This window comes from Betta splendens, chromosome 16 (assembly GCF_900634795.4).
Source record: "Betta splendens chromosome 16, fBetSpl5.4, whole genome shotgun sequence".
NCBI classification, from domain to species: domain Eukaryota; kingdom Metazoa; phylum Chordata; class Actinopteri; order Anabantiformes; family Osphronemidae; genus Betta; species Betta splendens.
Genome location: NC_040896.2, coordinates 6,719,411 through 6,791,499, shown reverse-complemented (window position 1 = coordinate 6,791,499; position 72,089 = coordinate 6,719,411). Strand labels below are relative to the sequence as shown.

The following is a 72,089-nucleotide window of genomic DNA, read 5'->3' as shown; positions in this document are numbered from 1 at the left end:
CCTCTTTGCCTCACGGCGATGACTTTTTCCCAGCCTTCTTTGAGGAATCCGCCGCCGAAACTGCCTTGAGCTCAACTGCAGCATATTTTCATTAGTGTGGAGGCTGCCGCGGTGTCGGCGAGCTGCTCGGGGACGGGGACAGTGTCCTCACACAGGAGTCACTGGAATTAACAGGCTGCGACAGGGACACGCTCCCGTTCCACCATCAGTCAATATCTGTTGCTCAGAAAGGGGCCAAATTCAGCCAGACCAGCAATGCGCCATTCAGCGTTACCCTGTAAAATCTCAATTAAAACTCAAAAGGCTCGGTTTCCCCAAATTAGCCATTTTTCCAGAAACGATTGAGGCAAATTCACTTTACTCCTCTGTGTTTTCCATTTCCTTGTTTCCGTCTCAGTAATTTGCTTCTCTATGGCTTCTCACGTGCTTAAGCCCTCAGCTATGTGGCTGGTGCTGCCCCCGCCCGTTCACCCTGACAAACTGGTCTTAATCAGGCTTCTCACAATGATGTGAGCACATTCTGTCATTAAAAATCACAACCTTGAGTCTTGCTGAGCCTCTCTGCACTCCAATCTTTGGCTTCAGCCAGGCCTGAGCTCTCCATCTATGGCTGCCTTGCACTCACCTACTGAGTTGGGTCCATACCTGGATGGCTTTTTAATCCATCTTCGCTGCCGGCTCCCACCCACTGCCACATCTTTCACTGTGGATAGAGCCCCTGTCTAAAGGAACCAAACCCAGAAGTGGATCACTCCACTGGAGGTCCTGCTTTCTGTTTAGTTTTGCATACGACTCAAAGAGGAAAATGTTCTGTATCTAACCAGCGAAGATTGGGCAGATTCAATGTTTCAGGATGATTTCCGGAATGACCTTAAGCTTAGTTAACGAGGAGGAATGGTGCGGGTTCACAAAACAGATGAAAGCGAAAATTTATTCACTACTGCACTGGAGAGGGTGTCCAGTGAGACGTCGTCGAATGGAGAGTGGTCAAACTGAACCGAAAGGCTGAAAAACACATCTTTTCCATCTCAAGCAGCTGATTTAGTGCAGTGGATCCATTTTTAATGGTGCACGGGAATCATCTGAAGGGTGAACCACAGGACTTAAAGGCGAACGTTGTATAGAGCTTTGTAATATTTGAATTCATTTTAGTTCAGTCTTCAACACCAAAAGCATTCCGCGCCGTCGAACAGCTGCATGAACGAAGCCATACTCAGACCTGCAGCTGTGACCTTTACGTGTTTAAAAACACACCATATTAAACGGTTGCTCCTTGAATAGTAATTATAAACTGCTGCTTCATAGGACTCCCGACTTTCACCCTCGACGCTGAGTGAACCCCACTCATTAGGTGAATTAGCTGAATGCTCCGGAGCAACGACCAGCGAGGAGCGCCGTAAAACGGCGAGCGCTCGCATCTCACTCCCGACGCCACGTTGAAGCCGAATGCTTCCGCCACGATCTCCGGCGCCGGAGGCTGCACTCAAACTCCGCTGCAGATTTGTTTTAGCACTTCATATCTGCCTCTCTAAAATACAGCAATATGACAGTTGGTTTATGATGAAGTATGTCTGCACAATGTTTGTGCTGACAGTGAAAGAGGCTTGTTATCCAAACAGGAGGCCGTTCTTTTTTCCCTCAGCGCCGTCCTGTGGCGTTCTCAAACCAACTCCGGCTTCCAATCCTTCCCAGCGTCTCAGTCTCCCGCCCGAGTGACGACGCTCGGATCGTCCTCTTCCTGTCCTCTAAGTGGACGGGTTCACACCCTCGGACTGAGACGTTGCGTCAGCCGAGTCGCCGCTCGCCGGGTAATTAGCTCCCGGGAAAATTTAAAAGTCAGCAAAAAGTTTCTTTGAAGTCAAAATATTAGTCGTGAGAACCCCGTTTCGAGGAAAAAGTCGATGCGGTTCCTGCGGAGTTCTAAAGCTCAATCAATCAAACGCCGGAATACCATCGCCAGAGCTATCAAATAACGACATGCATTCCTCTTTGCTTGAGAGGAGAAGCCACAATTGGCATCAGCTGTCTGAGAATCGGCACTCCTTTGTTTTCACTCATTTTCAATCACTCCCCCTTCATGTTCCCTCTGGTGTACAGAGATGCTGGAAGCGGCTCCCGCTCAGATGACGGCTCAGAACGCACAGCAGCATCACGTCTGCTGCGGATCGATATCCTCCGCTTTAAGGAGGCCGGCAGGAGCTCAGAATGTTTAAGTCAACCGTGGGAAAGTTATCCTGTGGCTGGTGCAGGTGAGCGGAGGCTAAAGCCACAATTACCCATCTCCCCCAGCCAGACCAGAGCCTGAGCCATTCAAACGCCTTCATTGTAGATTCATTGGTTTTTCCACCGCCACCCAGCGCCGACGTGCTGTGGATCGCAGATGAAATTGATGCAGATAATTCCACAAAACACATTAATAAATGTGTCCTCACATAAACATGATACGTTGGGACATTAAAACACCTTCATGTCTACCTGTTGGCAACGGCAGCTTTACGGGTCAGTGCGAAGCGAAGGCGAAGGCGACGCAATCTGCACCGCAGTTATTTCTTCCCAAAACAATAGAGGGATTTTCACACAAGTCAAAAGCGTCGCTCAATACAAGGTTAAAGCACAAACTGAGGCCCACACAGAAATAGTCTGACAACATGCTGTTACCCAACGGCCGACCTTATGAAAGATTATAGATAACTAAAGCATTTCAGCGATTTCTCAATCCAGATGCTTCCTGCAGCGTCAACAGTGCGTCTGCTTCTCTACTTCATGCTCGTGTTTTTTTTTTTTTAATGGATGCATGTTGTTCCCACCCACCTACTGGGAACGCCCGCCTGTGCACAGTCCCCAGGCCTGTCCACAAACTCACCTAACCAGTCATGTTGCAAATGGAGCGGCACCCTGGGGATTTAAGTCACGCTGCACCCGAAAACCAGACCTTGTGGGGTAACATTGTAAGACAGCACCACTGTAAATAGATGCTGCGCTCCTGCAATACTAGCCTGAGCTTTAGACTAGTCCCCCACCCGCCCGCCATCATCTGGGCTCTGGGTGTCTGTCAGAACCCTCAGCTCCCCCGCCTGTATTGGAGCCGAGCATATCTCCTGTGGACACAGCCAACGCCTCTGCTGCACACATCATTGCTACTAAATGGGGAGGGAAAGCTGGTGCATGGTGGCGGTGTGTGTCTGTGGGGGGGGGTTTGATTACACAAGCGGGAGCGTGTGCGACGCTGAGGGGCAAACGCAAAAACCAACGAGCAGCCCTCCTCCGTCCCCATCTGCCGTCCTCTGTGCCAATTTGGTCACGGCACATCCAAGTTGGTGGCGGCCCTGTTTACACCGAACAAGAGCACAGCTCCAGGAAAAACGGAAGAGCAGGAGGAAATGAGGGCTCTTGACAAAGGCGCGGTACTGAGGGGAGCAGCGAGGGGGTCACATGGAGTCCGTCCACAGGGATGTGTGCTGGTGACTTCACCTGGCTCGGTCAGGCCTGACCGTCACCTGTAGTGCGTTTCCCCTCACAGGAGCAATTCATTGAAAACGGAGAAGAGGATTAAAAAAAGTTATAGATGACTAGTCCCCTGAGAGGAAATTTGAACTCCTTTATCTTCACGTTGGCTCTGAATCCTCTTCAAATGATTTGGTTTAGTTCACAAACAAGCTCCTTGTTCGTTTGTGAGGAGCATTGTGGGCTTTGAACAAATGTTCATACTCCCAACTATGGCATCAAACTACATGCTTTCATCACTTAGTGGGAAGGATCCAGTGCTTACACCTTGTTCTCCGTGCCTTTCCTCCTCTCGCTCACTAACTCTTTTCACCATCCATTCTTCTCTTCACCTCAAGTTTTTCTCTCTCACTTTTCATCCCGCCTTTTCCACCCGCTCTGACTGATGTTCTGTCTCCATTTTAGCCCCCTTTGCTACGTCTTTGTGTCCATCATCAACGACAGGCATAAAAAACGTGTCGGCATCAGGACCCCGCGCAGCAGCGCCACTCCAGCGCCCCTGTGAAACCAGCTCCTCAGCGGAGCCTGCCGTGGGGGGGCCTGCCATGGCGGGGCCTGCTGTGGGCGGGTGCCCTGCTGCCGTTGAACGTGCCTGCCGCCATCAAATCCTTCCATGGGCGTAGCCTGCATCGGTGAAACACAGATCCTCAGTGGTCCTGCTATGGACTGGCCCCAGCCGTGGAAGAAACCTGCCGTGGGCGAGCCTGGCCTCGCCAGCAACCTCCGTGGGCGGAGCCTGCTGCCGCCAGCAAACCTGCCCTTGGCGGAGCTTGCCTCTGCCAGTGAAGCGCTCACCTGGCTCCGGGTGTCATCAGGCGTGCGTCCAGCCAACGCAGGGATACAGCAACAATGAAGGGGCCCAGTGGGAGCATTCCAACCGCCAAACCGCTGCAAATAAGAGCCATTGCAAACAAAGCTCCAGCTCCTCGGCAAAAAACAAAGTGATTTTACATGTTTAGTGTAAAGCATGGCGTGTGATGCGCAGAGAATGGAATGAAGCTCTCAAGAGTCTTTTTGCCGTTTGGAAAAACAATTGAAAAGCACACGCTAACCTGCGTCGGCTAGACAATTAGGTAAACGGCGAGTGTTGGTGAAAGCATTAAACTAGCCTGGCGCCGCTCCCCCCATTACTGCGGCCAACCAGCCTCACGGGGAGCGCACTCCAACGGCACAAAGCAAACGCACAATCATATCCCTACATTTGTGGTATTAAGCCAGTTTGTGCAGAACGAGTGTGGGGTGTCCAACGTTTTAAACCAAGTTAAAAAACCCAAAGCAAACCGTAAATGATTTCAAGCTATAAGAGAGCAGCTCTTCTGTAACCGTGGGAGGAGCAGCATCTACCGACGACCCTGACCTCTGGGGTGCGGACTTTCTACTTTCTACTTTTAATCCCCTGCTTTGATGAAACATTTGGCTAACCCCTTTGGAACGCAGAAGCACGAACGTCATCCATACGACAGGTCTGTTCTTGATAATTCACTTCCCACATTTAAAATAAACCCCACCCACTGGAGTGCTAAATAGAACCTGAGTGTGTCACTGTATGGTACATTAGAACCGGCAGCGCGTGGTTGGTTCCGTGCGCCTACGCTTAATGCTAACTGGAGCTGCCCAAACTTTTTTTCAATAACAACACGGGAGGGGAAGCATTTTCTGCCGAGCAGTGCGGGAACCGAACCCAGGATCGCTGCAAACCTGCGGCGGCTCCGGACTTTAACGGGACTTTCCAAACGATCCATCATTGCTGCTGGAAGACCTCTCTGGACCGGCCTGAAGTTTGTCCTCCCTCTCGTGAAGCAACAGTGGGGATTTAAGAGCGGCAGCGCTCCGTCTTCAGTGTACCTCATCACCACCCTCACCGCGCTACACACTCAATACTCCTGTAACTCAATGACAGATGGGAAATTCCTGAAATCCATTTTTTGCAAGTTCAGCACCCCAGACCACCACCGACTTTGTCCTTTAGGAGGTGGTGGTGACTAAGGGCAACTGGTCGATGGGGTTCGTGCAACTGAAACACATTGCGCACCGCACGCCCACCGAAAACCGCTTCCCATTCTTAGCCTCATCTCAGCGCCCTTCACACACTCACTCCACCATCAGACTCCTTTGTGGGAATCAGCCGTGAGCTCAACACGCTTTCGAGTCCCACGTTCCTTCATGAAGCCACCGGAGGGCCTGTAAACCCTCAACAACCGAGCAGTAGAGCACGGGCGGCCAGGACCATGGTTACTTAACCTGCGTGGCGTCCACTCCATCTAAATGGATGACTGGTTTAGTGGAACAGCTTTGGCTGCTTCCCCAAATGACACCAGTCTTAGTCATAGGAAGTGTGGAGTAAGGGTGATGTTTACACCTCAAAGACTGATTAAAGTTTTTGGGCATTACAAACACAACTTCCGTCCGCATTGGAACCATAGACGCTCTGGGCATTAAGCAAACACATTTGATTCACTTGTTCGGACTGATGCACAATCTCTTCATTTTCTCCTCATTCCATATCTCACTCAAGATTTCCTTTAAACTGTCAAACATGTAAATGTCGAAGCTGCGTGAACCATTTACATGGTGCATTTATCTACAGAACATTTTGCTTTCTTTGTTCGCTCGAGAAACCACAGGTTACTTCTCGTACAGAGTAAATTGCCCCAGATCAGCCAGATGGACATAACTTACGTCGAGTTTGCTTGCAAAATGTCAAGGAATAATTAAGTACGGGTTTGGGCTCTGTTTAACTGGCCGATCGGTTTCAAGGTTTAAACAACGCTAAGTGAATGAAAGGTGGGACTATAAATAAACATCAACGGCCGCGGCCAACAAGTTCACATTACAGATTTTTGTGTTTGGGTACAGTTGCCGTGTGTCTGACTGTCTGGATGTAAGGTTCAGCAACAGCTGCCCATGAGCAAAAGCATTTGGCTGCTTTTGTTCCTCTCTTTTTCTTTCCTCCAGGTCTCCACCATTGGTTTTGGAGCTGGCTGGTGGGATGGTTATCAGCTCCTGGCGTTATCAGACTGAGAGCTTATATAATTCAATAGCAGATGAATGATAAGATGGCTCTCAATGTTGCCGTTCTGGCAACTATTGTGCGCCGGCCTCGGTGGCGTCCTATAATTCTAATCTCATTTTCTAAGGAATAGTCCCAAGAAGACCCTGATTTTGCCATAATAGTTGGAGGTGAGCCCCATTAACCAATGAAGCTTTTTCTTTCGAGTACAACATTCCCTTAACGCTCATCTCACTGGAGGCGCTTCACGAAGCCGCTCTGCAAATCTGCAACTGCACCACCCAGCTGATTATTTTAAGAAGTTGTTTGCATGTATTCAGTGTCCCCAAGAAGTTCTCTTGTGCTAAAATTGATCCAAATCCCGAATGCATTCAGCCCAGCCCACAGTCAGTGTGGGGGATATTCCCTGCAGGCCTTGAGTGCTCACTGGGGTCGTGGTAGTGACATGGCCCCTGCCGCTCTGTCAGGGAGGTCCTGGGTGCAGGAATGGAGGTTTAATACTGCAAGGTCCAGACCTTCAATCCCCATTAGCACAGAAGGAGGCAGCCGCACAAACCGTTGATTGATTGCTATAAGATTATGTGCCATCTATATAGAAAAAGAGGAGGACGATATGTAGTAGAGCAGAAGCCTGACAACTGTGAAGGTGGGGAGCTGAAAATAACCCTCCGGCAGTTTTGAAGGGGAAATTTAGGAATGTGTGTTGAAGCAGAGACTTTGGCCCGGCCTTTGTACTGAAACCCAACTTCAATCAGATGCGGCTGAGTGGGGGACCCCCCCCTTTCCTCCTCTAAAAATGGCTAAGAATTGCTGTGTTCTCTTCAGGCCTCTCCACGGTTGCACCTGCTCTAGCTAACGCAAACAGCTCAATCGCCACCGACCGCGGCGGTCACAGCACATTTCACAACCGAAACCACTTCCCTCGTTCCAGTCTCGTTAGCGACGCCTTTCTGTAGCAACATTGAACACGGTCGGCGAAGGGAGGAAGTTGGCCAGGGAGGGGAGGTTATGAAAAACAGCCACAGCGGAGGAGAGGCAAAACGGATTAGGTTGAATGGAACGAATAGTGCGGTAGAGGGGAGGGACAGTGAAGATGGCGAAGACGAACGCGAGGTAACAAAACGGGAAGGAAAACGGAAATCAGATCGAAAGGAGGGGGGGATTGGGTGTGAGTTGGGGGATAAGTGGGGGTAGGGAGCGTGAAAAAGATGGGTTTAAGAAAGAGTGGTTGTGGGGAGGAGAGTGGTGTTATTAGGGCACAGTAAGGGGTAAGGTGAGGAGAGAAGAGAATGGTAGGAGAAAAGAAAGAAGGAACTAGACGAAAAGATGCTGGTAAAAACTTCGAAAAGAGGATTAGACAAATCCGAACAGAAGGGTGTAGGAGGAACGTGGGACTGGGGAAGGTGGGTAAGAAAAAGCGGGGAGCGAGCCTCAGGTATAGAGACAGAGAGGAGGGGGGGATTAGTGTACCCACTGCCCTCCCAGTTTTCATGTAAAACGTGTGGCATGCAGTGATGCTGAATAGTCCAATTCCACTTAATCTCCACTAAACGGATAAATGCTCATCAACGCTGGGTGGCACGTTTGAGGCTGACCTTTACAAAAGCAAAGCTGAAAACATAAACCTCCAAACTCGCCATGGTGCTGGTGCATAAGTGTGAACTGTTCCTTGTGTAACCGTAACAGATTAATGTGATGAATTTTAACTTCCTGCGGGATTGATCATTGTTTTTGGTTGGATGTTTGGGTTTATACTTACAATTTTTGTTGTATTATTTCCTTCTAATTAACACCTGTGTCCCACACAACCTTTGGAGTATTCCATCTTAACCGAATTACTGGAAAACAAATAGAAATACGCCCACTGACAGAAGCCGTTAATCTTAATAAACCGCGCCGTCCCTGGAGCCCTGCATCAACATGAACACTGTCCGCAATTATTCTGTCCAACACATAACTCATCTCCGCAAGGTGGCGAGGCCGCCATGCGCGACTTCCCCGAGTATGAAACTAATTGGCACATCGCTAGGCCCACTCATTACAACAACCCCCTCAACACCAAATAGCCTCACCTGTGAGGGGATGATGCCTGCGCTTATTTGGTCTCAGCCTTCCTCCCTTGCTCTGCTCCACCGGCCGAGTCGGATCCTGCTGGTCCCAGCAATGCACCGGGGCGTTTGAGCCGCAATCGACCTCCGCCCGGCGCGGAGCATACATAACGGCGTCACGCTACAGCTGCGGCTGGGTCACTGAACGACGCGTCTCATGACATGGAAGACAAGCACGTTGGTCCTCTTAAGCCCTGTTAGGCCGTGAAAGGAGTCGCCTTGTCACAAATGGAGTTCCTTAGAGCCGGTCGAGACAAAGACGCCTTATTATATTCTGCGCGCCAACCCTGCTGGGAAGGCGGCTCGCAGTCCTGACAAGGTGAATCTACAGTGCTCCGTTCAGACACGGGCGGAGCGTCGCTGGAATTATCTTCTGAGGGAGCCAATTCAGGCAAATTCGACAAGCTGCTGACCTTGAAGACCTCTGATCCAGAGGAGACTCCTCTGAAACCTGGTACCCGCTGCAAACACCAGCTTCAGCCTCCTCACGGAGCAAGTTTGCACCAAACATCAAGCCGAATGCAGCTGAACTGCAGGAGCGGGACCCTACCCCGCCTCAGATCTGGAACCTGCTCACTCTCTCCTCCCTGAGCTCTGGCTCCTGTGGGCTCTGAGCGAGCGCGTGACATGCTGTGGCTAATTGAAAGCGACCTGACCTCGTCCTTTTTCCAGAGCGCTCGGCGGACGCCCCGTGGTTTCCCCCTGCCGGCGGTTGACAACTGGCCTTTCGGCTGAAGCTCACTGCGCGTGACCTTGACCCCAACCTCCCGCGGCGCCGCCTCCTTCCTGTAAACACAAGGCTGAGACGCACACGCGCACCTCTCTTCCTCCTGCAGCTTTCGGCTCCAAAGAGCAGCAGACGCTGTTTAGGAGTATTTTCTGAATAAATTTCAGCAGTTCCCGCGGGTAAGACAATTTCCTTCTCTTCTCTTTCTGGATAATGTTTTTGCACAGTACAAGAGCTGCAAGCAGCACACACTGACCCGCTGAAGAGCAACCTGCAGCTGCAGATTTGTCCTCGCGTTAATTCCTTTATCGCCGAGCAGCGATTTCCCCAAAGCGACGCTTGTACCTGCAGTGTGTCCAAGGCGCTGCCTTATCGCTGACAGGGCCGGCCCCCACGCTATCGTGGCGCCGTGCTCATAAATCCCCTGGAGAGGCTGCATGCCACATGCACTGACGCTCCCAATTGCAACCTGTTCTTCATTAAAGAGCACATTATGCTGCAAGCGCCGCCACGCCCGCCACGCCTCCACTCATATTTTATGCAAACCCCAGCATGCCAATTCTTCCTCTTGTCTGGGCAAGACACATTTCTTCTCCGAGGTTTTCTGAGAGTGAGGAACAACAGGCTTGTTTTTTACATCTTGTCGCCCTCCCTCTTCATAATTGCGCGGGGATTGTCTCTCTCCCCCTGTGAGTGACGCCCTCATTTGGATGTATGAATGTGTCTTCATTTGCGTTTGCCTGTGCCTCAGTGGATCTCTCGATGTTGGGTGTGTGTGTTGTGTGGTGTGTGTGTGTGTGTGGTGTGTGTGTGTGGTGTGTGTGTGTGTGTGTGTGTGTGTTGTGGTTGTGTGGCCACATTGCTCAGTATTTAAGGTTCAGATATACTTCACAGGAGATTCTTCTGGTGTTTGGGCCTCATTCCTTCTACACCAGTTCCAACGACTGTGATGTGGGTGCTGCATTTTCCTTCCCCTTTCCTTTCCCCGTCCCCCCTATGATCAAATGATGAGCACCGCATCAGAAATAAACCTTTACAGTGGAGACTCATTGCACTCATCAAACGTGTGCAGTTATTTGTGTCCCTTGTGCAAACTTGACAGAAGTCAGAACAAGTGGAATGGGTGCCTCCTCTCACAGCTCCAACTAAAGATTCCGCAGGCTGCCAACATGCTCACAACAAAAACATGCAAATGATTACTCTACGAGGAGAAACACCAACTCTTCCCTTTCTTTCTCTTCTCCCACTCGATCCCCTGCAACCCCCGTACCCCTGGATAAACAGCGTGGCTTAGGATGAGCGGAAAGCTGTTTGCACTGCACTTCTCCTCCCTATGTTTTCTGAACAAACGTGCGTGAGTCAGGACGCCTGCATGAAGCGCTGCCTGCGTGGCTGTAATCGGAACCACAGCGGCACCTGGTCCCACTCGGCCTCCATCCGTCCTCAACCCTCACGCTTCTGTCCTTTCGATTGTTTGGCAAACGAAGCCTCAGGTGTTTCCTCCACGTCGGTTTGAGCCAAACCGCAGACGGAGCTTTTTCAAACTGCCGAACTCTGTGATCACCGTGTGGCGGGTTAACGTGACCTGAACCGGTCAAGGGACGCGTTGAGTCCACCGGAAGCGATCAGCCGCCGAAGGACGTCTCCTCTGCTGCCTTGCCTGATATAGACCTATCTAAGCCTAAAAACCAGGGACGGGAGAAACAGCTGCCATGGAGGCAACAGGTGGGATACCACTGGTGTCTGATGTCCATGGAAGCCTGAACAGAGCCTGAAACACTGTTACAACAGCAACTACCCTAACTGGCTGTTGTGTTTAAAAATGAGGATCACGGCTACTGACGTGTCCATCGACCTTTTGTTATCAGGTAACACAATCCAGAAGAGCCGCTGAGTTAGACAAAGCCTACTCAGACGCATCAGAGCAGTTCCATATCAGCTTCTTTTACACAGAGCGAGGCTACGCCCGCACCACGTCACGAACCTGCTAATTACATAGACCCAGTCCCATGACATCATCAACGCCCCATCGTCCAGGACAGTGGAGGAATGGAGTCAGCGCTGGTCAGAACGGCGCGTGCGTTTCTCGTCTGATCGTCCACGGGAGGAGAGCGAGGCAAACGGTAATCCAGGATTACAGCGCTTCCGCGTGTCAGTTCATTCTGCTCGCTCTGGTGGTGTGCGCGGAGCCTCGGGTGCACCCCATCTATCTTCTATCTTGCTCCAAAGTCCTCCTCTGGCACCATCGATGGCTCATCACCGTGGACCACAGCATAGACTACGAGATAATGAGCTCCCGTTGCCTTGTCCACGCCCGCCCCCCCCCCTCCCCCCCCCCCTCCCTCCAGACAGACGCACGCTCCGGCTCCGGCTTTCCGTTTCCGAAAAAAAATGTCAGAGCTTTTGAGTAAACAAGGCTTCAAGATGGTCGATAAATTCCTATTGGTTTTAAAAAACCCCCGCACAGCGACGACATGCAGACGATTACATTCACCGCTACAGAGAACCTGAGGTTGTTTCAACCATAGCAAACACTCAGCAGGTTTAATGAAGTCAAAGATCTTCGATTCACATGGAGCCTGAGTGGAGCACAGGGACAGAAAGCAAAGATGTGGCTCGTCCTCCACCAGTAATCGGAGATGATTTTACAGGAAGTTTTCGTTTTTGAGCTTGATCTCAAACAGGAACGTGTCTCCAGCTCTGAGACGACAGACGTCGTCAGGTTAATGGACTGAATTAAACGTCAGGATGCAAAGAGTTCTTTTTCTGCCTCCTGCGTCTTTGCTTCTCCTCATTTATTTTACGGAGGCTTTTGTTTGCGTTTGATAATCATCCAGTGCTGAGCAGCAGCACAGCTTTTCTCCCCAGACTCCCCACAGTGTTACAAAGGCGAACGACACAAGGAACACAAAGCTCACTTCGTCCCATGAATATATGATGGGCTGAATTATTCTCTTACTTCCTCTTCCAGTCGGCTTCTGACATGATCACACGTTATAGAATCTTTCAGAGACGCTCACAGGTCCAGGTAATAGTTAAATGCCGGTGTCAGAGGGCTTTAATAATTAATGAAGCATCTTAGCGGCGTTTGTGATATTACTCATGCTTTTGGGCAGGTGCGAGTCGATGCAGCTAACAGCAGCAAACACAAACATTATTCACTGAAATTCTCTGTGTGTTTTGCTTCTGCCGGAGCCCGCTCTCATTTGTTTATGTACATTTTAAAGCCTTCATTTAGCTCCTTGTTGTGCATCCCTGCGGTTTGTGCCTGCGTTGCCCAGCAGCAGTTCCAGTCCTTGGATTAGCTCCTTCTGATTGGGTTTAAACTATGGTGTCAGGATGAGCAGGGCCCTGCAGATTTGTAAAACCATGAGCAGGAGTCTGGAGACGAGGGAGCCTCTCACTCTCTACCTACATGAATTTAATTACACTGAAGATGCTGCAGCACTCGGGCTCCGGCTGAGACTCACAGCACGTCCACCGCCAGCGACTCACTGAGGCAGCTGTTGGATTGATGCATCCAGGTGTTAGTGTCACTGCTGTAATAAACGCTGGGCATTCTGGGGACGTGTTGCTGCAACGTTCAGCGCCTGAATCATGTCTGGACATTCATTCACACAAACACCAGCCGTCTGAGACACATTCTCAATAATCCGCCCCAATTTGTGAGAAAAGGTTTGAGGCACTTTAGGCATTTGTATTCACATCAACATTTTATTTAATGTATTGTGTTTGTGCATTAGTGCTTATGTCTTATGGATGAGTTGTTTCCTATAATACCACGGGGCTTTGTGCACAAAATTCAGAAGCGTTTCTTATAATAAACTCGTTACGACGACACTGATGACAACTTCTGAGTCGTCTGCAGAGATGGTCGTGTGGAAACCCTCCGGCCCAACTTTAAGAATATCTGTCCCATTCAGCAGGAGTCAGCGTTATGGTAATAGGTCATGTCTTGTCCACGCTTGATTTGGTTCACTAATAATTACTTATAGGCACCAGGGCCTGCAGGGGGACGGCGCAGTGGAGGAGCGAAATGAAGAGATGGTTTATAAATGAAGCGCTGAGGAGGGGATGCACCTCGTTCTGCTCGTATGACTCACGCTCTAACGACCCGGCTCAGATTGATAACAGGAAGAGAGTGGGAGCGCGGCGGCACAATAGGGCCACGTCTTCCATCATCTTCCCCATCATCTTCCGTTCCTCCATCTGGAGGTGGCAGAGGTTTGATTGAAAGACTAAAAATGCATCATTTACACACATTCAGCATCTAAGATCACAAACCCGGGGAAAACAGACCGACGCCGTGTCTCTGCGCCACACGGGGATCAATACCTTCGAGTAGCTGCCTTTTCCCAGTGAATGTCCGTGTTTGCCACTAATCTAAATACAAGAAAACAAACGTCCAGGCCTCCGAGAGCTGGGATTCAAGTACAATGATGTTTGACAAATGAGATTCGGAAAGGAGGGAGCGCGGCACTTCAAAAGCAAGAGAGCGGCGCTGCTCTCGCACTGGAAACGTGTCGGGAGTGGGATTGTTTAACGCGCGGATGAAAACGAGACGGGAAATGGGAGCAGAGCGAGAAGAGACGTTATCGAAGCCGCCGTGGACTCAGCTGTTTTAACGTTACCCAGAGAAAAATGTCAAGTGAAGCCGGGTCATTCAGAGTCTCTGCTGGTAGCGCACAGATTAGTGGTGCCGATTCTGACGGATCAGAGGGATCAAACGCTCCCTAAAAGGAAAGTTCTCAGAAGAAGAACAGACGACAGCGGGTTTACATAGCAAACGGCACAGAGAAGAACTCCACTCACTTTGCTGCGTGGAGACACAAGGTTTTACACAAGGTGACTCCTAATGGAAACGAGGTGAACTCAGAAGCTGCTCAGTCATGACGCTGGACGGATTTTCCTACCTGCTGCAGGATTATCTGCTCAGACGAGGCGGCGAGATTGATGGCAAACACATGGTCCCTGCAAGAGACGAGTTAAGGCAACATTAGTGCAGCCACCTCCAAATGCCTCCTGTCAGCTGTGACAGCGCCTCTGATCCCGCTGTTTCACCAGAACATGCAGCCGGACCGAGCGGCGCTGTGCCACAGCAGAAGCCCGATCCACTGACAAACTTTATTTGCTTTCACGCTTCAGTAAATTAAGTTTTGCAACACCAGAACTTTTATCCACATAAATCATTCTGTGAAGTGAGTCATATCATTTGTTGGTCGCAGAGGTGGAAACTCTGAAGTCCACTTAGGTGCATTAAGAACCCATAGTGTTCTGGGCTGGGTTCTTGGCAGGAAGTGCACTACAGTTTGAGTCAGAGCCAAAAGCTGCAGCAAAGCAAAATGGACCGAGGCTCGAACTTTTTAAAAGGGGAGAAACCTGCAAATAGGCTCAAAAAGCTCTCAGACATGTTAAGGCTAAAGTGGCTTCATGTGGAGAAGAACAAACTGTAGGTGTGGTGCAGTAGGTGGAGGTTTGCTGTCTGTGTCCAGCTCCACGCTGACAAACAGCTGATGACTGACCGGGCAGCGATGTAGAGCATGTGGTTGATCCTCAGCATCCTCTGGAAGTCCAGGCCCAGGCGGAGCGTGTCATTGTCCGACATGAGCCCCTGGAAGCTGGGGTAGAGGTAGGACGCTGAGGGCAGAGCACAAGACACACGCCTGTGAGCATCAAACCTGCAGCGGTCCAGTCAAAGCTCCACCCAACGAAAAGCTGCGCCGAGCGCAGGTTAGCGTCTCAGCTAGAGGCACCAGCAGCTAAACGTTCCCCTCAACCTGCGTATTTATGAGGTGGGAGCTTTGGCCTGTGCTGCAGATCTCCAGCCTCTAAAAGGTGCAAAACAAAGAACGGATTCATTTAACGGCTCCCGCTAAACGCTCCAAAGTCCGGGGACTCAGCGGAACAACACGCGTCCGTCAGGTCGAGCTCGTTTACCCAGAACCGCGAACGAGATCACAGGTTCACAGCGGCGCCGCCACGACTCCGCTTTCATTACGAGTGGAGCCGTAGAAACGTGTATCCACAGGCAGATTATGCATGAGATATGTTTATGCATTAATAAAACATGGTAAACAGAGAAAGCGATAAGATGGATGTGGAGCAGATCTGCCAATTTTTAATCCACCTTCCCTCCTCCCACTCAGTCAGACCAACTCACTGCAGCCGAGACGCCAGCTTCAACAATGGGAGACGCTCGGTGCACATGAAACGGCACAGTGACAGCCAGTCAGCGACGGACATCCACTACAAAGACATGGCTACAGGCACAAATGAAATTAGTGTGCTGAACACTGACACCGGGCTGTCGCCCACATCACAGGCTTTTCCAGGGGAGATTCGGCTCAGGGCTACAGCTCCAGATCTGTGGAGTCATGTATTAAGTGCCCTCCAGCCTCCCGTGTGACCTGGGCTGCTGCTGAATTAGCAATCCCCGCTAGAGATCCAGCACAATCTGCAGCGCGTGTCTCTGCAGGGAGCTGAGCCAGGCCCTAAACGCTCATCTCCAAGCGACGTTTAAGATTTAGGCGCCCTAAAGTCTGGCTGAGTGCTGGACCTCGTGCGCTGTCTGCTGAAGGACACTCCCAGCGGCTCCACGGCCGTCCCCGCCATCGGCCCCCAGGCGCACCAGGATTTCCAATTACTCTTCAGCACTTCAGATCCAAACCTCCTTTAAAGTTTAGGGGGCAGCCGGGGAGCTGCTCGGGGCAGAATCCAGGAGCAGCTCGGCTCCTCCACGTTCGAGCTCCTCTGACCAAAGTCAGTTCATAACATAATTATTGTTTACAAATGAAATGTATATTTGATGGCTTCTGCAAATCCCTTTATCTTATCATCGCTCCTGGACTCGCTGATCACACAGAACTACTTCACATCACATCATGTCAGGCTCCAGGAAGCTGTGATGATGAGACAACACGATAATAAACAAAGCTGGCAGGTTCATCAACAATGAGGAAATGTGTTACTGAATATTAATACATCCCAGAAAGAGCGGCTACAGTGGCGGTTGCTGTATTTATCCAGGATGCGCTGAAAGGACCCGATCAATGGTAAATCCCTCCACAGACGTCCCAGAGGAACCCCGACGTGGCCGACAGCCGTCGATATGGACAAAAATGCGCCTTTTAGCAAGGATAACTCAGGTTTCTGTGGAGCGATTCCTCATCGGACCGGCTGACGAGCCAGACTTGCAGTACGTTGCAGAGGATTTAAAAGGCGTGAGCCGATTCAGGGACGGCAGCGCGGCAGTAAAAGCCAGCGGTTTTAAGACGCCCGTTTAATTTTAATCGACTGAAGCGTTGAAGCAGCAGGACGGACCTGCTCGAGTCCTAGAGCTCTGCTCCGAGTATTGGCTCAAATGAAGCATGTTGACACATAAGCAGGTCCAGGAATAGGAATATCTTCCCTCGCACCTAAATCCGTGCGTCCTGCGCTGCATCCTGCTCAACGCGGGCGGGTGACTCAACCGCCCACCTCCCCAGAGAAAGTAACAAGTGGGTGTGAATTCATAGACTCCAGACTGAGGAAGTGCCACGGTTCATAATGGACGTATTAGAGAGTTGTGCAGACCTTGTGCTGCACTGTCATCTGCTGGAACCAGAGGTGACAAATTGCTCTCATTACACCTGGGACGGAGCTCCACATATAGGACTATTAGCGTAGCTATTTCTGCTAATGGCTGCGTTACTCTCTTCCAGATAGATCAATTACAGTGTGCGGGCCGTGGTCTCAGCCACCTCTTAAGTCTATTATGGGCCATTACATTGGGCTGCCAGGGGCTCTTCTATGGGCCTCCGAGTGACGGGGTGGCGTTGATGGGTCCCTGTGGTGGCTGATGAAGCAGTGTCTTAAGTGTGTCAGGGATGTCAACGATGCTCCTCAGTCAAAATGATTCCTTGTATGAGCTGAACCCGTGCGCCGGGTCACGTGTGGGCCCGGTTATTGCTGCCACTGATGGACTGTAGGAGCCGAACGGTGCCGATCCTTATTAGCTCTGTGATATTCATCGAATGCAGCTCACGCAGCTATGAATTAGGGGGGTTTGCTTTGTTTGGTGGTTTGCTGCAGAAACGCTGTTTTCTAAGTCCAAGTCAAGACAAACACCAGTAAAAAAAAAAATAAAAACAATCCTGGCAACGGAATAAACCTCTACAAATATACTCGCTGCAAACATGCCCTTAAACACATCCACCTCACTGAGCCACGGTCCCCAGTGATGAGATAATACCTCAGTGGCTCTGCTCTTACATCCACTGCTGCTACAGGCATCGCCATGGCAACGCAGATTTTGAACTTACATTCTCTGCCCACGATGCTGATTGGTTCCAGGTCCTGGGGGAACGGCGTGGCCCCTGAGCAAAGCCGAGGGAGGACGGCGGCGAAGGCGAGAGCCAGGAGGGCAGGCAGGGCGGGCGGAGGCGAGCCGGGCAGCGGCCTCATTTTGGCACAGGGTGAGACCTCCCTAGAAGCGCATGGCCCACGGCAGCTTCACCTCCCACCTGGAAGACACACGGTATTATCTGGGTTAGGCTGATCTGGGTTGGGTCACATTAAAACCAAGCACCCGGTAAATGCATGATGTAAAATGATAGATTAGACGACAACAGTTACACAAACAATGAGCAGCCATGTTTCTATTAGAGTTCACTGCTTTGTGAAACAGGCAGAATGAGACAAAAGAAGCCTCTTCTCCATCCAACTGTTTGCACTGGATGATGACTGATTTAAATGCTGAGAACCATAGGTCAAAGGTCACAACATGTTCAGGATTGCAGTGCATGAGGCCAGAAGAGGCTCCGACCTCTTCATCACCTCCAGCAGACTCGGTCACACGTGACTTGGCCTGGTGAAACCTCCACTGAGAGGAGGACACGCCCTCCACCCGGCGCTGATGTCAGCAGTAAACAGGGGGTGAAGGTCTGCGTGTGTAAAACTACTGAGCTTTGGCTTCGTGGTCTCTGTCTGTGTGATCTGTAGTCACATCCAGTGGCCGTGAATGAGAGGATCAAACAGATGTAAATAAATGTAATACAGAAAACGACTTAAGAGTTGAGACAAGGTCACTACTGATGCAGACAAAACGATGTGTCTAATGTGTCTAAGAAGTTAAAAAATAAATCCACCTCCTCCGTCCCCTACATGTATTCACAGATATCACTTTCAGCATATTGGCTTCAAAAAGCCGTGAGAATGATTACCCTGAAATGAATGAATAGATGAAAGTCGAGTGTCTGTGAGGGAATAATTAAAAACGCTGCTCGTACACAAAGCTCCGACTGTGCTCAAATCTTAATTTCCACATCTGTTTGATATCTGAGGGGAGAGACTGTGGCAGATGGATGGCGGAGGGATTTGTCCAATCAGGCTTTGATGACCTGCACTCGCTGCCAACTTATTAAGGGCAACGCGTCCTCCAAAGGTTTCTCACAAGCCCTCCCAAGTTTATGCATAGTGACACTTGGCAGCGAGACTCAGGCCACATGCTTTTAAGTGGGAGCAGCAGATAAAGTCGGCAGAGACATGAACCGTCATCAATATTGATAATAGTCTGCATCATTAGAATTCAGGGGAGAAACATGCATTTAGCAATGAGGTCAATAATGATCACAACTACTGTAAGACGTGAGCGCTGATTCAGACCTAAAGGAGCAGCCTCAGGAGTCATAGACACACACACACACACGCGTACACGCACGCACGCGTACACGCACGTACACGCACGCACGCGCGCGCGCGCGCACACGCACACACACACACACACACACACACACACACACACACACACACATACACACACACACACACACACACACACACACACACACACACAGGTTTTACCTGCTCAACACCACTTACGTCGTGGTTTGACCCAGTGCAAACAGCAGGGAAACATCAAATCAGCAACTTAACAGCCCACGAGACGCTCGTCCACACTGACGCACAGACCAAGTAGTTTGGTGATGAGCTGCTGCAGACGTTTGCTGCATCGCACCCAAGAGTTCACCTCAGGTTTGAGGAACCGCATCGTGACGAGTTGAAAGGAGGAATTTTCCTGCAGGCCTCGTCAAATTCTGGATTAAAACGCCGATTGCTCCATTATTGCAGCAGAACAAAAAGCCTCCTCTGGCTCTCAGCTGCTAGAACCAGGTCACGGCGCTCAGGTACTTTCCAGGTGGAAGCCTGTCAAAAAGCAGCTGGCTCAGTAGGAACTGAGGTCTGATGTGGAAACAGATGACTGAGCGTTCAGCCAGATTCAGGTTTACTGCACTAAAACCAGGTCCGATCAGTTCAAACGAGCCGCTTCGGCCGATGAAGCCGTCACCGCCCTGTGCTCCAGGCGCTTCCAGTCACTTTGGCTTAAACGGACTGGACTCACTGGGCCATCTGGGAGACACTGGCAGCCAGCTCGTCTGTGGTTAGAGGACGCTCAGACACACACTGATCACCTGACAGCCCACATCCACCCATAATTACACACTCGAAGCCTTTTACTGGGTTAATGCCACTAATGAGACTAAATGAGATGATCCTAGGTTTTATGGGTTCAGGTGGACTTTTATAAATTCATACATAAACTCTGGCCACTAAGTGTTTTATGTTGTATAGTCCTCCACTTGGCTGCACATAAACCTCCTGTAAAAGTCCCACTTAAGTCTAAACTCAATCAGCTGCTTGCAGCCGGTGGCGGAGGGGAGCTCCTGGCAACGGTCCTGCCTTCACTGATCCACCGATGAACAGACCGGACCTGCGCTGAATGCCTCAGAGTCTGATGGCTGCCGTCCCACTGTCCTGCACTGAGCAGAGGAGGAGGAAACAAAGGCAGTAATAGTTCTATTCCACGGAAAAACACATTTCTACAATGGAACTCAACGCGATTTTTGCAACGTCAGCGTCTCAGCGACTTAGTGACGATCATCAGTTAGGGATGAAGGTGGAGTCGACCCAGTGTGTGATGGTTGTTCTTGTCCGAGCAGCAGCATGGAATCTTAATTCGACACGAAGCAAAACAACCCATGATATGAGCGGCGCACGCTGAGACAAACGTCTCATTGTCCCGGCCGGAGCCTAATTGTCCCTCCTTAAACTCCTCTTGGACAGTTCATCATATCAGCCATCTCGCTGCGGGTCCCATGACACGACTCACACAGCTCATCGACTGCTCTCCTCCCCCTCCTGCTGCGAAGCAGACCATGTGGAAAAAACGACGTTTCTCAGGCGACGCAGAGCAGTTGGGAATAAGGACCTGAATGCTGTTGTTTGGGCTAAACTGGCTATTTCTCAGGACTAATTTACAGCAAATGTTATTGCAAATTGGAATAATGATCAAGGAGCACAGGGCAATAATGTCCCCCACAGGACAGAGGCGGAGCCTCTGGCCCACGTTACAGACACACTGAACCTCGTACTCAGTGACTTCAGATCCTAGTTCTCCTGAAGACAGAACTCCTGTTTGGTGAGCCCTGAAGGTTTGATCCATGCTTTCGTGCAAACACTGCGTCTCCATTTTCAGTCCCAACCCCGACTCCAGAGGTCCGTTGCCAGTGTTCGGTGTTGCTGATCAGGCAGCTGCTGTGTAGAAATGCTTGGAACAGCTCAGCCAGTCGGGTCGGGCCGGGCCGGGCCGTTAAATACGAACTGGGCGTTTCAACAACAGAACCGTGTCAGCGGCCACATTGAAGCCTCCATTAGCTCCCTGCGTCCAAAAGCAGTGACTGCTGGCGTCTGGCCCTTTCTCAAACGTTTTCAAAATAAAAAAAAAAAAGTAAAAATCCATAGTCCCATGAAGTCCTTCAGATCTTGGATTAGCATGTCAAACAGCCTGTCCTCAGCATAATGGAGTCCCTACTTCAGTGTCTGCACTGTGCCAGGCAGGCAGAGGGCCACGCTGGTATCCAGCAGGAGCTGAGCCTGTCAGGGGAGGTTGGGACCCCTCCTCGCCATCAATGCCACTCAGTACCTCCCCATGGGAACGCTGCTATAACTCAGCACCACAGAGTTCAGACGAGTGAGGGTCGTCCCGTCACAGAGGCCATTGATTGTCACCCTGCGTCTGACTACTCTACCTCTCTCCTGGTGGAAGAATCCCCACAGATTAGAGTGGTGGGCTTATGCTGGAGCGTCGAGGCACATCTTTAGAGGACTCACGTCAAAGTGAACCCGAGCTGACAGCAGGAGCCAACAGACGTTGTGGAAACCGTTCGGCTGCTGCACTGATATGAGTGCAACAGATGCAAATATTGGTGTCTCGCTGAAAGGCCAGTGTTAAATAAGAGTGGAAGCTGTTGTCGGACTGCAGCGCATGGATAAAGTTACGCTGCCGACGGTCTAACTCTCAGGACGTCTTCCTTCAGACAGACAGTTGGCCAGACTTCACACAGAGGCCTCTATGCAGGACTCAGACAGTGAGACCATTCTCTGATCGATCTGCGAAACCGCTGCAGGCGTCGTCCAGCCTCCATGTCTATTTGCAGGGGAGAGAGAGCCCAGAGGGTCGAGCGAGGACCAAGGCACAGGCCCCTTCGTTTGTCCGTCTTCTGTTAATTATTTAGATTCATCTTCAGAGGAGCCTAAAATTCCCCGACCACAGTCTGCTCCTGTCAATCAGAGCCCACCTCCAATTCTCAGTGGACCTCATGGGATTTTCACTCAAGTCGCTCCTCGGGGTCATGTACTCAAACGCATCAGCTTAATATATGCCGGCCGGCATATATAAACCTGTCGCCTGCGCTCCACTTCATACATAAAAGTGAATGCTAACTAGCCTCTTCCCCTCTCAATCTCTCTGTCATCAATAATTCACAGTGTTATTGAGAAACACTACCTGAACCCTGTATTGACAGAAATCCAAGCACCGTCATTCCCTCAAGGGCGTCATAATTGGATACCCCGAGGCTACTGCTGTGAAGTGCAGAGCAAGAGGGAGACGCACACGGAGTGTTGTTGTTTTCTGTATTTTGCATGTTTCCATTTTTACCTTTCTATTCCAGACACCAACAACCAAAGTCAGACAGTGAATTAACTGGAGGACAGCCCCTTGGGAGCGTTCAGAGGTGAACGAGGAACGAATTAGTAAATCAAAGGCGACCGTGGAACAGATTTAGTTGATACAACCATGCATTAAAAACTAGATCACAAACATCACGAGGTTCAAGCGTCTGAGGACAGAAGGGATCACACTCAGACTGTAAAGAAGGGATTGTTTATGCTGATACTGGAAGGGATACAGCAAATATCACCCAGGTAGGAATATCACAATCCAAACATTTAATATTTACAACGTAATATGAACTGAACTGCGAATGGAGGATGAAAATATGCTACTAACCTTTGAAAGATTAGAGGAAGAAGCCAAACAATTCCAAATCTAAGACTCGCTTCGGTAACTGGGCCGATTCGACCTGTGTTGCTCCTGAGCCCCACAGGTAGAAGTGGACTCTTGGTGGTTCCGAGGCTCCGTTTGGGAGTGAGCCTCTGATCACTTGTGTGATGTATACTGGGCTCTAGCAGCCACAGACTGGGTGTCAACACAGTAAGAAGGACACACTCTCACTAAATCCTGGAAACAAGAAGAAAACCTCACAACAGCAGACGTGTGTCAGAGCGGCCAAGACGACGGCCGCGCGCCCAGACGGCACCATGGGAAACGGGAGCGAGGGGTTTCTGTGCTTCTGATGCCGTTTTCTGTTCCGCAGGAACTCAAACACTGTCTTTCATTACGTTGGAGCCGTTTGACAACGAGGTCAACTATAAACCGTATTAACAAAGACCAGACTGAGGAGTGCGGCTCCGAGCGGAGGACGTTCACTTCTCCGTTAACACGGAGGCGCTTTGATCGCCTTCTCCCCCGTGGCACCAATTAGCTCGCTGCACTGTTTGCATTCTAAAGTCTTTGCCCGTTGCTGTTGTGAAAGACATCCTGAATGAATTATCAATCTACCGGAACTTTTATTCCCTCCTGACAAAGGGAGAATTCTCAGCATCTCTCTGCAGTTGGGCTCATTCAAATGAGGGAAGTCTACACGCGTCGAAGGGACATCAGATACTGACTTTCCTGCACAAATCACAGCAGTTTCCCTCCGAGTGAAAATCTTTCATTGGACTATGATGAGCTCTGACGGCCTCTCGCTGCTTCGACAGAGGAAGAGGTTGCATTTTTAGTCATGCAAAAACAGAGATTCACGCTCCAAAGATAAAACACAGGAAGACGGATTAGTTGAGAATTGATCAAAGGAAGATAAATAGCCGTGAAGATTCTTCCACTGCCTTTATTCCTTGTTAGCAGAGGCAATCACGCAGCCGTCACCTGGAAGATCCATCCCTGTCACATTAGCCAACAAGATTATAAAGAGGAAGCAGGGAGGGGGAAGAAAGCTGCCGAGAGAACGTCTCACAAAAGTACATTTGGTGAATTTCATTTGAGCGGGAACAAAAGCAGCGAGGCCTGCTTTTATAAATGAACGATTTTTGCAATCTGAGTGGTCGATGCTGATGAAGGGAAATATAAATCAAGGGTAAGAGTGAGGCTGCTCGGCAAGAGTGCCTCGCAGAGATAATGGCATCATCATGCCTGTGTGGTTCGCTGTTCCTGGGAAGATTAAACACTTTATCATTGTCTATGGGACAAGCGCTGTCTGTACATAGAGCATGCATCCAATTACCAGACGTCTTCTCTGCTCAAAGTCGACATCCACACATCAGCGTTGTCACGCGCCGGCAGCTTTCAGAGGAGAGATGAGAAGCGACGGCGCTGTTATCGCGGCGGCGCTACCTTGCAGGGCAATCGCCCATGGTGGCAGCTGACCTCGCTTTTATTACCGCCGTCTCTCACCGATGATATCATCTAAACACATACTGCAGGACCTCCAAGCTTCAAGCTCAGTTTACCTCATTTCATGACTCTAACAACTCTGTCTGCTCCCAGATAAGTCACGGGCCGGGGGCAGTGCTACGGCGAGACCCCCTCACCTCGACGCCGAGGCAAAGGCGGCGGAACCTAGAGGAGGAGATGAGCTGGATGACGCTGTCTTACAGCTCACTAGTCTGGAATCAGCCAGACAATCAATTCCACCACTCAGTTTCAAGCTGGCAGGTTCCGCTTCAACATCAGGGAGCTTCCCAGGCGCCGGCGCATCAGCGGCGCTGCAATACTGCGTGGAGATGCAGGAACTCATTATTAAATGATTCCTCTAAGTCTAATGGCTTTAATTCAATTCACAGAGCTCATGGTGAGTTCCGGATCATTCGTGACGTACGTCCCCCACTAGAGATGTCACTGTCAGCAGGAGACGTTGGGACTGAAGCTGCAAAAACAGCCAATAAATGTCAAACATCATTAGCTGCTTTTAATAGAAGGACGGGTTGCGAGAATGCTGGTCCCGTTGGCTCAGCTCCGTCGGACGCCATGAGCGATAAAAGGTCCACCTGAGCTCCAAACCCGCTAAAATCCTAGCACACATGAAAGGCCGCCCGCAGCTGAGCTAAACAACCAAAAAGTACAAACTGTGCCGTCGTATGATAAACAGCTCTCCGCTCCCGCTCTCCAGTGGAAGCTGAAGAATCAACTGCACGTTTCTGCAAAGTTAGATTAGTTCTAACTTTTTGATTTCACAGTAAATCCTCGTTTGGAAAATCTGATATATTGTTGATTGGTCGCACAAATACTGTCTGTCTGCAACCAAGTGAAACATGAAATTATTGAGACTATTTTTTCTTACTTCTCACTGTAAACACACTACAGGTTGAACCCGTGACCTTTGTAGGCGAAGCTGGGGAATTCACTGCATCTCCTGAGTTGACACATTTATCGGTGCATTATCCATCTGAAATTGGCTTGTGACCAATAATGTGACCTGACGGATCTAATTGTGCTCATTCTGAGGCTGCAGCAGAAGCATCATTCACTGATCTTCAGCATCTCAGCAGCAGTGGAGTGTTACTAAGGTGTCAGAGCTGTGGTAATATGGCCTTTCCAGCACTAACGGAGGATCAGCCCTTATCTGCCTAATCCCCCAACAGTCATTACAGGCGACGGAGTCCATCTAATTAGGGATCAAATCAGCCAACAAAGATCAGCAGACCTGGCACCCAGGGTTACTGGGAATTGTATGGCGGTCGTAATTACAGTGCAGTTCTTCAATGACAAGAGCTAAATCAGTGAATATACTCATGCTGTCTCATGTTCGGGAGGAAGATTGTTGTGTGTATTAATCTGTCTGAAGAGTTGAAGCCAAAGAGAAGAAAACGAGTTTAACAAAGAGCCGCACTGAGAAGAGAAAATCAACAGGAAGAACCTCTGCAGCGCTCGACGTGCTGCCGACTCGGACCGAGCAGCAGAGCAAACGGGACCATCCATAACACGGCTACCGACCAGCCAGTGAGAGCGCATGACGAATGCACTGGGCCCGTCCGATCGGAGCTTCTCATTAGTCTGGGGCCATTACTCGTGGGTGAAAGCGACTGCGTGAAGGAGCCGGAGGAGCGAGCTTCACGTAGAGAGAACTTACAGGGTTCAGGATGACTCACTGCGACCTGTAGCAGCCGTGATGCAGCCGTGATGCAGCCGTGAAGCAGGATCCCAGACTCAGCAGCTTCTCCGGCTCTACCAGACTATTACTACTGTCCACTGGTTTACAGCCAATACGGGTCAGGTTGCGTCCACGCCGGCGACTGGGACGGAGCGCTGACCTCTGACCTTCTGTAAATGCGTGTTTACACCTCCTCTTTCTTCGCACCCATCATCAAACGCACAGTAGCCGTTACCTAGCAACCTTAAGTGAACCCCCGCCTCCAGCCTCAGTGCCAAGTTCTTTCACACTTTGCCATTATTTACGTCCAGTTCTCCAGAGGAGTGCGGCTGCCAAGAGCTGTGACAGAAACAAGGACGCGCATGCGGTGACATATACTGTGAACATGTGCCACAAAATGATGCACGGAGCCAGAACACACATTCCTCCCCCCGCCGTGCTACAGTATGTGACAGCATGTCATGCTCCTTTCAGCAGCAGAGGCGTCGCCGCCGGACGCGGGCGCCTGCGTCACCTGTGTGGCCAATCAGCGCCTGCTGCTGGACCGGTGACCTCACCGCCGCCTCACGTCCACGCGGCCCGACTCACGTCAGCCCAGGACGTACGGCCGCGGACTCGCTTCCTTGAACTGGTCGTGGGGTTCATCAGGCACCGGCCTCTTTGCTCACGGCAGATGACTTTTTCCAGCCTTCTTGAGGAATCCGCCGCCAAACTGACCTTGACGCTCAACTGCAGCATATTTTTCATTAAGTGTGAGGCTGCGCGGTGTCGGCGAGCTGCTCCGGGGACGGGGACAGTGTCTCACACAGGAGTCAGACTGGAAATGTACAGGGCTGCGACAGGGACACGCTCCCGTTCCACAATCAGTCAATATCTGTTGCTCAGAAAGGGGCCAAATTCAGCCAGACCAGCTAATCGCCATTCAGCCGTTACACTGTATCTCAATTAAAACTCAAAAGGCTCGGTTTCCCCAAATTAGCCATTTTCCAGAAAACGATTGAGGCAAATTCACTTTAATCTCTGTGTTTTCATTTCCTTGTTTCCGTCTCAGTAATGTGCTTCTGCAGATGGCTTCTCACTGTGCTTAAGCCCCTCAGCTATGTGCTGGTGCTGCCCGGCCCTGACAAACGGGTCTTAATCAGGCTTCTCAATGATGGAGCACATTCTGTCATTAAAAATACAAGCCTTTGAGGCTTGCTTGAGCCTCTCGCCTCCAAATCTTTTGGCTTCAGCCAGGCCTGAGCTCTACATCTATGGCTGCTTTGCACTCAACTACTGAAGTTGGGTCCATAACTGCATGGCTTTTTAATCCATCTTAGCTGGCCGGCTCCCAACACTGCCACAGCTTTCACTGTGGATAAAGAGCCTGTCTAAAGGAACCAAACCCAGAAGTGGATCACTCACTGAGAGGTCCTCGTTCTGTTAGTTTGCAGACGACTCAAAGAGGAAAATGTTCTGTATCTAGACCAGCGAAGATTGGGCAGATTCAATGTTGCAGGAGATTTCACAGGATGACCTTAAGCTAATAGTTAACGAGGAGGATGTGCGGGTTCACAAAACAGATGAAAAGCAGAAAATTTATTCACTACTGCACTGGAGAGGGTGTCCAGTGAGACGGCGTCGAATGGAGAAGTGCAAATGACCGAAAGGCTGAAAAACACATCTTTTCCATCTCAAGCAGCTGATTTAGTGAGTGGATCCATTTTAATGTGCACGGGATCATCTGAAGGGTGAAACCAGCAGGACTTAAAGGCGAACGTTTATGAGCTTTGTAATAATTGAATTCATTTGAGTTCAGTCTTCAAAAACCAAAAGCATTCCGCGCCGTCGAACAGCTGCATGAACGAAGCCAGACTCAGACCTGCAGCTTTGACCTTTACGTGTTTAAAACACACATATTAAACGGTTGCTCATTTGAATAGTAATTATAAACAGGCTGCTTCAGAGGACTCCCTGACTTTCACCTCGACGCTGAGTGAACCCAGCCTCATTAGGTGAATTAGCTGAATGCTCCGGAGCAGACGACCAGCGAGGAGCGCCGTAAACGGCGAGCGCTCGCATCTCACTCCCGACGCACGTTGAAGCCGAATGCTTCCGCCACGAGCTCCGGCGCCGAGGCTGCACTCAAACTCCGCTGCAGATTTGTTTTAGCACTTCATATTCTGCCTCTCTAAAAATACAGCAAATATGAACAGTTGTGTTTATGATGAGTAAGGTCTGCACAATGTTTGTGCTGACAGTGAAAGAGCTGTTATCACAAACAGGGCCGTTCTTCCCTCAGCGCCGTCTGTGCGTTCTCAACCAACCCGGCTCCAAATCCTGCCCAGCGTCTCAGTCTCCAGCCGAGTGACGACGCTCAGGATCTGTCCTCTTCCTTTCCTCTAAGTGGACAGTTCACCTCGGACTGAGACGTTGCGTCAGCCGAGTCGCCGCGCGCCGGGTAATTAGCTCCGGGAAATTTAAAAGTCAGCAAAAAGTTTCTTTGAAGTCAAAATATTAGTCTGTGAGACACGTTTCGAGGAAAAGTCGATGCGGTTCACTGCGGAGTTCTAAAGCTCATCAGATCAACGCTGAATACCAGCGCCAGCGCTAATCAATAACGAAATCATTCCTCTTTGCTTGAGAGGAGAAGCCACAATGGGCATCAGCTGTCTGAGAACGGCACTCCTTTGTTTTCTCACTTTTCATCATCCTCCCTTCATGTTTCCTCTGGTGGACAGAGATGCTGAGGAGCGGCTCCCGCTCAGATGACGGCGCAGACGCACGCCAGCATCACGTCTGCGGATCGATATCCTCCGCTTAAGGCCGGCAGGAGCTCAGAATGTTAAGCAACCGTGGGAAAGTTATCCTGTGGCTGGGCAGGTGAGCGGAGCTAAAGCCAGCAATTACCCATCTCCCCAGCCAAGACCAGAGCCTGAGCCATTTACAAACGCCTTCATTGGAGATTCATTGGTTTTTCCACCGCCAGCGCCGACGGGCTGTGGATCGCAGATAGAAATTGATGCAGATAATTCACAAACACATTTAATAAAATGTGTCCATCACAGTAAAACATGATTACAGTTGGGACATTAAAAACACATTCATGTCTACCTGTTGGCAACGGCAGCTGATTACGGGTCAGCTGCGAGCGAAGGGCGAAGGCGACGCAATCTGCACCGCAGTTATTCTTCCACAAAACAATAGAGGGATTTTCACACAAGTCAAAGCGTCGCTCAGATACAAGGTTAAAGCAGCAAACTGAGGCCCAACACAGAAATAGTCTGAAAAAGCATCTGTTACACAACGGCCGACCTGATGAAAAGATGATAAATAACTAAAGCATTCAGCGATTTCTCAATCCATGATGCTTCCTGCAGCGTCAACAGTGCGTCTGCTTCTACCTTCATGCTCGTGTTTAATGGATGCATGTTAAGTTCCCACCCACCTGACTGGGGACGCCGCCTGATGCACAGTCCCAGGCCTGTCACACAAACTCACCTAACCAGTCATGTTGCAATGGAGCGCACCCATGGGGATTTAAGTCACGCTGCACCAGAGCCTTGTGGGTAAACATTGTTAAGACAGCACCACTGTAAATAGATGCTGCGCGTCTGCATACGACGCCTGAGCTTTAGACTAGTCCCACCCGCCCGCCATCAGTCTGGGCTCTGGGTGTCTGTCAGAAGCCCTCAGCCTCCCGCCGCCTGTGAGTGGAGCCGAGCAGAGCTCCTGTGACAGCAGCCAACGCCTCTGCTGCACACATCATTGATACTAATGGGGAGGGAAAGCTGGTGCAGGGTGGCGTGTGTGTCTGTGTGGGGGGGGAGTCAGGATTACACAAGCGGAGCGTGTGCGACGCTGAGGCAAACGGCACCACGAGCAGCCTCCTCCCGTCACCATCTGCCTCCTCTGTGCCAATTTGTCACGGCACATCCAAGTGTGGCCGTGCCCTCGTTTAACACCGAACAAGAGCACAGCTCCAGGAAAAACAGGAAGAGAAGGAGGAAATGAGGGCTCTGACAAAGGCTGCGGTCCTGAGGGGAGCAGCGAGGGGGGTCACATGGAGTCTGTCACAGGGATGTGTGCTGGTGACTTCACTGGCTCAGGTTCAAGTCTGAACCGCAGCCTGTAGTCTTTCCCCTCGGAGCAATTCATTGAAACGGAGAAGAGGATTAAAAAAAGTTATGACTAAGTCTGAGAGGAAAGTTTGAACTCCTATTATCTTCACGTTGGCTCTGATCCTCTTCAAATGATTTGGTTTAGTTCACAAACAAGCTCCTTGTTCGTTTGTGAGGAGCATGTGGGCTTTGAACAAATGTTCATACATCCCAACTATGCATCAAACTATGCTTCACTTAGTGGGAAGGATCCAGTGCTTACATTGTCTCCGTGCCTCCGCCTCTCGCTCACACTCTTGGCACCAGAATGCTTCTATTCAACTCAGTGGTCCGATCACGTTTCACGCCTGTGCACACGCGCTGACTGATGTTCTGTCCCATTTTAGCCCCTTTGATACGTCTTTGTGTCATCAGCAACGACAGGCATAAAAAACGTGTCGGCATCAGGGACCTCAGCAGCGCCACGCCAGCGCCCCTGTGAAACCAGCTCCTCAGCGGAGCCTGCCGTGGGCGGGGCCTGCCATGGGCGGGGCCTGCTGTGGGCGGGGCCTGCCGTGGACGGGCCTGCCGCCAGCAAGCCTGCCATGGGCGGAGCCTGCTATCGGTGAAACACAGATCCTCAGTGGAGCCTGCTATGGACGGGGCCCAGCCGTGGAAGAAACCTGCCGTGGGCGGAGCCTGCTCGCCAGCAAACCTGCCGTGGGCGGAGCCTGCTCGCCAGCAAACCTGCCGTGGGCGGAGCTTGCCTGCTGCCAGTGGAGCGCTCACCTGGCGCCGGTGTCACAGGCGTGCGTCCAGCCAACGCAGGGATCACAGCACAATTGAAGGGGCCCAGTGGGAGCATTCCAACCGCCAAACCGCTGCAAATAAGAGCTCATGCAAACAAAGCTCCCGCTCCTCGGCAAAAAACAAAGTGATTTTTACATGTTTATTTGTAAAGCAGGGCGTGTGATGCAGAGATGGAACTGAAAGCTCTCAAGAGTCTTTTTGCCGTTTGGAAAAAACACTTGAAAAAGCACAACCTGCGTCGGCCTAGACAATTAGGTACGGGAGTGTTGGTGAAGGCTATTAACTGGCGCCGCTCTCTCCCCATTACTGCGGCCAATCACAGCCTCACGGGGAGCGCACTCCAACGGCACAAAGCAAACGCCACATCATATCCTACATTTGTGGTATTAAGCCAGTGTTGTGCAGAACGAGTGTGTGTCCAACGTTTCAACACAAGTTAAACCCAAAGCACCGTAAATGTTCAAAGCTATAAGAGAGCAGCTCTTCTGTAACCGTGGAGGAGCAGCATCTACCGACGACCTCTGACCTCTGGGGTCGGACTTTCTTACTTTCTACTTTATCCCCGTGCTTGATTGAAACATTTGGCGAACCCTCTTTGGAAACGCAGAAGCACGAACAGTCAGCCAATACAGACAGGTCTGTTCTTGATAATTCACTTCCCACATTTAAACCTCCACCCACATGGAGTGTCTAAATAGAACCTGAGTGTGAGCTACTGTATGGTACAGTAGACCGGCAGCGCGTGGTTGGTTCCGTGCGCCTACGCTTATGCTAACTGGAGCTGCCCAAACTTGTTTTCATAACAACACGGAGGAAGCATTCTGCCGAGCAGCGGGACCGAACCCAGGATCGCTGCACCGGCGGCGGCTCCGGACATTTAACGGGACTTTCCAAACGATCCATCATTGCTGCTGGAAGCACCTCTCTGGACCGGCTGAAGTTTGTCTCCGCTCTCATGAAGCACAGTGGGGATTGAGAGCAGCAGCGCTCCGTCTTCAGTTCACCTCACCGACGCTACACTCAATCACTCTGTAACTCATGACAGATGGGATTCCTGAAAATCCATTTTTGCAAGTTCAGCACCCCAGACACACAGACTTTGTCTTTAGGAGGTGGTGGTGACTAATGGCAACTGGTCGATGGGGTTTCTGCAACTGAACACATGCGCACGCACGCACACTGAACCGCTTCCATTCGTAGCCGAGCTCAGAGCACGTCCACACAGTCACTCACAGCAGACGAGTTGTGGGAATCAGCCGTGAGCTCAACGCTTTCGAGTCCCAACGTGTCTTCATGAAGCCACCGGAGGCCTGTAAACCCTCAACAACCGAGCAGTTAGAGCACTGGCGGCCAGGACCATGGTGACTTAACCTGCGTGGCGTCCAGCTACAATCTAAAGGGATGACTGGTTAGTGGAACAGCTCTGGCTGCTCCCCAAATGACACCAGGTCTTAGTCATAGGAAGTGGTGGAGTAGAGGGTGATGTTACACCTCAAAGACTGATTAAAGGTTATTGGGCATTACACAACTTCCGTCTCGCATTGGACCAGAGAAGCTCTGGGCATTAAGCAAACACATTTGATTCACTTGTTCTGACTGATGCACAATCTTCCTTCAGTTTCTCCTCATTCATAATCTCACTCAAGATTTTCCTTTAAACTGTCAAACATGTAAAGTCGAGGCTGCAGTGAACTCATTTACATGGTGCATTTATCTACAGAACATTTTCTTTCTTGTTCGGTCGAGGAAACCACAGGTTGACTTCTCGGACAGAGTAATTCCCCCGATCAGAGCAGATGGATGAAATACGTCTGAGTTTGTCTTTGCAAAATGTCAAGGAATTAATTAAGGGTTTGCTCTGTTTAACTGGCCGACGGTTTCAGGTTAAACAACGCTAAGTGAATGAAAAGGTGGGACTATAAATAAACATCAACGGCCGCGGCCAACAGTTCAGTTACAGAGGTTTGTGTTTGGACAGTTGCCGTGTGTCTGACTGTCTGGATGGAGGTTACAGCAACAGCTGCCCATGAGCAAAGCATTTGGCTGCTTTGTTCCTCTCTTTTCTCCAGGTGGCTCCACCATTGGTTTTGGAGCTCGGCTGGTGGGATGGTTATCAGGCTCCTGGTCTTATCAGACTGAGGATATAATTCATAGCAGATGAAGGATAATGTTGCTCTCATTGTTGCCGTTCTGCAACTATTGTGCTCCGGCATCGGTGGCGTCCTATAATTTCTAATCTCATTTTCTAGGAATAGTCCCAGAGAGAGACCCCTTATTTTGCCATAATAGTTTGGAGGTGAGCCCCATTAACCAAATGAGCTTTTCCGAGTACAACATTCCCATTAACGCTCATCTCACTTGGAGGCGCTTCACGAAGCCGCTCTGCAAACTGCACCCACCGCTGAGTTATTTTAAGGTTTTTGCATGTATTCAGTGTCCCCAAGGAAAGTTCCTCTTGTGCTAAAATGATCCCAAATCCCTAAATGCATTCAGCCCAGCCCACAGTCAGTGTGGGGGATATTTCCCTGCAGGCCTTGGAGTGCTCACTGGGTCGTGGTAGTGATCAATGGCCCCTGGCCGCTCTGTCAGGGAGGTCCTGGGCTGCAGGAATGGAGGTATTAATAATGCAAGGTCCAGACCTGTCATATCCTCCATTAGCACAGAGGAGGCAGCAGGCACAACCGGTGATTGATTGCTAATTAGATTAATTGCCATCTATATAGAAAAAGAGGAGGACGATGTAGTAGAGCAGAAGCCTGACAACTGTGAAGGTGGAGCTGAAAATACCCACTCCGGCAGTTTGAAGGGGAAATTAGGAATGTGTGTTGAAGCAGAGACTTGGCCGAGCCTTTGTACTGAACACAAATTCAATCAGAGTGCGGCTGATGACTTCCTCCTCTAAAAATGGCTAATAAATTGCTGTGTTCTCTGCAGGCCTCTCCACGGTGCACCTGCTGCTAGCTAACGCAAACAGCTCATCGCCACCGACCGCGGCGTCACAGCACATTTCAACCGAACCACTTCCCCTCGTTCCAGTCTCGTTAGCGACGCCTTTCTGGAGAACATGACACGGTCGGCCCACTGCCCTCCAGTTTTCATGTAACGTGTGCAATGGCAGTGATGCTGAATAGTCCAATTCCACTTAATCTCCACTAAACGGAATAAAATGCGCATCAACGCTGTGGCACGTTTGAGGCTGAACCTTTACAAAAGCAAAGCTGAAAACCAGAAACCTCCAAACTCGCCATGGTGCTTGGTGCATAAGTGTGAATCTGTTCCTTGTGTAACCTGTAACAGGATGAATGTGATGCATTTTAACTTCCTGCTGGATTGATCACTGTTGTTGGTTGGATGTTGTTATACTTACATTTTAATTATTCTCCTTCTAATTAACAACCTGTGTCACACCTTTGGAGTATTCCCATCTTAACCGAATTACTGGAAACCAATAAATACGCCACTGAAAGAGCCGTTAATCTTAAACGCGCCGATCCCTGGAGCCCTGCATCAACATGACTGCCGCAATTATTTCTGTCCAACACATAACTTCATCTCCAGCAAGTGGCGAGGCCGCCATGCGCGACTTCCCGAGTATGAGACTAATTGGCACATCGCTATGGCCACACTCATTACACACCCACACTCAACACAAATAGCCTCACACTTGTGAGGGGATGATGCCTGCGCATTATTTGTCTCAGCCTTCCTCCACTGCTCTGCGCCACCGGGCCGAGTCGGATCCTGCTGGTCCCAGCATGCACCGGGGCGTTTAGAGCCGCATCGACCTCCGCCCGGCGCGGAGCAGACATAACGGCGTCACGCTACGAGCTGCGCTGGGTCACAGACGACGCGTCTCATGACATGGAAGACAAGCACGTTGGTCCTTAAGCACTTTTAGCCGTGAAAGGAGTCGCCTTGTCACAAATGAGTTCCTGAGAGGCCGTCGAGACAAAGACGCATTAATTATTCTGCTCGCCAACCCTGCTGGGAGGCGGCTCGCAGTCTGACAAAGGTTATCTACAGTGCTCCGTTCAGACACGGGCGGAGCGTCGCTGGAATTATCTTCTGAGGAGCCAATTCAGGCAGAATTCACAAGCTGCTGACCTTTAGAGACCTCTGATCCAGAGGAGACTCCTCTGAACCTGGTGACCCTGCTGCAAAACACCAGCTTCAGCCTCATCACGGAGCAAGTTTGCACCAAACATCAAAGCCGAATGCAGCTGAACTGCAGGAGCGGGACGCGACCCGCCTCAGATCTGGACCTGCTCACTTCTCCTCCCTGAGCTCTGGCTCCTGTGGCTCTGAGCGCGATGACATGCTGTGCTAATTGAAAGCGACCCTGACTCGTCCTTTTTCCAGAGCGCTCGGCGGACGCCCCGTTGTTTCCCTCTGCCGGCGGTTGACAACTGGCCTTTCGGCTGAGGCGCACTGCAGCGTGACCTTTGACCTCGCCGCGGCGCCGCCTCCTTCTGTAAACACAGGCTGAGACGCACACGCGCACCTCTTCCTCCTGCAGCTCGGCTCCAAAGAGCAGCAGACGCTGTTTTAGGAAGTATTTCTGAATAAATTTCAGCGGTTCACGCGGGTAAAACATTTTCTTTCTGGATAATGTTGTTTGCACAGTAACAAGAGCTGCAAGCAGCACACACTGACCGCTGAAGAGCAACCTGCAGCTGCAGATTGTCCTCGCGTTAATTCCTTTATCGGCGAGCAGCGATTTCCACCAAAGCGAAGCTTGTACCTGCAGTGTTTCAGCAGAGGCGCTGCTCTTATCGCTGAGCAGGACCGGCCCCAACGCTAGCGTGGCGCCGTGCTCATAAATCACCTGGAGAGGCTGCATGCCACATGCACTGACGCTCCCAATCTGCAACCTGTGTCTTCATTAAAGAGCACATTATGCTGCAGCGCCGCCACCGCCGCCACGCCTCCACTCATATTTATGCAAACCCCAGCATGCCAATTCTTTCCTCTGCGGGCAAAGACACATTTCTCCGAGGTTTTCTGAGAGTGAGGAACAGACAGGCATTGTTTTTACATCTTGTCGCCCTCCCTCTTCATAATTGCAGCGATTGTCTCTCTCCCGCTGTGAGTGACGCCTCAATTTGGATGTATGAATGTGTATTCATGTGCGATTTGCCTGTGCCTCAGTGAATCTCTCAGATGTTGGGTGTGTGTGTGTGTGTGTGTGTGTGTGTGTGTGTGTGTGTGTGTGTGTGTGTGTGTGTGTGTGCCACATTGCTCAGTATTTAGGTTCAGACTATACTTCACAGGAGATGCTTCTGGTGTTTGGGCTCATTCCTTCTAAACAACCAGTTCCACGACTGTGATGTGGGTGCTGCATTTTTTCCCCTTCCCCCTATGATCAAATGATGAGCACCGCATCAGTATAAACCTTTTACAGTGAGACTCATTGCACTCATCAACGTGTGCAGTTATTTGTGTCCTTGTGCAAACTATTGACAGAAGTCAGAAACAAGTGGAATTGTGTGCCTCCTCTCACAGCTCCAACTAAAGATTCTGCAGGCTGCCACAGTGCTCACAACCAAAACAATGCAAATGATTAGCTACGAGGAGAAACACCAAATCCCTTTCTCCCACTCGGTCCCTGCAAACACCCCGTACCCCTGGATAAACAGCGTGGCTGAGGGAGGAGCGGAAAGCTGTTGCACTGCACTTCTCTCCCTTATGTTTCTGAACGCATGCGTGAGTCAGGACGCCTGCATGAAGCGCTGCCTGCGTGGCTGTAATCGGACCAGCGGCACCGGTCCCACTCGGCCTCCAGCCGTCCTCACCCTCAGAGCTGCTGATTCGGATGTTTGGCCAAACTAAGCCTCAGGTGTTTCCTCCACGTCGGTTTGAGCCAAACCTGCAGACGGAGCTTTCAAACTGCACGGAACTCTGGGATCACGCGTGTGGCGGCGTTAACGTGACCTGAACCGGTCGAGGGACGCGTGAGTCCAGCCGGAGCCCGATCAGCCGCCGAAGGGAGCGTCTCCTCTGCTGCCTCGATATAGACCTATGCTAAGCTAAAACCAGGACGGGAGAAACAGCTGCCAGGAGGCAACAGGTGGGAGCCGACTGGTGTCTGATGTCCAGTGAAGCTGAACAGAGCTGGAAACACTGTTACAGCAACTAACCAGTAACTGGCTGTTGTGTTTTAATGAGGATCACGGCTACTGTACGTGTCCATCGACTCTTTGTTATCAGGTAAACACAATCCAGGAGAGCAGCTGAGTAGACAAAGCTACTCAGACGCATCAGAGCAGGTTCCAGATCAGCTCTTTACACAGAGCCGAGGCTACGCACGCACCACGTCACGGAACATGCTAATTACATAGACCAGGCCATGACATGCATCACGCCCCATCGTCACGAACGAGTGGAGGAATGGAGCGAGCGCCGGTCAGACGCAGCGTGCGTTATCTCGTCTGATCAGCCGCACGGCGAAGGAGAGCGAGGCAAACCGGTAATCCAGGATTACAGCGCTCGCGTGTCAGTTCTTCATGCTCGCTCTGTGTGTGCGCGGAGCATCGGGTGCAACCCCATCTATCTGCTCCAAAGTCTCCTCTGGCACCATCGATGGCTCACCGTGGACCAGCATAGACGACGAGATAATGAGCTCCCGTTGCCTTGTCAACGCCCCCCCCCCTCCCCTCCAGACAGACGCACGCTCAGGCTCCGGCTTTCCCGTTTCCTGATGTGCAGAGCTTTTGAGTAAACAAGGCTTCAAGATGGTCGATGAAAATTCATATGGTTTTAAACCCCCCGAACAGGCGACGACATGCAGACGATTCACCGCTGACAGAGACTGAGGTTTTAAACCATAGCAAACACTCAGCAGGTTAATGAGCAAAGAGCTTCGAGTTCACATGGAGCCTGAGTGGAGCAGCAGTGACAGAAAGCAGAGATGTGCTCGTCCTCCACCAGTGAATCGGAGATGATTTTACAGGAGGTTTTCGTTTTTGAGTCTTGATCTCAAACAGGAAGTGTCTCCAGCTCTGAGACGACAGACGTCGTCAGGTTAATGGACTGAATTACAAAGTCAGGATTCAAAGAGTGCTTTTCTGCCTCCTGCGTCTTTGCTTTTGCTTTGTTTGCGTTTGATAATCAGCCAGTGCTGAGCAGCAGCAGCAGCTTTTCTCCCCAGACTCCCCACAGTTTACAAGGCGACGACACAAGAACACAAAGCTCACGTCGTCAACAACACGAAGCCACGACTGATCCTCACTCCTCAGGATCAAAACCATCATCTATAAACTGCTACCTTGAGAAACATTTTCCTCTTCGTTTGTATTTTTCACTTCAATCATCTATAATAAAAGGTGAAAACATGCCACAGAGTTCCGCCCACGACTTCCTTCATTTCCACCAACAGGCTTGAACATCATGAGTAGAAAGATTTAACTTACAAACTGAACTGTGCGGCGTCCATGTTTGACTTAAACCACAGGTGAAACGTCTGAAACCTCCTCCTGTCTGGCTGGAGGTGGAGGTGGGGGTGGAGGTGGGGTCTGGCTGCATTCCTCCGGCTGCAGAGCCACATTCTGTCCTGTAGCTGTGTTTACTGCAGCGTTGCTCAGATTCCTCACACGACTGAGACGACGCGGGTCCGACAACGCTTCACAAAGCCGTCGACTCTTGAGTCTTCAGACAAACATCGCCTGCTTGAGCTAAATGTTAATTCGGTCCGGCTCCTGCTTTCAAACATTTCATTCCACTCAGACGTCTTTGTGAAAAAAAAAACTTTCCAAGATGATGCGTCCAGTGTTTATTTAGAGTTCTGGCACCATGTTTTGACGAGCTAACGTTTGCCTCCACCTCCGCCTTCGTTCCCAATGACCTGCGATTCTGAGTGAAAAAGGGAAATAATAAAAAAATACAACATTTCCTTTGTTTTTGTTTTAGCAGCTGCTTTTGCGACTTGCTGACGTCCACCAGACATTTTCCTTCTCTAAGAGGCTAAAGTGAAAAGCTGTGATTCAGCAAACTGAACCAGCAGAAGAGGAGCATGAAGAGCTGCTTCAGCGCTGAACGCTTTAACTCGGCCGTGCGCTCGACGGTCGGGAACGGCATCAGCCGACAAACCGTAAACGCGGCGCTGAAGTCTCTGCCAGTTGTGTGAGTCATGACAGTTGAAATGATGAGAGCCCGGCCGCGGCCCGTTCCTTTGGAGGCTCTGTTCATTAAGTGTGCTGGCTGGTGTCATGGCCTGGCGCGGGCCGGGCCGGGCCGGGCCGGGCCTGGAAGGGGCGGCTCATGGAAATCAGCGGAGCTTGGCCTGGCTTCACTCTGGCCTCAGCCTCAGCCTCAGCCTGCTAATGGCTTTCCAAGTTTGAGGCTGCCATTTGTCAGCTTGACTGATGTCCGTGCCACGAGGATCAATCTCTTTCCACCATCCATCTCTTCAGCATCAGAGCGAAGCACAGGCTCCGGCATGTTGAGCTGCGTGGACGGGCTCCAAACATCAAACACCAAAGAACACTGAAGTTCCAACTTAAAGGTGAGGCTGGAATCATCCAGAGCAAAAGGACAAAGGAAAAATTCACTGAATTGATGAAGAAAAATAAAAAGGTCAAACTTCAGACTGTGAGAAACAATTAGAGGTCGACTTGGTCCTGAACGGCTTTTACAAATATAATGATAAATGAACGTCCGTCAGTTCATTAGGTGAAAAAAGATTCAAAGAGGCAAAACCAACTTCTAAAGACAATAAGTAAAGAAAGTGCAAGATTTTTCCAGTCTGATGGAAAGTGGCCAATGGACGCAATGAAAGAGCAGCAGAACGGGTGGTGGTGCACGTGAGGCCTGCGGTGGTCATTTAGCGCTTGTAGGCTGAGCAGCAGCCACAGGTCAGCTGGAAGCCTGAGGCCCAGAGAAGCCCTCAGCAGAAAGAAGAGCACACGCCGCCCGCATCCTCCACCAAATGACTTCCTTTTCAATCCACCACAACAACTGAGCCTCTGTTTATTGACCTTTGCCGGAGCTGCTTTCACCAGGGAATCACAGAAACGCGCCTCTGACTGTGGACTCGCTCCGTGAATCCACCGCCTCACAGCGGGCTGCATCAGGACGCCTGCCTGGAGGAGGGGGCCTCCACGACTGGATCATCACGAGACGACAAGGCTGTCATTAGTGCAGAGACGAATCAATTAAAGCCAAACCAACACCGAGGGACAACAAGGGCCTGCATTCACTGCAGCAGACGACAAATCCGGCTGCTGAGACTCGCTCTTGGTGAGATTCTGATGAACACACCAGAGGAGCTGATGAGACGCCTGCATGCAAAAGTCAGAAATGGACCCTAACCCACAGGGTCCACAGAACACCTGGGGGGGGAGTCCGCTGCTTTTAGGTGGGAGGTTATAATGGTTAACACCACAGAACCGGCCTGAGTTGCAGAAGGTTCTGAGCTCCCGTCGCAGGCTGGATGTTTGGCACAGGTTTGGAGCAGGTTCTTTGGAGACGTGTCCGGGGGGGGTTCAGGAGGAGGCTTATCTACCAAAACAGCCAGGGCTCCACGACCACACGCAGGGAGAACGAGAGGAAGGACGAGCGACAGAACAAAGGGAGGAGAGTCAGCAACGATTACAGGTGGGAAGAGGAGAAATGTGACGGAGGCACTGGGAAAATTCATTCATCAAACGCCGGCTTGGAGGTTTTTTATGCGGACGTTTGTGTAGATCAACGTGTTTCAAAGCAAGCCTGCATGTGAAACCTGACACAGACCCCCCGCTGGCACCTGGGCTGCGTTAGAATGAACCCAGAACCTCGTGTGAGGACTTCAATCTCGTCGTCTGCGGCAAACAAGAAAATTGTGGGGTTGAGACGACATAAACGCTACCTGTGCAAAGACTGACTACAGAGGAACAAATGAGAGTGAGGCCAAAAACAAGACGTTTATCCACTAACCCATTCATTAATGCACTACATGAGGAGGCAGACTCTGCTCATGAGCAGAGGCTCCTTCGCTCTGATCGATGAACGTGCCATGTCTGCAAACGCCTCTTTTACATAGCACACAACCTCCCTGCAGTTCCCCATTCATCATCCGACCGTGGGACGCATGCACTCATCCTAATGCATCACAGACCCCAACAGGTCCGAGGTCACACGCTGCTGCCATGAATTCTTCTGTGATTCTAAGAGGGGGAGGAAAGATGAGCCGCTGGGGACCGTTATTACATTTTTGGGTACGAGCAGGAAAACAGCGTCCCTTTTATGTTTGCAGCGCCTACGAACGCCGGACAGACCATCAATAAGCGGTCCCCGGAGCCGGGAGCGCTCTGCCAGCGTTGGAGGATAAATCCATCCAGAGAGACGCTAACGCTGACAAATGCCCACAGGCACCATTACAGTGCATTCCAGCCCCGCTGCTTGGAGGTGGAGCTCACCGATCGTCAGCTCAGCCGTCACCAGCAGGACGTGACAGCACGGTGCATAATGTGCACGACTGGGCTCACGCTCACTAGTCTGATGCAGGACGACGCCGCAGACCTGCTGCATAATGTCTGTTACTGAGAGCCTGAGTGGCGACGTCTGGGACACGGGGGCTTGAGACGGCAGATAAGCGTCTGCCTCCGATAGCTCACAAGCACACGTGCTCGGCATTAGCACTGGCTTTAGCCACGTGAATGCAGGTGAAACAGTGATTCCGGCCGTGAGCAGGACCTTTAAAACTAAAAGAACATTTGAACTGAACAGAACGGAAACAGGAGTAATAAAAGGAAAGCAACTGAGATCATAACAGATACGACTCTGTTTGCTGCAACAAAGCTAAACGTCTGCAAACCTGTGCAGAATGAGCCTAATGAGGGTGAATTAAGCAGAAACTGCTGCTGTAACAAGTATCATTACTTAAATCTGAATGACAGGAAAGTGACTGCGTCCAGAATAATCAAATTAACGGATACTGTAGAACAACGCTTCCGACTGTAGTGAACTGGATTCTGAGGCGCAAACCCTTCTTTATCTCTGCCTCCACGCTCGGAGCTTGGCAGCACAGCGGGGGGTAATTGACATGCAAGCTTCAGCAGGGCAGCGAGACGAGCCAGGTCCCGAGCTCGGCGCCGAGCACAACGGCCCCGCTGTGCCCACAAAATTAGTTTAAAGCAGCCATTCAGCAACAGGCTGAGACCTGTGCAGTGCCACCCATGCATCCATCACCGCAAATCCATTTCCCTGGAACTGAGCTCCCGCACGCCACACTACAGCAGGTACACACCTTCAGTCGACGCACACGCAACCAAAACCAGCGCAATTAAACCCACATCAGCGCTTTAAATGAAAAATCTAATGACTTCAATCTTTCACCACAACAATGGAGGCTGAGATCAAACTGACCCTGACGTATCAGCCAAGCGATCTAAACCCCATTATAGGACAAGAGGGATTTGGAGAGGGAGTGGAGGTCATGACGGACAAACCATGTGAATGAGTCAAAGCTGATAAGGTGGGAGGAAGATGGCGGCTGGGATAAGGGGCTGGAGCTGGGGCGGGTGGGCTTGATGGAACCTCCTCATTAACTTCCCCCGTTCCTGGGGAGAGCTAGACGGGAGGACGGCTTTAATGAAGGCTCCTGCTGCGAGCGTTCGTCTGTAATAGGCCCGGCCAACAGATGGGCTGAGGCGCTGATCAGTGGCCCGCAGAGACCCGTCCCAGGTCCGGTCCTGGCGCTGGAGCACAATCAAGGAAGTCAGGAACGACGGCGCGTCAGTGGAAGCGACTAGCGATGGGAGCACACACCACCTACAGTTAGAGTTTCATCCGGACCGACGGCGGAACCCGGGCTCATCGTTTATCAGCGCCTCCTCCTAGAAGCAGCGGCAGCGTTTAGAAGGAGGCGCCGTCCCACCTCCAGCCCTCGCTCTGTGGCATCTATCTGTCACCAGAGTGACAACGCCCCAACACGGCGCCGCCACTCAGTTCATCCTCTATTGTCCCAGGCTCACATTCAGCGAGACCCACAATTCTGTCATCTCCACAAGCTCAATACTCACCTGCACGGCTGATAAGCAGCCAAACACGAGGTGATGAAAAACTCACAACACACGCAGAGACACACAGAGACACACGCACGCACACAGAGACGCACACAGAGACGCACACACACACAGAGACGCACACACACACAGAGACGCACACACACACAGAGACGCACACACAGACACACACACAGAGACACACACACACACAGACACACACACAGAGACACACACACACACAGAGACACACACAGACACACACACACACACAGAGAGACACACACACACACAGACACACACACAGAGAAGCACACACACACAGACACACACACACACAGACACACACACACACACACACACACACACACACACAGAGAGACACACACACACACACACACAGAGACACACACACACAGACACACACAGACACACACACAACACACCCACCACACACACACACACCCCACACACACACACAACACACACCCCACACACACACACACACCACACACACACACACAGAGACACACACAGAGACACACACAGACACACACAGACACAATACACACACAGAGAGACACACACAAAAACACACACACACACACACAGACACACACACACACACACACACACACAGAGACACACACACACAGGGACACACACACCTGCTTATTAGATGAACCTCTGCTCATTTTCTGAGTCTCCTATAATGTACATTTTCATTTTGTGGGATTTAAAGATCTCTTCTGGTTCTAATAATGTGTGAGACACGGAACAAAGGGAAACAGAACCGTGTCAGTCTGGTTTAGAATGAGGTCGCTTCCACCTTCAGCCCAAAACCAAACCACGGCTCCGTGTCCAGACCGCTTTAGAGGCAGGAACCGGGTCCTGTGCGTTCTTAGACTCAAACGATTAATCCTCCTATTGTGATCTGAATGTGGAGAGGAATCCTCAGCTTTCATTCACTCTCCTCCTCTGTTTTTCTCTGTTTTTCATGTCTCAGGGCACTTTTAACATTACCCAGGACAAAGAAACCGTATTTTTCGGCTGAAGTTATAACTGTAGAGAGCAGAGCATGAACAATCTGTGCTTATTTGTCTCTCCTCTGTGGTTCCTGAACATCGGCTCCTTCGGTTCAGACGCCGACGCTCAGCAGCGACGTGGAAACGTTCTGTGCCGTGTTTCTTCGTGTTGGACTGGCCTGAGGTCAGCTTTGTGCTGTTGCTGTGTCATGGCGTCCCGTTCCGCTCCTGCAGCTCTGGGATCAGCTTTGGCGGCGACGTCTGTGGAACCGCGCTGGCACATCCAGCTGACAGGTTCTTCTGGCGCCGGGGGCTCCAGCACCTCCCGCAGCGCTGGCCTCACGCCGTCGCCATGGTAACCGCCGCCTGACACCCTGGCAGCGGCAAATGGATTGACCGCTGAGGAGGACCGACCGCTTCCTTCACCGAGCAGGAGGAGCCGAGGGTGAAGAGGAGGAAGACGGAGGCGGAACGCAGAGCGGAATGTTAATTAGCCTGCGACACAAGACACGTCCCCGCGAAATGCCACATGCCGGCGAGGACGCGGCCGCGGCTCCGGGTTCCACCGCTGCCGCGGCTCCGGGTTCCACCGCTGCCGCTTGTTTTTCTTCCCAGTAGCAATTTCTTCTGTGTTCTCTTTACCCAAAGCACTCTCTGCTAACGTTCCTTTGCTCCGTCTCTTGGCCCTTCTGTTCTGCTGTTTACTCTGTGATGAATGGCTCTATTTCAGCTTGAGCTTTTCTTCCCCCTCCTCTTCTTTTAGCAGAAATAGATTACAAACGGTGCAATTGTGCAGAAACAAGATTGATCCCAGTAAAAAACAGCAGCAGATGAAGGAAAGTGCGGCCTGGAACTGCCCTTTGCTCTAATGTAGAAATTTCCTCATGCACGTCTTTGATGAAGGCTTTTAAAGCGGCTGTGGCTTTCGCAGAAACAGGCCTCGACAAAAGGGCTCCGAGGCCGAGAGGCGCGTAAACAAATACCCCTGTGGTTCGTAATAGGACGTGACACCGTGCGAACGCGGTGGCCTTTTAAATGGCAGCCTCGTTATCAGACGCTCCCGTAACGCGGCTCCAATGAAGGGGCGACGCTGCTGCGTGCAGCTCGGCCTCACAATCACAGGCGGCGCCGCTGCGAGCAGCGCTTTTATTCATCAGGCTCTGGCCGCGCTTGTTACAAACTAGTTTTCATGATTTATAGTTAATACAGTGTCCAAAGAACAGCCGAGGGTCGAAACTAAGCAACACGCACAAAAAATCACTTAAAATAATAACAGCCTCCCTCATGAATCAACTGAAATTAATCACGCAGGGCGAGTGGATTGGAAACTGGATCCGTCCTGCCAGGAGGAGAGCCGGGTTTCAGGGCATGTTCAGCCTGACACCTAATATCAAACTAAAGAAGAAAAACTTCATTGGAAAAGTGTAAAACCATCTCTTCTAAAAGCCTGTAATTGGACGACTCCTGCTCCTAAATGTAAAAGCCGGCAGGTGCTGCCTCCAGTTCCTCCTCCGTCCTCGTGCTCCAGACGCCGTCCTCAGAGCCGTGTTTTGTGGATCGTTGTAAAGGAGGAGGCGCTGCTTTAACGCTGGCTGCAGCTCCCATTTCATCACAGTGTCACAACTTGTCTGAGAGCATCGCGGGCGCTGGAGTGGGAACTGCCGGGCATCACTCACCATCAGGGGAGAGGACGAGACCGAGCGGCGATGGGACGGAAAAGAGCCAAAGACGGCGCCGGTGACAGGAAGTGAGAGAGGAGGAGGCCTGAAAGCGCAGGAAGCGAGGAGGGAAAACGCTGGGTCGCGTTAAACCCGGCTCCCGCTGAGCTCTGAGAACGGCGCCGACCCGTCAGGGGATTGGACATGTTTGTTACCTGAAGCCCAGCAGTTTATGGATCTCTAACAGTGCTGCCTTGTTTTCCATCATGTCGACAGACGGGACAAAGAGGAGAAAAAGGAGTTCAAAGTTTGCTGGAGTCAAACTGACGTCGTCTCATGTGCCGTCAGCGGCAGCAGAGAGCGTGGGAACAGCTGAGCCGAGGAGGCGGAGGTTCCACCCGGGTTTAAAGCTGCTTGGAATGCACAGCCTCATGCCCGAGCGTCTGCAACATCCTGATTACACCGTCCGTCTGAAAATGCGACGGATCAGAACGTTTACATCGAAGACCAGCAAATACATATCGGTTCTAAACCACAGACGGCAGGAAAGTCAACGGCTTCTACTTCTGGTCCGAGGTCCTTCTGGAAACCAAGCGAGGAGACGTTCTGGTCGTTAGTTCTTGTCCCTTGTTGATTTAAGTAAACAAGACTTCAGGTGTTATTTTAAAAGTCCGCCCAGATGAGATTCAAGGACGGGTTGAGTCTACGTGGTTTAAATTACCCTCATTTTTCTAGAGCAAAGGCTGGAAACGGTTCATGAACTGTGGCTGTCAGAGCCTCTGCACCGACACAAAGGTTCCATCACACGTCAGTCAGCCTCACGTCCTTGTTTTCAGAGGTGGCGCCAACGCGGCTTCTGCTGCAGCAACATGTTCAACAGACGCTCCTCTTGTAGCATCAGACGCGGTGAACGACGGCGCGGCGCTGAAGAGGCCCTTTCTGCGAACTGACACCAACGATTTGAATATCAAAACATGATGCAAAGCGGTGATTAAAAGCCAATTACAGCCGCGTCAATGAAGAGTCAATTTAGTGCTTCAGGGGCTGCGAACGGGCCTTTGACAACGTGACGACAGGGGAGCAAAGCCCAGAAGAGGGATGAAGACAAACACGGGCTGGAAGGAGTCCAGACGACAACATCTGGAAGGACACGGGTGACGGGAGCGTCCGCTCTGGACTCGGCCTCTGCGCTCATGAATCATCAGCAGCTTCCTTGGAGGCACCATTCATTTAAGAGGCTAATGCTCCGAGGACAGCAGTGGGAATGTTTTCTGACAAACCTTCCCCGGCCTCTAAATGACTCCATTATCAAGATCCAGTCTGGCCGAGTTTCAGCCGACTGATCCCGCATTACTTATTGATAAAGCAGTAATGAACAGTGAACGGGAGGAAACGCGCCAGACCTAAAGACATATTCAGACACGGCTTCTGGAGCCAGTCCCGCCTGACGGCCAGCGGCGCTGCAGGCGTCATCCAGTCAGTCAATGCCCAGAGAAAACCCAGAGGCGCTGCTTAACCCTGTGCTTTAATTATTGAGAGAAGCCCCAAATTGACAGAACACAACACTCTCGCATGGAGAGGCTCGTTGGAGCGAGATGAAGAGGTTTGGAGCGAGAGCGGATCGTTTTCGAGAGCTGCCAAACTGGAGCAGATCAGCGCCGAGAATCTGTGTTCACGCTTGTCTGTCACTTCCTGTTTGTTCAGATGTAAAAAGGCCCAGAGAAGAGATGAATAACGCAATAGCTCGCGTCCGTCCTATCTAAACAGGCCACGATTACACGCTGGCAGCCAACGCGTCCACTCTTCCTCCACGTCGCTGCGTGGCTCTCCCTCCCTCCCTCCCTCCCTCCCTCACTAATTCACCCAAATCGCCCCTAATCAACGAGAACGCGAGCAGTGGGAACCGATCCTGCTCACGCACGCGCTCACACACTAACACAAGTATGCAACTGTAATCAAGCACACAGCCCAGTGTTTACAAGCTTCCCACCAAGATCCCAGGCTCTGAATCAGGCCTGGGCTCAAAGCTGGAGTCTGTTAAAAGGGAGACGTCCGAGGCCACATGGTCGCGTCCGCTTCCGTCAGAATCTGTGCGCTTCCTCGGCTTGAACTCGCAGCTCCTATAGACTCACTTGTAATAAAATGAAATGCTTTACAGTTTTACTAGTAAAGATCGGTGGGAGAAACGCCACCAGTCAGCGGTGACTGACAGCCGATTAGAATCAGGCGGCGGATGTGGGAATGGGTTGGTGCCGAGCCAACTGCTGGCTCACAGCACAAGCCGAAACTTGTTATTTATGCTTGACATGGAGTGAGCACAAGCTTCTCATTTTAATGTTTAATAGAGTGGACCCACGCCTTCGTAAGCTGCTCTGGCTGTTTGCAGATTCAATCCTGCCAAGATTGTAGGAGAAATGCGTCTTCGCTCGCTGACCAGCGCCGTTTTGGTTCATTGATCGCCCCCTTCACGCCATTAATACAAGTGGTACAAGCATGTAACACATGCTACATGCATCTCAGGTGGAGGCCCGAGAATTCCCCGACATGGTGAGAGCTTTTGCTCCCTCACTGAAAATCCTCCTGCACCTGGAAGTGATTTCACAACTGAACCACCAACGACATGAAGCGCAGATTTATGAATTAACAGAGTTCTTCTTTCCCCAAAGCAATAAAGTGTAGAGAAAGCGGCAACAGCGCAAACATTCCTAGCTTAGCTTAGCATAGCTTTGACCTCTGACCCGATGAGCCATTTAGGTGAAAAGTTCTTCTCTACGTCCAGTTCAGTCAAGAACATTTGCTCTAATGTAGAAGTTCTGACCCAAAAACCACCTCCACTATCGACTTCCTCGTTCGTCTTGCGTAATCGCACCTAACGTGACTAAATTTAAACCAAGGCTTCATGTGAAAGAACTCAGCCTAGATAACAAAAATAACCAGTTTATCTTCTGGCAGCTGTAGTGGCAGCTGCTAGTTGCAAGAAGAAAGGCTGAGAAAATACGAGACAATACAAGACAGCTGCATGCAAGCGGATGACTTCACTCTGTAGTTAGCGTGTGATCATGTGCATGTTCTGCACAAACCAAACACGTCGAGCGCTGACTGGCTCCAACTCAGCTTCTGAAAGTCATTGTGTGAAACTAGCTTTTATGAGGATGGGAGTGGTCTGCGTCTACGCGCTGCAGAGCTGACTTTCATCTGCTCATGTCTTACAGTAGTTTGGAGAGCAGCAACCCTCACATATCAGCGGCTTCTGTGGAGAAAGAGGAGAGGTGGGTGTAGCGAGGGCACTGAAGCTGCATTTTGTTCCATTATGCATAATAACAATAAGCAGAGACCCGTGGTGTATTGCGGTGAGCTGCTGAGACGGTGGCCAAAATGATTCTTCCACAAGGAAAAATTCTCTGTGCCTGCTGGGCCAAACCCTAAAAACGCGGCATGACCATCCATAAATTCTCTTGTGAGAAGAGAGAGTTCACTTCTAGCTGAAGAGCTCCAGCATGGTTCAGTGCCATTACCATTTGAAAAGGCCGAGGATGAGAGCAGTAGCGGGGGAGCAGGCGGGAGGCGCCGGCCGCGAGGCCGCCTTCTCGAACCCGGCGCGGAAGAGCTCGTTTGTCAACAGGCTCTGAAGCTACTCCCTATTCAGGCTCTACCCTTGAGACAACATCCGCCTGGTGCTGGTTCTGTGTGGTGGAGTGGCCACCTGAGCATGTGAGGCTGGAACAACCTGAGGGGGAATTATCCTTCCGCTGCATCAAGATCTGAAAAATGTGCTTCTCCCCAAAGTAACCAGTCAAGTCGGGTTTTAAAATATTATTTCATAGCTACTGTGTCAATTTTATGCATTATGCATCCAACCTTTGGGCTAAAAATGAAGTAGAACTAATAACTGATAAATAGGAATAATTCATGAGATTATGGGCTAGCAGAGTTCTAAAGACATTAGGCCCAAAGGGATGTGAAGCAACAAACACAGTGGCTTCATATTCAGGCCTCCTCGCCGTTTACGCCCTTTGTGTTGTTTTGAGCCGATCCAACAGCCAAACTTCACAGACTTTAGCAAATTGATTAAATTAAAGATGAAACACTTATTTATCATAGTGAAATTCACACAAAATGACTTCAGTGAGCTTTAAAGGATCCAGGTTTGAGGGAAACACGGGCGCTTACGTGCATATTAAAGTTGCATGAAGTGTATTTTTCCCACAAACCAGCCGTCTGTGCTCATCTCAGACTCAGGGTTGCAGCCACGGTTTAAAGTGGACCCAGGAGCAGAGAGGCAGCCTGGTTCTGCACGGGCTCAAAGCTCACGGTGGCTTAGTGCAGGACAAGCGAAGCCAAGAAGCAAAAGGTTTCTATGTAGGCGGTCTGGACCGGACGGTAACTACAGGCCCTTTAGGTAAACCGGTCACATCCTTTCAGCCAGTTTTGAAACACAGTGGCTCAGAAACACACAAGAAAAACCAGCAGAGCATGAAACGTTAATGACTCCGTGCCTGCGTTAACCCACATCAGCTGCTGCTGCAGAGCTGCGACTGGCTACACAATATTAGGTTTGTTTTGCATGTCTCATATTTACACTTGAGACCTAGAGAGAGAAACTAAAATAAAGGCATACTGTGATTTCCCCGTCACCATCTGTGACAGCTAAAATAACGGTTCAACCGTTTCAAACTGATTTCTCAAAGACACAATAACTGAGCCGAAGCGGAAAAGCTCCCAAGCTGTAGAGGAGCCTCTGTTGCTCTGCTACGACGGACTGTTTCCACCTCAGGGCGTTGCAGCCAAGCAGGTGCTGAGCAGCGACGCCCGTTCTCCACCCGCCGGGTGGGAGCTGCTCGCTGGCAGGAGTTTCCTCCCGTCTCCAGCCTCGCGTCCGTGTGGAAGCAAATAAATGAAACCACAGCGAACGCGGCCAAGCTATTTCATGGAACGCTGCAGAATGACTGGTGGTAGGAACATTTCCAGAACCTTTGGGTCACTGCTACCAACTGATCAACACTCTATTACACTGTGACCACAAACGGGCCCAGATCTAACACTAGATGAGTCACTGCTTTAGCTGTGACAACAAGGTGGAATATGATGAACCTCGGGACTCCAGATACGTCCAGCAACATTAAAAAGGTCTGTTGGCTTTTTAAAGTGCGTCTCCTCCTTCTGTGACCTCTTGAACTAAAACAGAGCGAGTCAATGGCTCCTGCACAAGGTGGAACCTTTAAGAGTTGCTTGGCCACTGTCAAACAGGTGTGGCACAAATTACACTATGACATGTTTTAGCTTGAAAAAGCTGCTAGCACACGAACCAGCCTCCGAGTGTTGACTTGTGGAGGGGAAGGAGACGCAGCTCTTCAGCCTGTGTTGACGGGACGCTGCGAGCGAGGCGACCTCTGGAGCAGCTCTCCACAGGCCGCTGTAGGTGTAATAGAGCTGAAGCTCTGCACTCGCTGCTGGAGAGCCTTCAATCGCTATGGAAACCGAGGCGGCCGATTGGCAGCTTGGAGCCACGCTGCAGCTTGTGGCCTCATGAAAACCCTCCATTTGCCCGAACCTCCGCGACTCTGATCATCCTCCATGTCCCCTCGTCCTCCTCAGCTCGGTAAAGCAAACGCAGCGCGGAGCTGAAGGCGGGGAGATTGTCAGTAATGACGGTCGGTCCACTAGCGCTGAAACTTCCCAGAGCTGCTTGTTTCAGCAGTAATTACGAGGGGGGAGCGTAACGGACTCTAAAAAGCTTAGCAAGCCTTTCGCTTGATGCCGTGTCAACTGTTTAATGGGAAGCAAGTCGTCCGTTATGTAAAAGGAGGACTTAAAGCTAAACAAAACGAGGGCAGAAAGCAGGCAGGGAGGGAGCGCTCCATGAATAGGGATGAGGCCGGAGCGCTGGTGCTCAGCTCGACCTCCACTGATGAGGAGGGAGCTCAAACAAAGAGGAGACGGGACAAAGACAGACAACCCTCGTCCTCGTCCTGAACCACAGGCCTCAGCCACACAGGTGCTTATGAGAAGAACGCCCCACCCGCCTCCACGGACCAGACCCGGGTTCGTGCGGACGTGTGGAGAAACTCTATTAAATCTATTACTGGGAGAACTTGGATGCTAAATTGGACGCAGAGAGAGGTGAATCCTGCTGAGAAGAGACTGAGAAGAACAACTAACTGCCCACACGTATGTAGACAGTGGCTGATATTATTGAATATGGTGGGCGTTGCTGGGGGGGGGGGGGGTTCTCCAGACTGAGTGAAATCTAATAAACGTGTTCACTTGTGTCAGCCACCATTGAAAAGTCATCCATCATGGGTCGGTCACACGGTGCAGAGCGCAGAACGAGGGTGGTCGTGATTAAGCAGTGCTTAATTCAAGTCCAACTGCTGCAGATGAAAAAAAAATTAAAAAAACGGCAAGAAGATCAAAGCATTCACTGAGATCAGAACCCAGAGAAGTCATTTATAGGTCGAGTGTAGAAATGGAAAATAAGTTCCTTCAAAAGCGCTGGCTTTCCTGCACCTCTACGGAGTGTGACAGAGACAGAACAAAGCACTACAGTCAGAACACAACACAAATATTTTACACAAATAATATGCAACACACTCAAATATTTGCTGAATATCCGTGAATTATTTTTAAAGGTCACATAAATGCTTTTGTGTTGACATCATGGACGACGGACCGAGCGCGGTTCTGCCGTTTAATGTCCAGATCGGCCCGTGTGTCTGTACTGATCCGATCACACAGAGACCCAACGCCCAACAACTCAGCATCACATTAAACAGCTTCATTTGTCAGCACCTTGTGCCTCTAAACATACTCAGGCCCAGCACATTTACATTCCACCAAGCAGCTTGCAATTACACCCCTAAATGGCATACGTTGGCAATTAATACAGCAATCTTCTTTAATGCCCCATCCAGGGAATTGGTAAACATCAATTAGAAGGAACCGGAGCGGCTCTGAGATAAGACTCAGCACGGCTCCACCCTTAGAGGAGCTCCACTTCCCTCCAACCACGTCCAGCTGAGGTCCCTTTGACGTTCATACAACTGGTTCTATGCAACCAGAACCTGGACCCGTGTAAGTTAGTTAGTCACATGTTACACAAATGCAGCTAAAACAGAAAACTACTGCACAAAGTAGTGATGATATGATGGAGTTGTGTTAAACGCCTCTGGAGAAGCGTCGGCCCATTATACAACGGCTCTGAATAAGTAGCAGAGCTGAGAGCAGCAGACACAAGTCAGCTGCCAATCACACGCTGTAAAGGCTCCGCCACCAGCGGCGCCGCGCTATAAAGGCTCCACACAGAGGAGTCCAAACCGGCTTGACTCCCGTCCTAGAACTAATTACGTCCAGATACGAAGCGCACATTAAAACCAAGGCTCGCAGGCAGCTTCCACAGCTCGGTTCTTAGCCGTTGGTCAGTTCTTCGGTTCAAATTAGAAAACGACATAAAAAGTTGACTTTCCTGCGATGGTTCAAAAGCAGAATGAACAAACTGCGGACGGATGCCGGCCGCCACGGTTCTGACCCAGCGCTGCCCAGCTCAGCTCCACCAGGTGGAGGTTTTAGCAGCGAGCTCAGGCCCACGTGGCTGAATGCAGGTCCGAAGCAGCGCCCAGGAGAGCGTCTGCAGTGGTTACAGGGCTGCGCATGTATCAGTTAAATAACAATATAATTAATATAAAACCTCACGTAATAAAAGCCTTAAGTGAGTCACTTGAAGGCACTTGATTAGTTTTATTTAAATCACGAGAACTGATGTGAAAAAAAGAAACCGCTGAAGGTTCGACTTCCTGAGGCCAAAGCACGAAGGCGTTTGTTAGAACCTCAACCACTGCTTCTCCCTTTGAGTTTTGCCTGTTCTGTGGACAACGACCTCCGACACCTCGGCCGTGTGTTTCATTTGTCACATTAAACTGGATTTGGACCAACTGACACTACAGCAAATCAAAGCTCCGCAGCTCTGAACCCTCTCCCTTCAGACCCCACATCTGCTGGCGGCACCTCGGCGCCAGGAAACAGCTGATCCCACACGTCGCAGCCGTCGCTGGTGCTGGACCTCATTTTCTCCCACCTCCTCCAGTCCCTGTGTCCCTGCAACTTTGAAGTCCAGCCAGCGAGGGGCTTTGAGAAAGCCTGCAATCTCCCCTCGGTGGCCGTGGGAGGATTAGCCAGGCCCTGCAGGAGCGAGGATGGGACGGAGGAGGGAGGAGGGAGGAGGCTGCAGGAGGAGGCTGCAGGAGGAGACGCTGCAGGAGGAGAAGCTGCAGGAGCGAGGACAGGGGACAGAGGATGGAGGACGGAGGAGGCTGCAGGAGGAGACGCTGCAGGAGGAGGCGCTGCAGGAGGAGGCGCTGCAGGAGGAGACGCTGCAGGAGCGAGGATGGGATGGAGGCGGGAGGAGGAGATGCTGCATGGGGAGGCTGCAGGAGGAGACGCTGCAGGAGGAGGCGCTGCAGGAGGAGAAGCTGCAGGAGCGAGGACAGGGGACAGAGGATGGAGGACGGAGGAGGCTGCAGGAGGAGACGCTGCAGGAGGAGGCGCTGCAGGAGGAGGTGCTGCAGGAGGAGGCGCTGCAGGAGCGAGGATGGGATGGAGGCGGGAGGAGGAGATGCTGCATGGGGAGGCTGCAGGAGGAGACGCTGCAGGAGGAGGCGCTGCAGGAGGAGACGCTGCAGGAGCGAGGATGGGACGGAAGAGGGAGGAGGGAGGAGGCGCTGCAGGAGGAGGCGCTGCAGGAGGAGGCGCTGCAGGAGGAGGCGCTGCAGGAGGAGGCTGCAGGCGGCGCTGCCTCCGGCCAGAGCTGCGGGGCATTAACAGGCGACGAGCAGACGTCCAGCCCCTTCCCACCACTTCCACAGAAACCAATTTACAGCAGAGAACACATTCCTCTCACAGCTTCCTCCTGCTTCAGCTCTGCGCTCACACAGACGCAGACGCAGAGAGTGCGTTTTAATTAACAAGACTCACATTAATGAATCGTCAGCGACAGCACACGTCAACATGGAACGTTTCCGTTTTGAGCGACGACAAGCGGAACGTCTGCTCTCACCACAGCGGGGGGTCAACGTTCATCAGAGGACGCTTCTGAGGTTCTGACTCCAAACAGAAGCCTGTGACGTCGACGCGTCACTGGAGGTTTGAACAGAAACAAACAAAGGTCGTCTTCGGTGTCATCTGGTGACGTAACTACGGCAACAATGAGCAGCAGCACAGCGCGTCAGTGAGGACGTGAGCAGCAGCCCTTGGTTTAAAATGAAGCAGGTAGATCCCTTTGTCTTATCGTGACTGGAAGCAGCTCCAGGACTTTGCCTTCGTCCCCGTGTTGTTACGGCGTCTCTGGTGGAAATGGAGGATTGGCCCGTGGGCGTGCGAGGAAGAGCCAGCAGCCACATCAGACCTGAGCGCTCTTAATAAAGCCTCCCTCTATCCACCCCAGAGATCTCCTCACCCCAATTATACGCCTGACACCTCCACCCCCCACCCCCCACCGCTTCCCAGCTCTGATCAGGGCTCTCCCTTTGCTGTTCAAAGCCCCAGAGGCTCGACAAAATCAGGCTGCTGGTGGCGTCTGCTCCACAGTCTGCTGCCTGAATTGCATCAGTAATGTATCTCTGCTAGTAGTGACAAAAGAGCACAAGTGTTCAGCCACTGTAAACCTAAAAGAGGAATCTATGGAATGCGGAGCCCTCGGAGCAACTGGACCCAGCAGCTGGTCATTAAGGCACAGGCCGGATATTATTGTAGGAGTTTAGATCGTTGCATCGTCATTTAATCTATTAAATGACTTTGGCAGGTTTTTACGTAACACACACGTCCAACTGGTTCTAACCTTTATTTAAATTAGATCAGGCTCGACAAGTCTTCAGCTCCACAATCAGCAACAACATCTGGAGCTGAACGCACACTGGACGCTTCCGTGTGCAACAAATGAACTGCACTTGAAAAACAGAATTAAATGGAGCAAACACAAGCAGCTGATTCATTAATTCAGAAACTGCTTTACAGCTGAAATACAAGTGAGAGATTTAATTTGCATTAGTTTTATTAGTAACAAGCAAACTGCAGTTTCATTAACGTCTCTAAAATGTTACACACCAACAGACTATGAAGTAAATAATTCAGAGAATGTTCGTTTGACTCAACTAGGAACAATGGGAATCACATGACTCCGACCGTTTGGGTTTTCTTCCATGTGCAGCTCAGAAACCAGGTTCACGCAGGGTTTAACGGGGGTGAGGAGCCGAGTGCTGACATCTGATAGTTACCAGCTCCTCGCGCTGGGAGAGCCGCACGTAGCACGATACAACAGGACCCAGCACAATCAGCTGCAGCTTCAACTGCTATGGAGTCCAGAGAGGCTGAGGTGGAAAACAAAGCTCGGAGGAATCCATCATCTACACGCTGAATAATGTAACGGCCCCTGCGGCCACATTCAGGGGTCAGAGGTCGCCGGCGCCAGTTGACACAAGCATTGCTAGTTCTGCTCGTGATGCATCAGCAGCGCAGAACACGTGACAAACATGGCCGCCGACAGGCCAACGCAACTGCGCCTGCACGCGTTCTGTTTTCAGACGTTTTCTACCTGGACGCGTGCGTCCAAGGTCACAACAGGCCCGTCATCAGCACCGCTCGGACCCGACCTCCACCGCCGCAGCGGCTCGCTGGGGAGACGTCCAGCCAGACGTCGTTTTCCACCTCAGCGACCCACAAAGCCCAGTCTCAGGCTGCCGCTGCAGCGCGTTGCGTGGGCTCACAGGTTTAGGTCGGTGCTTCACAGCCTGGTACCACGCATTACGTCCTCAGACCGAGGGATCAGATAAGGCACCAACACCACAGATAAAGACAAAGCCACTTTATCTGGAAAAACAGACAAGGCTTTGATAGAGCAGCGCTAGCTCTCGGCTCTGGGACCGACAGATATTGAACAGTACAGAATAAAACACGAAGCAAACCCACCAACTAATGAGCGCTTCTAAGCTGCAAATGTACAAAAAGCAACAAGTAACGTGTCCTGAGGAATCCCAGAGCAGCTGTCCTCAGCATCTGAAAGCACACAAGACGGGCTGCAGGTCCTAGGACGCGCCTTCTTAGCTGCGTCATGACAGACAAGCCTTTAAATGTGTGTGACATACAGGAGCAGGTGCCGTTTCAGGGCGATGCCGGCGTTGGCAGCCGGGTTTCAACACAGCAACGGATTGGACGGCACCGCGTCCGCTCCAGAGCTGAGAGGAACGCTGCAGCACGTACCTTCAGTGTGACAGTGTGAGGGCGGCGGTCCGGCAGGTAGACAGATTTATCAGTGGGTCCACGCCTCCGAGAGCAGCTGTCAACGTATCTGCAGGAGGAAAAACACGAGACGACTGTTACACCAGTGTGTGTGTGCGATAGTGTGATGCAGCCTGAACTCCAGGCTGGACGCCGTTCACTTCCAGCAGAACGAGACAAAGGTCAGACGAGAAGCTCAGCGCGGCTTTGAACCGAGGAGGAGACTCAACGACAACGGAACGGAACCTGACCGACCGCGGCCACATCTGCACATCCACCCCTCTCTGCTACAGAACACGCTCGCTGTGAAAGTCTGAATAATGTACAACCTCTCTGGGCTTCGCTTCCGATCTGAAAGAACCAACTCCTGAACACCGCGAATCCGTTTAATTCCCTGCATCACATCAACTGTCGATGAACAATGAGCATTAAAAAAAGCAATCAGTTCAATCTGATGTGAATCCTCTGGAGCCGTGTTCACATCACTACGAGCGTTTGCACTTCTGTCACTTTAAAAAGGTTCATTTAATGGAGAGTTGCTGTGGAAAACCCTTGATTTAGAAACTTTCTGCGCAGCTAATCCGTAACCTGAAGCCAGGTCAAACGCAGCAGTGACCTCCATGAATCCCGACCTGCTCAAAGACAAACTGACAGATTCTTTGACCTCACGTCCAGCACATTTCAAGCAGCAGAAGCTCAGGAAGATTTGCAGAGGCAGCAACTTCTGGATTAGCAGAGGCACCAGCTGGCAGCCACATGCTGCTGATGGTTCAGTTAAGGTTAAAGCAAAGTCGCGTCCCAGCTTAGTTCTCAGTACCTCCAGCCCCAGGAAGAAAAGTGTGTCGTTTCAGAAGCACATGTTAAAATGCTGATTGAGAAAAGCCTCAGCTTCAAACTAACAGCCTGGGAAAACAAAACATCAAATGAAGCCGATAAGGCGCCAAGCGATAAGACTTAAAGTTCCCAGACCACAAATGGGCCCTAAATGCATTTAGAGCCTTTGTGCTTCATGGCTGAAGCTTCAGTTCATCAGCTGATGTGAGCATCTGCTGCCGTCATGCCAACATGTCTGCTTCAATTCATGCCACTGAGAATTGAGTGAAGTCGGTACCAGTTTGGTGCCAACACAAGCGAACGCAGAAGGATCTGTGGCACAAGCCCCGTTAAGGCTGAGAACAATGTTCTGACCCATTCTGACCGAGTGACATACAAAGGAAGGAATGAGCCTTCCAGTCCAGAACCAGCTGACGAAATGCATGAACACTGAGATATCTGAAAACCACGGCTGAAGGAAATCAATGCTGGGCCTCTGGACCATTTGCACCGGATGTTTGCTTCGCCTGCTTTCGCTGCCTCGATATCACGGCCGACGCAACCTGCACAATCGATTATGGACGCATCAGGTCCGTAGCGCTCGCACTTGTGATACGACTCATTTATTGATCGGGTGAACGGATACAGTACCCACGGCGGGAGAACAGCTGGTTCCATTTGGTTCCGTCACGTTAACAATGCGAGGCCAAGCGTGAGCGGCGCTAAACCTGGGACGGCGGCTCCCTCGGCCTTTTCCAACCACTCCTGTCCCACCAGCTTCTGGTGACACACCTGGTAACCGGCTGCAGGTACAGCAGGGCAGCGGTGCCCACGGACCCTGGACCACGGACCTTGGACCCTGGGCCTCGGACCACGGACCCTGGACCACAGACCCTGGACCATGGACCCTGGGCCTCAGACCCTGGCCCACGGAGACCACAGACCCTGAGCCCCGGACCCGGGGCCACAGACCACAGATCATGGTCAACGGACCCTGAGCCCTGGACCCTGGGCCACAGACCACAGACCCTGAGCCCCGGACCCTGGCCCACGGAGACCACAGACCCTGAGCCCCGGACCCTGGGCCACAGACCACAGACCCTGAGCCCTGGACCCTGGGCCACAGACCACGGACCCTGAGCCCCGGACCCTGGCCCACGGAGACCACAGACCCTGAGCCCCGGACCCTGGGCCACAGACCACAGACCCTGAACCCCGGACCCTGGGCCACAGACCACGGACCATGGCCCACGGACCCTGAACCCCGGACCCTGGGCCACAGACCACGGACCCTGAGCCCCGGACCCTGGGCCACAGACCACGGACCCTGAGCCCCGGACCCTGAGCCCCGGACCCTGGGCCACAGACCACGGACCCTGAGCCCCGGACCCTGAGCCCCGGACCCTGGCCCACGGAGACCACAGACCCTGAGCCCCGGACCCTGGGCCACAGACCACGGACCCTGAGCCCAGGACCCTGGGCCACAGACCACAGACCCTGAGCCCCGGACCCTGGGCCACAGACCACGGACCATGGCCCACGGACCCTGAGCCCCGGACCCTGGCCCACGGAGACCACGGACCCTGAGCCCCGGACCCTGGCCCACGGAGACCACGGACCCTGAGCCCCGGACCCTGGCCCACGGAGACCACAGACCCTGAGCCCCGGACCCTGGGCCACAGACCACGGACCCTGAGCCCCGGACCCTGGCCCACGGAAACCACAGACCCTGAGCACCGGACCCTGGGCCACAGACCACGGACCCTGGGCCACGGACCTCCCCCCGCTCGCCTGGCTCCATTCTTCCTTCCTCTAGTCTGTTAATACTCTTGTAGCAGTTTAATTAATCAGCGGAGGACACTGTAGGAAGATTTAGTTGCTCATCATCCCAGATCCAAACTCCAGGGTGCCCGATCCGGTCCGAGGATTAGCGATGCAACTTCCTGGGATAATGCGCCGCTCGAGCCTTTTATATTACACTCGTCAGCCCCTTTACAACTTTTTCCTGCTGCAGCTTATTTCTGCAATTTTCTGTGGAAGCAGAGTTAATTAAAGTAGTCGGTCCATAGCTGCGGGAATTTTACTTTGTCAAAAAGAGGCCGTCTGTAACTTATTGCTGTAAATGTCAAAATCAAAGACCTTCACGACTCGTATTTACATATAAATAAAGGCCGTTTTGAGGATTAATTGAAAGACTGTTGAGATCAAAATCACTGCGCTGGAAATGTTTTCATTGAGACGCAGAGAAAAGAGACACGGCGGCGTCGACGGGTCGCTGCTTCTTCAAGCTGAAGCGATTTGGCTTCAAATATTCCAGACTGCTGATAGAGAAAATCGGGGTTTGAGGGCGAAGAGGAATTCTGGGTTCCAGTGTTATTTGTGACCTTGTTCTATTTCACTGGAGGATACGACACATTTAAATAACATCACACCGCTGCATATGCTGGATAAGGACAAACATTCTACCATAATTAGCTGCTCTCTGACAACATTCAAATACTATGATACACAGTCTAAGCAGTTGTGAGAAGAGCTACGGGCAGAACACTGTTTTATAACTTGGTGGTTTTTACTGGCCAAAAGTGAAAGAATTAGCTCAGCCGCACATGAAGGTCGAGCTCAGCGCTGGAGAGAAATTAAAGGAAACAAGCAAGTTTTATCCTTCGCTTCACTGCGTACGTGTGCGTCCGTCCTCTGTGACTGATAGAACTGAGGCCTGTGCCAGATTTACAAGCTGCTGTTTAGAGGATACACAGTTCAAAGGGTCCGAGTTCAGCCTCTCGTCTCGTGTAGCAGTTGCCAACAAACCAGGGATGATGAGGTTAAACGGCCGCGGCCCCGTCTCCACCCGCTGCCGATTCAAGGAAAACATGTGGTCTGTGTCTGGTTTCAGGGAAAGTGAAAACACGCCCGCTGAGGAGCCCGGCGTGTTGTGACTCCCAGCGTTACTCCTCTTCCGCTGCAGCGCCCCAGCGGTGGGCGGGGGGTAAGTGGCCTGACCCCTCCCTGCTGCACCGGGGGCCTCCCTTCCAGGACTCGCACTCAAAATCAATCAGCATTCAGGTCATGTGGCCGGGAGGCCGTGAACACGCGACCTCTGACCCCTGCAGGGTTCTCCAGAGGCTCGTCTGTGCTCGTCGCGTCTGCTCCCTGTCTGGAGCTTACATTGTACTCGTGCTGACCCTGTCCACCGCCGACACTATAAATCCAGCTGAGGAGTTCAAGGTGGCCTGACCTGCATCAACCACAAGGCTCCGTCTAAGCCCCCGTCCCCACGAAGCCCTGAGCCGGACGAAGGCGACGATGCCTTCAGGCGTCGCGGGCTCCACAGGTGTGAAATGCAACACGTTTATTGATTTATACATCATGTGACATCTGAACAGAGCCTGGGCGAAAAACAAAGAATTGGCAAATCACAAAAAACAGCAGGGAAAAACTCCAAGGACCAGGACATAGGCCATAATTTGCCATTGTGAGGCCAACGCAATCGACAACGGTAGTATATAGAAGATAAATGTGGGAACTGAGGCCGTCGGTTTAAGCAACGCTTCATTCAGCGCGACAATAACCACGGTCCTGCACAGCACGTCTGATGAGCTGTCCTGCTGCAGCTCCTCGACCACTTACCCTCCCCTCGCCCCCGCGGGGCATTATCATGCTAATCTAAAGGAGAAGACGAAGAAAATACATTTCAGTGAATACGACGGCATAATAGGAAGCAGAGACCTCAGAAGCCGCGAGGAGACAAAGGAGCGCACGTCCTGCAGCTCCTGCAGCCGAGCAGGGCTGACAAATGGACACAGGCATTACGCCGGCTGCTTAATTACAAGGACACAGCCTAATTAAAAAGGTCTTCCTGGTGAATGGACTGCCTTGACACAGCAACTGACCTGTGTCTACCGCACACGTTGAGCACAGATCAGTCATTTTTAAGCATTTCATTTTCACATCAGATGGGCTTCGACTGACGAGCGAAGAACGGGTGCGGCGCGCGGCTGGAGGTGCGCCAGATCCCAGCGGGGGGTAGAACTCGTTAAATGACTCATGATTTCCATTAAAGACTCAATGAAACTTACACAAGAGATCTGATTAAACACATTTCACACAACTCAAAAAATAAAAGTATCAGTGTCTTTGTATTCAATGGTTCAAAGCAAAGTTTCGCATTCCGTCCAGCGACGGCTGAGAGATTGCTCATCTGTGGCTTTTCTTCCAGCGTCTCTAATTTGTCCTTTTATCTGGAACATGGTGCCTCGCTTAAACTGAGGCTCCAAAGATGGAGGCTTGGGCGGGTGGTGCCGATTGCGTGGCAACAGCCTTTGCTTTAAATGAACAAAATTGTCTGACAAATCCCCGAGCTCAAACGAACTGAACCGATGACTGCATTCAGGCGCGACACAGACGCTGGAAAAGTGATCGGCGTCATTAAACAACTGATGTCCAGAGTGTTCGATAGCTGGAAAAGCACCACACGGACTGGAATCAGTGAGTGTGGAGAAGAAAAGCCTATTTTAGTCAACATGATGAAGCGTTGCTGCAGCACTGGCCACGGCGCGTGTTCTTCTCGGTGCGGTTCAGTGAAGGTCAGGTCCGACCTCCTCGCCAGCATTTCAGGTGATGTCATTGACAGTTCTCCTCCACCTGCAGCCGACGCGGAGCCGCGGTTCCCTGTGCGAAGGCGTCCCCCCTCATTCTTCTCAGCCGTCGCTGAGCTGCGTGTTGGTGCTGGGAGCTTTGTTTACTCCCAGTAGACTTTAGTGGCATCAGTCACATGAAACTGGCCCTTGGGGAGCAGCGGAGTCACGGAGGGCGCGATGAGGAGCCTCGCGCTCTGAACCGGGGAAGTGACTGTGTGGGAGGCGCTTTGTTGTGTTTGCGTCTCTCTTTTGGCAGAAACGACTTTACAGCCTCGCAGTCAATTAATGAACATGTTTTTCAGCCCCCCGCACTCGTCCACATCACCGCAGGAATGCGCACACCGACACACAATTACCGCCAGAACCACCATCATTGTGCTCATGTTTGGAGCATCACAGTTTGACTCCAATCCAATTTGCTGACAAACAACTTGACCCCTTGTCATCTACAGCAGATGGTGAATGTACTAACCCGACTACACGATAATGTAAGATGCAGGAATGGATCATAGAGCAGAGTTTAGTTTGAGCCTGTCAAAGCAGCAGCAGCCGTCATGTGACTGAAACGGGTGGATTCTCTCTGGGCTCGGTGGGAAACTACACAGTCAGACGTGCGCAGTTTAACGTCAGGACGTCCAGGAAACGACTACACAACCTGTATCGGACGCCACAACATCCAATCCAATGTGTTGCAGGCAGCAAGTGACTGAGGAGCGTAATGAAAACCGTGCACAAGTGAAACAGCCAACACCTGATTAGGATTTATGACCTGTCCAAAGCCCAGAACCAGGAACGCGCACACACACACACACACACACACACACACACACACACACACACACACACACACACACAAACACACACACACACACACACACACACACACACACACACACACACCTCCACAGCGTCTGCGGCTGCACTTCACCTTCTCGCTCTCCACATTTAACTTCAACACAGGCGCCATTATCCCCATTAATAAGAAGCCATTTCCTCTTCCTCCTCGGTTCGGATTGAAAACCGCGGCCGAGCCACGACTCCGTTACGTTCACGCGTTTGTAGCACTGAGTTCAGCAACGCTTGATCCATCTTCATAAGAACAGCGTGTAAAAATCAGAATGAACGAAGCACCGTAATTATGTCACAGCATTGAGATCTTCTACTGTAAAAAAGTAAATAAATCTGTAAGTCAGAAATGGGCCAAGAACGAAGAAGCTGTAAATCAATGTCTGGTCTCCTGACTGGGCAAAACAAACCATTCTAACAAAACATGAGGACTTTATTCAGCTTCTACCAGAAAACCATCCTCCACTCTCAGACACGAGCGTTTAAGTCATTAATGAAAGTTCTGTATTTGATTGTTTTTACGTTGGAGCAGATGCGACTCTGCATCCGGCTTTGTTCATCAACACATCTTCTATAATGATTGATTGGGTGAGTCATGGCTGGAGCTCTGATGAGGACGGACCCACGATGCCTCCATGAAGAACGGGTCCTGACCACAAGCACGGCCCCTCTCCCCCCACAGTCGCAGCTGCTGGCTGAGTCAACACCAGGCTCAAACATGGGAGGAGGAGGGGGAGGTGTGCGTTAGTCACCCTGGACCTCTGCCGGCGTGGATTTATAGGACACTAACGAACTGCCCCCCCCCCGCTAAGAGACGGAGCCGCCCACCCAGCAAAGACGCCTTTAAAAATAGCTGCCTTCAACGGAAGCAGGTCCGGGGTTCTGAGAAACGGAGGGAAATGACCAAGCGCTGTGTGGGCGCGCAGACTTCTCTTACACCGAGTCCAGGCACATATGGTGACCAGTAGAATACACACAAATAATAGCGTGAGAGCTGGAGTATAGATTAAAAAGAGCCAGAGCCTCCCACCAACGCTTACACATAGCCACAACGCAGCACACTCTAATTTTAACGCATTCCAGATTTAAGCATCAGCTGCGGAGTCGTGTTTGGTGGAAAATCAGCCAGAATTCCTATCTGCAGAGCACAGGGTGCATACGAAATTGGATCAGGAGCCTGCGGGAGAGGCAGAGCCGGGATCCAGGCTCACTTTCATCAACCATCAATGAACCTTTCACCTGAAATTAGGGGCTTGAAGAGTTCAACTTCCTGCAGCCCCTTCACAGCGCGGCGCTTAAGAGGAACCGGGTCAAGCGCCGCGGCTATTTCTGGAAACTTTGGAAATGAGATGCAGTCGGGTCCGTTTTAAAAGGATGCAGCGCTTCGCAACGGAGGCTCTGAACGCGCGCATAAATTAAGCCTGTGAATAGCGTCACCTGGAGTGAAACAGGAAGGGCCGTCGCTGCAGAGACAGTCAAAAAAGCTTATCTTAGCTTTTTAATTTCCTGCTTCATTTCACATTTCAGCACCATAAAAACTCTCATTTGAACAAACGGCAATAAGCAGCAACGCGCGACGTGAGGCTTCTGCAGTAACTGAGCAGTCGGCGCCTCCATGAACAGGCCCGGACGCCTCGGCCACGAGAAGGCAGCGCATTAGCAAAAAACAGACCAGGGAAAACGCGATATTCAATCTTCCAGTCGTGCTGAGCCGCAAACTCTTGACCCACATTGCTGAGCGTCACCCACTGTTCTGGATCTCAGGGATAAAGATGACTTTTGCAGCCGCTCGGCTTGCGGCCGTCGTGCTGGGTTTGCTCCGTGCAGCTCTGCTGATAATCACACAGCTCATTTGATGCCGAGCATCATGAGGGGCGGTGATTAAACACACATTCAGGTGCTGGCGGTCGTCTACCTGGACGTTCCACCGGCGCCGTCCGACTCACACGCGGTGGGTCCAGATGACTTGTTGTGCGTTTCTTCTTCTTGCCGCGTATCTGTAGCTAAACTTAGTGCACTTTACATGCATTATGTGATGATAAGAGCTGCGTGGGACCCGGTCTGCCAGCACGGCCCTGATAACAAGCCGTAGTGGCCTCCGACGACGGCAGCGCCGGCGGCAGATGTTTGTGTCACAACTCCCCTCACACTGTCCCACGGTCGCAGCTCTGCTGAAAGCCTCCTTAAGATCACCTGTGTAGAAACTACATAAAAGAAGGTTTCTTATCTAGAAACGGCACAAAGCAGGAGCTCGGTCGAGCAGCTGGCTCCTAAATCAAACCTACATTTAACAGTCTGGCAGGAAGTTTGTTCAACTTGCTTGAGTCGAAGCAACAGACCAGCGAACAGTCTGAAAGTGCCTTGTGCCAAAACAGATATGGCTGAGAGCAGATTCCCAGGCGTCATCAGCCAACATAAATGAAGCCAACCTGTTCTTCCACCGTGTCTGGATCAGGCTCGTGTTCTGTCAATTTCATCATTCTACCACTTGTTAGACTTCAATCTGCAGCACTAAGGTCTGAATGTGTTGTTTTACTAAAGATAGGCATGTCGGGCTCATGCGTTTCATTACAAACATGGATATTTTCAACCAGCCTGTGTTGTGTTTTTTGGCTAATTCACCATGGCAACATGTGCCAGTAGCACCTTGTAGTGTTGAAAACAAGACAAATCTCCGCTGCGCCAAACAATCTTCTTAAGTGCGTACATCAAATGTGAGGGAGGTGGAGAGAGGCCCCGGTGTCCGCAGCGTCTTTCCAGGGAAATAACCTCTGGCACCAAGATGGATGGCTGCATTTCCTCCAGCAACAACAGCTGTTTGTTTGGAGGAAATGGGAAGTAACTGGGCTCTGAGTGCGAACTGCAGAAACGAGGGAAGACAGAAAACTCCACGAACACCAGCACAAGCTTTGGAAATAAACAAACCAAAGTACGGAGTCTCAAGGATTAACGGAGGTCCAGACCCCGAGACACGAGGAGCAGCAGCAGCAGCATCGCAGCCTGAAGCCCACGAAGCCACGCTTCACAGCCCACTGTCCACTTAACCATTCTACATCTGGACGCGAGGCTTTTATTATCGTCACTCACATCTGTTCCACACCCACGGCGGCCATTTTGGGGCATTTCCTGTCAGGTAAACCTCGTTAACAGGCGCATCGACAATAGACAAACGGTCAAATGACGGAGACTATTTTAAAAGTGGAAGGGAATGAAAACAACCCCACTGACAGACAGAGGTTATTCATTCAGTACAGACACTGAATATTCCTTCTTGTTGTTGCTTTGAGTTTTTCCCAGCAGTGCCGATCCATAACGCACGAGGTCTGCTCTCATTCCGGCGCCACTGAAACATCAGCTGGAGCAACACCAGCGCAGCTCATCCAGCTGTGAGCGGCCGGTCCTGGGCTGCATGTACGGCCTGAGGGGCTGCACCGCGGCGCTGGCCTCCTTAAGTCAGACTCGGAGGAATGGGAGTGGATTTAGAGGGTTCGCTTCACACTTAATATTACACTGCTGAGAGTTAAGGTTTTTAAAATAAACAGGATTATGGGGATTGTGGGTGACACAGCTGAATCGGAGTTCTGGAAGATCTTTGTGCTTAGTCATCGGCTAATAATCCTTTAAAACGATGAAAATCCACGCACATACGAAGCCGCATTAGCGGCTTCTTCACATGAAATATGCATGAAAAATGACAAGGATTCATTCTGGATGATTCATTTTGCTTCCTTTCATGAGAGCTCCTTTTTGTTGGGCATGCGTTCCAAGCCGCCCTGTGGGGAGCACACACTGCCTCCTTGTTGCAAATCAAAGAGTGCGTGCGTGCGTCTGTGATGCTCTACGGTGAATAGGTTTCTCTCCTTCATCTAAAAGGGCAACTGATAGCGGCTGTGGGGAGACGAAACGCATGAATCTTTAAGCATCAACACTGAATGCAGCATTTCAGATTTAAACAAAGCCGCAAATAAAACTGAAAGTACACAGCAACTCGGTTTGATGCGTATGGAAGATTTTTTATGAGCCACAAGAAGCCCCGTGGTCTTAAAAACATGAATCCAGACGATCTGCTGACGCTGCGATTCTACAGGCTACACTTGAGCTTCACAGAGCGGAACCAGACAGTGGTCCGGCGCTCTGCGCTCCTGGTCCGGCGCCCCTGGTCCGGCGCTCCTGGGCCGGCGCTCCTGGGCCGGCGCCCCTGGTCCGGCGCCCCCGGGCCGGCGCCCCCGGGCCGGCGCTCCCGGGCCGGCGCTCCCGGGCCGGCGCTCCTGGGCCGGCGCTCCTGGGCCGGCGCTCTGCGCTCCTGGGCCGGCGCTCTGCGCTCCTGGGCCGGCGCTACTGGGCCGGCGCTCCTGGGCCAGTGTTCGACAAGGGGTTAATGTCTGAAAACAGCTCCACAACCACAGGACGACAGCGAGTCTGTGGGACGAGCCGCCGCCGTGGCCCGTCCAGTTTGTGGCCTCCCTCCATCCTCCCCCGCGCCTCCCCCGCCTCCCTCATCTTCCCTCTAACCCCTCGCTGAACTCAAAGCTTTCGCTCCACAAACTCACGCACTCATGAGCTGGGCGATCGTTTCCAGTGCTGCGCCGACCGCACCGGGACCACAGGAGGGAAGCCACTGCACGCCTGCTTTTGGAAGCTCCAGTAATTACAAGCCTGCCAAGGATTCGCATCTAATGGCTGATGATTGGACTTGTGGGAGAAAAGTTGGCAGCTCTGAAATCTCCGACTGCATTCACCTTTACTTCCAGGAGGCTGCAGCAATAATAGGGGAGCATATGCGAGAGCTGAGCGCCTGCAGCACGGAGCGCCACAGGCAAACGGTGGGTGCATTTAAATATCATGAAGGCTGATGAACCCTGGAGTCACAGCAGTGAATCAGCACAAACAGGAGCAGCGTCTTCAAGGCGCAGCAACAACGGCCTTTTTGAGCTCCTTAGAAACAGCAGCTTAAGTGTTGGGAACAAAAGGCCACTCCCCGTCAGGACAGTGATGGAGGAGCCACTTGAGACGCAGCCAGCGAGAGGCCGGTCCGTGCTATTCTCAACCTGTCTGTTCAAGCTGCTTCACGCAACATGTTAATGCAGCTTCTTTGCGGAGGCCAAGGCCCATTGGTCTCAGCAGGGGGCCGGACCCGCCCAGCGCCGCGTCGGCCCCGGGTGATGGATGACAGCGGGTCTGTGGTGCCACGGGCGATAATTCACTGTCCAGGGGTCGCGCCGCCTTCACTGGACACAGGCGAACGGGCCGTGGGGGGGTTCAGCCTCGGAGCCCCACTCCCCACGGAGCAACCGCTTCCCTTCAACGACCGAGCGCTCGCTAGCTGCTCGGTTGCCAGGGGAAACCGGCCATTACTGAAATGAAACACGAGGTGCCTGTTTCAGGTGCAGCGCCGGCGAAGTCCCACACGTCTCACGTGAGGAGGTCCAGCGCTGCTCCTGCAGCGAGGCCCGTCTTTGGGCAGCGCCGCCGCGTTGCACCGACGGCTGGACGGCGCCGCGCTCGGACCCGGAACGCACGGCGGCTGCAGCTTTGATGCGACGCGCGTCCTCGCATGCAGCTAAAGCCATCGTTTCCACCGACCAGTTCAAACCGCAGACACAACACTTTATCCCAACGATGAAAATGGAAGTCGTCGCGCCGAACGTCCCTGAAAGGCCACGGTCCCGAGGCGCCGGCAGGAGCCCATTTCAACCATCATTACCCTGAGGACCATTAGGACGACGCCATCTGCACACGTCCCTCGGCCGCGGCCGCTTGTCATTTCAAACTAAAAGCACTGAAATGAAAATCGGAAATAAAATTACACACTGGGCTAAATGCACCATTAACCATGCTAACTGAGTTGAACCTATCAGCGAGTGGAAATGAGAGCTGGACCAAGAGCAAGCAATTTTCAGCTGTGACGGGGAAATGAATGCACCGCCGGTCGTTTGCTCCCTTCGCCCGTCAGCACAACGCAACTTCCCTAATGGTGTTATGCTTAAAACCAGGCCGAGAGGAAACAAACAGCACACAGTTGATTGCGTACGTGGGAGTGAGGCACAGGAGGTGAACGCACATCTGTACGAGTGGGCGTACGGACCACAGAGCATCTCCCTCCTCCGGCATCGCACCAGCAACCTGTCACAGCGAACCACACGGCAGCAAACGGCCAAGTCACCGGAAACCAGCCACCGGCGGCCCGTCCGGTCACGGGACTGCAGCGGCCCAGACGAGCGGGACACGGTCACGGGATCCGACCGCGAGGCCTCCACTTGGACATCTGACTGGTTGCGCCACGACGCGAACGGCCAAAACAACACGCGCGCGCGCTCGCTGCAGCTCCATCAACGCAACGTGCCTGAGCTCGACGGACGTTTTTAACGGCGCCTGCCAAACTTTTTACAGATCGAGCAACAACAACAGGAGTCGCTTGTGCGTCGGGCAGGAACGCGCATATTGTGTTGCAACAGGCCGAGATCGAAACCAGCGGAGCAGACGATCTGCTGGCGCGTGGGGAGATGTATTTATTGTTGAATCTTCTTCGCCCTGACGGAAACCGAGCACCCGCTGAGGGAGAAGATGAGGGCTAATGTACAACAGGCCGAGACAAATCACAGCCTCTTCTGAGCGGAGGCTCCGGAGCAGCGCCGGCATCTATTTCAACATAAATAACCACCGGCGGCTCCTGGGAGCGTCACGGGAGAAAACGCAGGTCTCTAATATCTGCGTGCACGGCGAGCGAAGCCTGAAACCCAACACTGCTGCGTGAAAAAGCAGGAACCTGTTAGAACAATGAGCTCATCTGTTTCCCCCCTCCGACTTTGGCCAAAAGACAAAACTGCACGAAGTGAGCAGGATGGAGCAGGTAGAGCGCGTGCGGGTGGTGCGGTGCAGCTTCTCCCAACACGGTCACAACGGCTCCTGCGCATCAAACGGATCCGGAGCCCGTGAACGCGAGCAGACCCGTTACCGCAGGAACGTCAACGGAGCGATCGCCCCGTTTATAACGGCGGAAAACAGCGATGGAGCCGCAAACTAACCCCATGCTGTCCGCACCACGCAGGTAGAAACACACGCGGCGTCAACGGCAGCCGACGCACCACCGCAATTTGCCTTTTTCCTTCCCGGAGCGCAATAAATGCCCCGGACTCCAAGACGAGCCGAGAAAGGGCGAAAACGCGCGAGCGCGGCAGCAAATCCCAACTTAGGCTGCGCAAACGCGCAGTTTACGCGTCGGTAACGAGCCGACGTGGAAGTCTCAACGTCCTGCGTCCGTGGAACGATCCTCCCGCAGCGCCAAACTTGCAGCCGCGTAACGAGCCAAGTGAGCGCAGCTGCGGCGTCGTTAAAGTCGCCAACTAGCGCGCGAGCCCGATTCTTACCTTTACGTCGCCTCCGCTGTGGCGAAACGTGCGTCGCAGTCTTCCCAGCGTGCCGCTGTAGCGGCGGAGAAGCGGTAGAGGCGGCAAAAAAGTTGGTAGTTCGAGTTCTGTGCGCCAGAGCTGAATATTCCCACCGCGCGCAGAGCAGCGAAACGCGCCCTCCACTCCCGTGACGAGACTGGAGACAGACTGAAATCACAACACTCCAGCTGCTGGGCCACGCCCCCGACAAGCACGGTGACAGGCCTCCAAGCCAATCACAGCGCGGCTTTAAAGAGGCTGTCGCCTCCGATTGGCCGGTTCCTCGGGCTGTCTCTCCGGGCCACGCCCAGACCGTCTCACTTTTCTCCCAGATGTTTGACACGCTGTAAACTCACACAGCCAATCACAGCCCCGGAAAGGGGATTTAAACGCGCAGAGTTTAATTTGAAGGGAGGCGTTAACACTTTTTAAACTACCTACTAATCTGAATCTTTGCAGATCATCCTGCATTACACTCGGCTGAGCACAAAGACGGCTCTGTAATGATCTTACCACCATTCAAGTGTCTGTTCGTCACAGTTTCTAGTTATGTGGGAGTAGAATCCACCATGGTAGTCACAATGTACAGTAATGCACTCAGTGGTCACATTATTAGTAACACCTGTGTGATCCATGTCAACCCACCACATGTGGAGCATAATGTGCCTGAAGCTCCAACACCTTCTCTGGGCTCAGATTACGATTAAAACCAAGATTTTCACTTATGAGCGTTTCAGCTAAATTGAGATTATCATGTAGCATAAAATGCACAGCATCAAGACCCGGATTAGACGAGGCCTGGAACCGTAAACTAATTCTAATTCGTGCAGACCCAGCACGCAGCTGCCAATGAAATGCCTAAAATAAACTATTTGTAACTAGTTTATTAATAAATGAGGCTATAAATTGTCAGGAAATATTCTGAATGCCTACAAAAAGACAGAGCAGTTGTTTTATGTAGAATGTGTAGCAAAAACGCAAACTACCCTAAATCCCATTTGAAGAAGCTGAATATAATTTGAAAGGCAGGAACGACGTGAACCAAAGCCAGTTCATCAGCTGCTGCTGATTCCCAGAAACACTAATAAGTCAGTGCAGAGATGGCAGAGCTGCGGCATTTGGCCTGACTCTTCATCAGCCACTGATGACAATCTAATAGATGCCGTGGACTCACTGACTCATTCATCTATTGGATTTCCATTTCAGTCAGTCCAAGTTCTAATACAGACACTTTGAGCCACTTTAGTGATCAGGTAAACAGGGTTCTTCCAGGTAATGCGTCTTCACTGATTTCCTCTTTGGCCTCAAGCCAGAGTTCAAGTTTTGTGTTTTTGGTGAGCTGCACTCATTTCTTCTGGCAGCGTGATGAGCTGGGGCTCTTTGTAGCTCGGAGGCCATGATGACTGTGTACATGCTAAATCTTTGGCCCCTTCAGTGTACAACAATACGCTGCCAGGAAGGATTTTGGCAGCGAAGAGGATTGATATATTGAAAATCTGTCCTCATTTTGAATTATCATGCCTGCCTTTTGTGTGATGGGTGGGCCACAATACAGGATGTGTCCTGAATACAAACACCTCCACGTGTGCAGAACCTTCAACTTTGCTGACAAACACATTATTTTCCCTGCGACTAATTTCACATTCTGTCGAGAACCAAAGCAAACTAGAAAAGCTGCTCGGCCTCTCATTTGTACTGTGGTGAGGGACATTTGT

At 51.5% G+C, this 72,089-nt stretch overlaps 1 protein-coding gene across 1 annotated transcript; it reads right to left on the bottom strand.

Annotated features, from left to right (window-relative positions):
- Positions 1 to 12,294: 12,294 nt before the first annotated feature.
- On the bottom strand, positions 12,295 to 70,554 carry LOC114843241 (semaphorin-6C-like). The gene is made up of 5 exons (XM_029129600.3): positions 70,354 to 70,554; positions 56,673 to 56,760; positions 17,650 to 17,850; positions 14,872 to 14,986; positions 12,295 to 14,320 (listed from the first exon to the last, which is right to left on the bottom strand). The coding sequence occupies exons 3-5, from the start codon at positions 17,789 to 17,791 to the stop codon at positions 14,233 to 14,235; spliced, it is 345 nt and encodes a 114-aa protein (XP_028985433.1). The 5' UTR covers positions 17,792 to 17,850; positions 56,673 to 56,760; positions 70,354 to 70,554; the 3' UTR covers positions 12,295 to 14,232.
- Positions 70,555 to 72,089: the final 1,535 nt, after the last annotated feature.

What these genes read in the sequence shown, in the direction of transcription:
- LOC114843241 (XM_029129600.3), bottom strand. Translation starts at nt 17,791, where the DNA reads ATGAGGCCGCTGCCCGGCTCGCCTCCGCCCGCCCTGCCTGCCCTCCTG. An exon ending in CAGCATCGTGGGCAGAGAAT is followed by an intron (nt 14,987 to 17,649) that starts GTAAGTTCAAAA and finishes CTCTGCCCTCAG; the next exon opens with CGTCCTACCTCTACCCCAGC. An exon ending in ATGCTCTACATCGCTGCCCG is followed by an intron (nt 14,321 to 14,871) that starts GTCAGTCATCAG and finishes CGTCTCTTGCAG; the next exon opens with GGACCATGTGTTTGCCATCA.